Below are 54,571 nucleotides of genomic sequence, written 5' to 3'. Positions count from 1 at the left end.
GGGGAAAAACTGATAACATTATCTAAAGAGTGGTAAATCTGGGCTCTATGACTGAATTTCCCCATCCAATTTCAACGTGCTCATTGAGGTTAGAGAAGAGGTGGGTTGGGTAAACCAGACATGTAAATACAAAGCTCCTGACCCATTTTTATAACCCCATGCCGTTAGAAAAGAGGTCAAACTTTTTAGGCATTTGACAGTTTTAAACCAGGTCAAATTTATTGTACTAAAAGTTTTGTGTAGAGAAAACACTAAATGACTACAAGTGCGGTTTTATGCAGGCCAGGCCAGTAAAAGTTAATGCCACTTTGTACACTGTCAAACAAATAGCGATTAATTAACAGTTTCTGTATTTTGTGTGTGTTTTTCGTTCATTTAGTGGTTGTGAGTTGCATTATGGGACTTTAATCTTTGCTCTGTCGTCTTTCGATGTTAAAAAATTTATAATACAATGTATAAGAAGTAATATATATATATATATATATATATATATATATATATATATATATATATATATATATATATAGTCTGTAACAGAAAATGTACTGGTAGTTTATTACAAGCTTTTTGTAGCACAATATACAAAACCAACCAAGACAATATATCATTTTAAACAATTTAAAATATCAATAAACACCACTTTTTAAAACTTTTTTAAGGTTAAAAGTTGGAAGAAAAATGAAGGTCCCATAATGCAATTCAATACTGCTCATTTGTGGATATTTTTACAGTGTAATTTGCAGTCAACCACTGTTGTTTTGGTTGTCAAAATGGATTAAATGTGGCCTTTTGCAAAAGCATGCACTTTTTTAGGTCTCCAACATGTTCGGCAGTGTAAATGAACAGATGAAAAACCACACATCTAGATCTTTTCTCAGCAGTTCCCAGCAAACTCACAAAATCATAAGACGTTAATATTCAATGATAATAATAATGCAAAGTCTAGCTAGCCTCTAAGGACGTTATTTTGACATCCAATAACGACGTCAAATTACGTTGATATCTGGTTGCTTTTAGTTTGTTGGAAAGTGACCAAAGTACAACCTCTGAAAGATGTCACAGTGATAACATCGACATAACGTAAAGGTGTAACATGATTTGATGTTGGTATATGGTTTATTTTTGGTTGGTTTTAGGTTGGACGTTGGACATTGATGTCAGCCTGACGGGTCAACCCGATTTTCATTTTCAAACTAAATCCAACGTCCCTATGTTGTTAGGGTACAACGTCAAGATTACATCATTCTGTGCATTACCTCCTAAAGCCAGTGTTTTTAACACAGCTGTTGTTTGTCAGTATTACACAAACACAAAACAAGAAATCTGATCATTTGTTTGATTGTGGTTATTAGTTTGACCTGCATTTAAGTGTTAAATGTACATAATACAGTGCTCAACAAATGTACACCCCTTACAAATATCATTTAAATATATTTAAATTCATATTTTCTACACTACCTGACAAAAGTCTTGTTGTCTATCCCTGTTGTAAGAGCAACAAATAATATCTTGACTTCTAGTTGATCTTTTGGAAAAATGACAGAAGCTCGATTTTTCAGATGAAACATCTGTTGAACTCCATCCCAATCATCACAAATACTGCAGAAGACCTGTTGGAACGCACATGGGCCCAAGATTTTCATAGAAATCAGTCAAGTTTGGTGAAGGAAAAAGCATGGTTTGGGGTTTAATTTAGTATTGGGGCTTGTGAGAGATCTGCAGAGTGGATGGCAACATCAACAGCCTGAGGTATCAAGACATTTGTGCTGCCCATTACATTACAAACCACAAGAGAGGGCAAATTCTTCAGCACGATAGCGCTCCTTCTTATACTTTAGCCTCCACATTAAGTTCCTGAAAGCAAAGAAGGTCAAGGTGCTTCAAAAGTGTCCAGCCCAGTCACCAGACATAAACATTATTGAGCATGTCTGGGGTAAGTTGAAGGAGGAGGCATTGAAGATGAATCCATAATATATTGATGAACTCTGGGAGTCCTGAAGGAACGTTTTCTTTGCCATTCCAATTTCATTTAAAGACACTTCTGATACCAAATGATCAACTTGAAGTTATTATTTGTTGTTCCTAAAACTTGGATAGGTGACAAGACTTTTGTCAGGTAATGTATAGGAAGCTTTACAATATTATGTTTCTGCATATGCATTAATCAGTGCTGATGCCAAATCTGGAGCTTATCTAACAAAATAACTATGATAATGTTCTAAAATTAGGGCGACGCAGTAGGTAGTACTGTCGCCTCACAGCAAGGTCACTGGTTCGAGCCTTGGCTGGGTCAGTTGGCGTTTCTGTGTAGAGTTCGCATGTTCTCCCTGTGTTCGCGTGGGGTTTCCTCTGGGTCCTCCGGTTTCCCCAACAGTCCAAAGACATGTGCTATAGGTGAATTGGGTAGGCTAAATTGTCCATAGTGTATGAGTGTGAATGAGTGTGTATGGATGTTTCCCAGAGATGGGTTGCAGCTGGAAGGCCATTAGCTGAGTAAAATATATGCTGGATAAGTTGGCGGTTCAGTCCACTGTGGCGGCTCCAGATTAATGAAAGGACTAAGCCGAAAAGAAAATGAATGAATGAATATTCTAAAATTAGTACACTCAAATTTGTGGTTAAATGGAAAAATATTATATAAAAATCCATCGCAAAATGCAAAAGAAACAAAAAATGTAGAAAAATTTGTAATTTTTTCAAATATATTTAAATGTCCGGTGACTAAAATATATTGTAAAATTAATTTTACAGCAATGGATAGCAGTATTATTTTTTAAATGTATCATATCATAGTTAGAAGTTCCAGTAAATGAGATCGCTAGTCCAAGTGTGACTGTATTTTTAAATGTAAACACTTGATCTCCCGATGTTTTTAACGTGGATCAGCAGAATCAGCTGCATTGCCTGGTGTAGAGCCTGAACCTCTACAAGGAATAGCTGTCCCGCCAGAGATCTGGGCAAACTCCAAGTTAAACAGCAAAAAAAAGAAAAAAAAATTAAGAGAAAAACCAAATGTTCAACCTTGGTGGTCTAGCGTGGCCGATTTAAGCCGGGATCTGTGAAACAATTACTTTTTAAGTCCAACCCAAGTTTACTTTGAAACAAGACCAGAGCGCATTGGAGACCCAGGCTTCTTAAGGGTAAACTGAGCTCACGTCCGGAGTCAGAACAGTATTCGGGATGTGTTACCCAATACGTGGGATTTAAAACCTGTTGTGCAAACCTCTGGCAGGCCTTTTTTGTTCAGAGTCTTTCAGATTAAGGAAGCTGTAAAGTAATTTTAAGCCACTAGTGTAATGAGAGGTGCCATTAAGAGAATAAATATAGGATGTTTCAGCTAGAAATATTCTGGGGTCACTTTCATTTCCTTTTTCTTTTTGGATGGAAAATACTGACTGAAAGTTGAACTTTTTTGAAGGTGTGGATTTTCGAGAGCGGAGTAAATCCTGAAGAATTTGGTGAAGGAGGGGACTCAAATGCTTCAACCTGTCAGGAAAGCATGCCTTTTAAGAAATGGAAGTTCCTTTTTTTTGTCTATTTTAAAATGTCTTAGCAGTGTTGCCTACACTCCAAAAATAATACATTGGATGAACTCAATTTAATTGAAGGCAGGATTTCCGTCCTATGAATTTGTTTAGTACCAACTAATTATTTACACAATAAAATGCATTTCAGTTTGTCCAATATGATTTTATATATATATATATATATATATATATATATATATATATATATATATATATATATATATATATATATATATATATATATATGAAAAAATTTAATACATTTGTATTTTTATTTAACTTAAACTCAAAGGGCTGATTATATCATGCATGTCTATTTTGTGTTGTACATTTCAAAGTTTTATTTGAAGTTATCCTAAATAAACTACAATAGCCATTTTAAACATATTTCATGAGTTATATGAAGAGTCCAGATGCAAAAACCTCTAAATGCCATCTAAACTGTTCTCCTAAAATAAGATTTTTTCTCAACTTCCTATGTTTATGTTCAGTTATTTCCCTTGAAAGGCAATACAAAGAACTAATCCGTCACTATAAATGTCAACACACAAGAGCCAACACACAAGAGTTGGAGAAAAATGCTAACTTTAGAAGAAAATATCAAAAGTTAAAAAAAGCTTTTAGAGGTTTTTGCACCTGAACTCTTCATATACAGTTGATTGAGACTGATCTCAGAACTCATTTTAGGACAGTTATTGCTCACTAAGCAAAGCAATCAACTGCAGTTTTGCTAATTAAGCTGCCAACACCCAAAGCATGGGTGCTTCTGCAAGGTGGTTATCTCTAAACTCAAAGCATTACATGAAAATCTCCTTATTCTTGAAACTAAAGGGAAAATTAAACTCTAACCAGTCTTTCTATTAACTTTAAATACCTAAGATTACCTTTATAGTCAACATTTCCCTCTCTCAATTCAATCTCACGCAAACCATGCTGGGAACTACAAATCTCCTAACCAGGTAGTTGTTGGACCAACACAACTTCTTCATGTTTTTACAAACACAAAATGCTTATATCAGTATAATGGTTTATAAATTTAAGTGGACTGAACACAAAACCAATAAATTGGCCAAAGAAATGACAAGAATTGAATCAGCGTATTTTAAACAGGTAGTTTAAACAAGCAGCGGTAATCTTTTTTTTTTTTTTTTTTTTGAGTGTTTACGCTAGGTGATTTTTGAAGGATCTTTTCCTTTCATATGCATATATTCATTCATTTTCATTCATTCATTCATTCATTCATTCATTCATTCATTCAACGACAGTCAAGTTCATTCACAATTTTTGTACATTAAACTATTACTTGAGCTCAGTAAAGGCCAGGAACACAATATTTTCAAATCCAGGATATTTTTTATTTAATTTTATGTCCATAAATAGCTCATAAATAAGTCAAAAAACATGCCAAAGTGCAACATATTAATCTTAACATTGTCAAACATCCTAAATTGGTTAAAAACACAATACATAATAAATATATGAAATCATATTTACAAAGATTGATCAATAATAATAAGATTCTGAGTTAGATATGGCCAGAATGTACACAAAATAACAATTTTTAAATTTTTTTTGCAAAACACTATATTCACCTTATGCTATATTCTACTACAGTAGTACCATTAAGAAAAGCTTGTGAGTCAATGTTTTGTTTGATAAGTAAGATTAAGTTAGATAAACGACTTGTAGCTTGTTACAGAAAGAGAGAAAGGCGGCTCCTTCACACCGCTGCTGAAAACCAAACCTGTATGATCAGAGCGGGCGGAGCCGCAGTGTCACTGAGTCCGCGACACAAGCTCGCCTCGCCCTGTCATATTTAATAAAAACCATTTATTTTTCTCCATAACAACCTGTGCCCTTTATGTTCCCTTATTATAAATCAACAGCAAGAATTAACGTGAAGCTTTAGGCTATAAATAATACAATAATGCAACTGCATAAATACATCTTATTATAGATAGGCTACTCAGATAAATGTGAGAAATTATTTAAAAAATAAACTTACAAAGGACTTAGAAATGTCGCCTTACAGACAGGTATCTGGGGAGGAGCGCAGGAAAAAAGGCGCTCCCTGGCCTTCCTCTTGACAGGAGTCTTGTACCCCACTGCATTTGTGTATTGTTGACAAACGCAGGATTCTGGTCCACTCTTGTAGCGTTTTTATACAGTTTCGTGAAGTTGAAGGCTTCATCTTCTATTGCTAATTCATTGAGCAAACTCGGAGCACTTCACTGGCGTCGAGTCTCTTCCCAGATGATGAACGTTTTATATCCGTTATATCGCACTTTTTTTGTGAAAAAATACATTTTGTACTCAGCCTAAAATGTAAATTCTTAAATGTTATTAATGACAGCAATTCACACATAGATTAAGGTACATCTGAACAGTAATTTCCAATAATAAAATCTAAATGTCAAAAAAAGGCGTTCCTTTTGCAATCAAACCCTTCATATACATTTATTGATATTAAAAATTATGTGACATGGTTTTTCGGTGCCATGAAGTTTAAATAATCCCTTTGGGATGAATAAAATTGGTTTATTAACGCTTTGGTTAATTAACCTTTAATCAAAATCTGTTCATTTTCTTCTGCGTTTGGAGTGGTGCTTGTCTGATGACATCAGTTTTACAGCTATAGCCACAATATTCTTAACCACCCACTTTACCTTTCATTTACTAAAAATGAAATGATGAAAGCCCGCCAACACCTCAATATTCCGTTTCACTTGGAAGTACATCATTAACACACTGAAATAAAAGTCTCAGGAACATCCAGTTCACACAGACTTAAGCCCCTTTCACACATACAGACCTTTCCGGAAAATTACCGGCAATTTTCCGGAAAGGTTGTATGTGTGAACAGGTCCTTTTTGAAAATACCGGTAAATTCGTTCTGGCTATTTTCCGGAAAGAGAAGTTGTAACATTACCGGCAATTTGCCGGAATGCTGCGCTGTGTGAACGCAGAAGGAAGATTTCCGGAATAAGCGTGTGCACGTCTAGAACGTGCTGACGTAAGACGTCTGCTTTAGCCAATCACAACAGTCAGACGCATTTACGTCCGCGCGGTTTGTGAGAATAAAAGCCTTTGAATATTTTCCCAGACACATTTAGCTGCTAGAAGTTAGTCAGATCACGTTTATATGTTCTTCTTAATGCCAACTGTGTAAATAATCATCGATGAGATGCTTATGATAAGCCGTTGTTTGTTTACCTTCAAGCTTTGCGTGTGCCCATGAAACAGCCTGTGAGCGCCTGCACACGCACATATTATGAACATCTCGAAATGCGAAAGTGATCCTGCGAAAGTTGTTTACAATATTGATCATCCACAGAGTTTGTAATTTAGTCAAATGTTTACAAATACAAGCGCAGCCGTTTAAAGCTCATTTGTGGTGAATGATGTCAGAATTTACCGGTATTTTGGAATGGATGTGTGAATGCTCTGTTCCGGAAAAATTCCGTAACGTCCTCGCCTGTGTGAACAGCGCTTTTTTGAATATACCAGTAAAGTCGTTCCGTAAATTTTCCGGATATTTACCGGTATCACTGTGTGAAAGGGGCTTTAGACATTAGCCCCTTTCACACATACAGACCTTTCCGGAAAATTGCCGGCAATTTTCCGGAAAGGTTGTATGTGTGAACAGGTCCTTTTTGAAAATACCGGTAAATTCGTTCTGGCTATTTTCCGGAAAGAGAAGTTGTAACATTACCGGCAATTTGCCGGAATGCTGCGCTGTATGAATGCAGAAGGAAGATTACCGTAATAAGCCCGTGCACGTCTAGAACGTGCTGACGTGAGACGTCTGCTTTAGCCAATCACAACAGTCAGACGCATTTACGTCCGCGCTGTTTGTGAGAATAAAAACCTTTGAATATTTTTCCAGACACATTTAGCTGCTAGAAGTTAGTCAGATCACGTTTATATGTTGTTCTTTATGCCAACTGTGTCAATAATCATCGATGAGATGCTTATGATAAGCCGTTGTTTGTTTACCTTCAAGCTTTGCGTGTGCCTGTGAAACAGCCTGTGAGCGCCTGCACACGCAAATATTATGAACATCTCGACATGCGAAAGTGATCCTGCGAAAGTTGTTCACAATATTGATCATCCACAGAGTCTGTAATTTAGTCAAATGTTTACAAATACAAGCGCAGCCGTTTAAAGCTCATTTGTGGTGAATGATGTCAGAATTTACCGGTATTTTGGAATGGATGTGTGAGTGCTCTTTTCCGGAAAATTTTCGTAACGTCCTCGCCTGTGTGAACAGCGCTTTTTTGAATATACCGGTAAAGTCGTTCCGGAAATTTTCCAGATATTTATCGGTATCACTGTGTGAAAGGGGCTATTGTTTACCCAAAAACGGCTAATTCTGTCACCATTTACTCACCCATCAGTTAAACCAAACGTGTCGAACACAAGAGAAGATATTTTGAAGAAAGATGAAAACCTGTAACCGTTTTTCCTACTATGGAAGTCAGTTTAAAGTTTTCTTCAAACAAGCTTCTTGGGTAAGTTACTTTAAAAAAGTAATACATTACAATTTACTGACTACTACTGGATATTGTAACCTGATTACATAACTAATTATTTAATGTAAAAAGTAATCAGATTACCAATTACTTTACTTTGAAGTTACTTTTAAAACATATAAAACTCATCAAAATTCATTCATTTTTCTTTAGCTTAGTTTCTTATTTATCACGGGTTGCCACAGCGGAATTAACCACTAACTATTCCGTCATATGTTTTATGCAGTGGATGCCCCTCCAGCCACAACCCAGTACTGAAGTCATGCATATTTAATGATTCCCAAAACTATTTGACATGATTCTTTTCAGTATCATGAAGTTTCTTGTTGGATTGTTGACTGGGACACGTAACACAGTATTTTACTAGTAAGACTCCCAAAGAGCTTTGAAACATTGACAGCCTTTCACAAGAATTGATACTGGAAATGACGCAAGATTATCATTTGTGAGACTGGCATTCCTTGGAGTCCAGATTGTGTGTGCATTGATTTCCCATCAAAAAAAAAAAAAAAAGAATATTATAGAAGACATAATTGTTTGAGAGATGACTCCTCCATCTGAAAGTTCCCTTGAATCATATCATACTCTTTCATTGGCTGTCAGCCATTGTTGAAGTCATTGTTCCACATTTCAAACTGATACTGCCTACAGACAAACTTAGTTTCCCTCCTTCTTTTTTGAAAAAGAAAAAGGAAATTGCTTCAGGTCCTGTACCTGACTTGTAAACCTAGAGTAGATTGATCATTTGACATGTAATCCTGGATCACAAGACCAAGCTTTTTTATTTTAAAATTGAGATGTATACATCACTTAATGGCTTACTAAATAAGTTTCCATTTATATGTGGTTTGTTAGGATAGGACTATATTTAGCAAAGGTGCAACTATATGAAAATCTGGAATCTGGGGGTTTCAAACAATCTAAATACTGAGAAAATTGCCTTCAGTGTTGTCCATTAAGTCTTTGGCAATGCATATTACTGATCACGAATTCAGTTTGATATGTTTAGAGTAGAAAAGTTACTAAATAACTTCATGCTACATGACCTTTAATTAATCTTCCAATCATTTTTGGCATAAAACTAAAATCGATAGTTTTGCCCGTTACAAAGTATTTGGTTCATGATTGGCTCTTTAAATTAGTAGGCGGGACTATGTTGTGCCATATTTTTCATTACACTTTTTCCCGTTAGTAACATGAGCAATCTTTGTATATTTAAGTCTCTGATATCACCTTAAAATCTGAGTGAAATCAAAATGTACAATGTTTATTTTGCTAGCTTACATTATTCTTAAAGTGACCAATTAATCCGTGCATATTAATCCAGTGAAGAAAATTAAAACCAGTTTGCTTTGGTAATCTTTAATCAAAATCTGACTATTTTTCTAAATCTGACTATTTTGGAGAGATGGTGGTCTGATGGTATCAGTTTGACAACTTCAGTCATACTATTCTTTACCCCTCTTAGCTTTAGTCTACAACAAGGTATTGAAGTGCAAAAAGAAATCACCTTCCTCTACTCAAATTCAGTTTCACTTGGAAGTGTAACGTCAACATACTGAAATAAAAGTCTCAGGAACATCTGGTACACACAGACTTAGACATTGTCCAACCAAAAATGGCTAATTTTGTCATCATTTACTCACTCTTAAGTTAATCCAAACGTGTCGAATACAAAAGTAGATATTTTGAAGAAAGCTGAAAACCTGTAACCTTGTTTTTGCTACTATGTGGAGAAAAGACTGGTTACATTTCTAATTACTTAATGTAAAAAGTTATCAGATTACTAATTACTTTACTTTGAAGTTACTTTTAAAACATATAAAACCTTTTTAAAAATTAAATAAAACAAACTCTAGCTCATTCTGTAATTTATTATTCACTGAAAAACATTACAATGGGTTGATTACATCAGTTTGACAAATTCAAAAGACTTTGAGATAGAGATAGAAATAGAAATAGAGATAGTTAACCCCAAACCTGTTTGTCTTTTTTTTTTTTTTTAAACACAAAGAAGGACATGAAGAAAACTGCATACCTGTATCCATTGACATCCATAAAAGCACTGCAGTATTTGGGTATTTTGTGTTTGTCTAAAGTAATTAATCAACCAAAATGTGTATATTCCATACAAAGTATGAAGCTGATTGGTCAGTTCTTATTACATGACTCAAAGTTTCTGACTGGGAGCGCCTGGAAAATGGAAGTGTGCACAAGCCGCATACCTTCATTAGAAATAACTCAAGCATGCAAAAGACGCAATATGTGAACGCCCCCGTAAGCAGCTACTCTTCGCTTTACATTCAGAAGATACCTTCACTCCCAATCCTGCACAAAAATCCAATTTAGCTTGTTTATGGGTGCTGGTGTCCTCCTTGGTGACGAGTATTGACACAGAATGCTTTCTGTTCAAGTGCATAAACAAGTTGCTGGTGGAGTTAAAAGCAGTCAAAAGTTCTTTAGAGACTGGACATAAAGTGCATTTCACAACAATATTCTTGTTTTAACACTCAGTGAAATCACGTACTGTCTGTATTTCCACTTGAAGAAGCAAACACTCGATCAGCAACAATTTTAGCTGGCATTCCCCAGCAATTTAAAAGCACATGTATATTAACTGACATTGTGGCGAAAAACGTGACTTAAAAGCATTTTATTTTTTGTCTTATATTTGTAACGTAAGTAGCGCAAGTACATTGATTTTAGGAATTGTGATGAAACTACACAAATATAAAATGTAATTCGTTACTTTACTGCGTTCCCCAAAAATGTAATTAGAATACAGTAACTGTGGAACCTGTTACACCTAACTCTGGTGTTCAACCAAAGTAAGAAATTTATAAAGATTTGGAACCACTTGAGGGTGAGTAAACAATGAGTAAACTTTCATTTTCATAGCTTACTCTAGGAAAAAAGTGAACTACTTGACCAAGCAACGAGGTAAATACTGCAACAATATTACAGTGGGCTATTATAGACCCTGAGATTATTTTCACCACAATCAATAGCCGAGACACAATATGGTGTCAGATATTTTCGTATGAAACGAGAGAGTGCGAATCTTTGAAATACAAGAGATGTGAATATTAGGAAACCTCTGACCACTGGATGTCGACCCGAAGTATTGATGAAGTGTGATAAAAAAAAGAGGCAAAAATCAAAGCAGCGAGTCAACTAATGCACACAGAGAAAGGCATATAGATTTTGGCTCTTGCTTGCGAGGTGAACGGCAAGGTTTTGATTTACCCTTCATGAATTATTAATAGGGAAAGGCATCTATGGCATTCATTATTTTATTCAGTCCACATGTAGTTTATTCTATGCAGATGTATAAAAAATAGAAAAAAGAAAAGAAAAACAGCTGAGCTCTTTGTGTTTTGACAGTTCTCGATTTTGGCAGACTCAACAGATCTGCGTTTTGTTTAAGTTGCGCTGGTACAGTATTTAGAAAACCATTTCTCCCAACAACAAGAGTTTCTAATGGTTTGTGTGTGAGCTGAAAGCAGCGGGATGATTATGACGGGTCCCCTTTAAAGTAGATTAAAGGGCTGTCCTTAATGCAGCGGTGCCTCCATTCGGTTAAGCTCAAATTTCATCCCCTCTAAAAGTAATTACAAATGTGGCCCGTCAAGAACAGTTTGACTGACGGATCTATTGAAAATGAAACGGCTACAAACACAGGATGTACGTCTGTAAAGCCTTTCACTGTGCAGCCTCTTTCTGGTGCATGTCGGTGTTTCTTTATATGTGACCCTTGGCCCTACAGACCTGTAGAAAACAAGCTTTAGCATTTTTCACATATAGAAAAGAACCAGGAGTGGTTATTTCCAGTGATATATTTTGATAATTCCTTTTTTTAGTTAATGCAGTAGTATAAAGTAACAAATTACAAATACTTAAATTACTGTAATTGAGTAGTTTTCCCAGGAATTGTAATTTACTAGGTAGTTTTACAAATGTGTTCTTTAACTTTCCCCTGAGCACATTTTTACTGCAGTATCTGTACTTTTACTCAACTACTTTTACTCCTTCAACCGGCAGTCACTACTTTACTTTTTCTTGTCTATGGGGATTAGAAAAATCAGTCCTGTAATTCCTGTCCAATCAAATCACACATAGAAGGTAAATCACATCATAATGAACCACCTCAAGACAAGGTCGATTTTTAATAGCAGCAAACTGTTTGGAAGCATTAAAAATGTTTAAGATGTCCAAAATCTTTACACACAATGACCCAGAGACTGTTTAGATGCATGTCACTGATGAGAAGATAATGTATGTTTACTGTATGAACACCGAAATGGCCTTAAATACCCAGCAGGCACAGAACATCAACACAACATCAGATTGACGTTGTACTCCAACGTCGTGGGGACATTGCATTTTTTTAGGAAATGAAAATCAAGTTGACATCAGAACTCAATGTTAGGCCAACGTCAATGTCGAATGTCAAACCTAAAATCAACCAAATATCATCGTCTAATGATGTTACAGTCTGACGTTGTGTGGACGTTACCACTATGGCGTCTATCAGATATTTATATTTTGGTTGCCATACCTGATGAATAAATGTCAGTATTTGGTGTCGGTATGATGTTGGTTTAAGCTGTTGGCTCGATGTTGGATTCTGGTCACTTTCTAACAACCTAAAATTAACCAAATATCAACGTACTTTGATGTTGTTATTGGACATCAAAATAACGTTGTCCTTGCTGGCTAGGCTTGAATTTTGGTCACCTGACATCACAACTTAAATCTACCCTATAATATTAACGTCTTATGATGTTGTGTGTCTGCTGGGTAATAACTAAATACACTGCAGAATGTCCGTTCCCACCGCTCCTCGCCACAATATATATTTTTTTATTTTCATGTGAAGTTTAAAGTTGTAATATTTAGATTCATTTTTATTAGTGTTCTATGTCTATGTAGTTGATTTAAGTTGTTTTAGATTATTTGTTTATCAATTATTTTTAAATATGTATTTTATTTATATCACCAAATATGATTTAGTTTTATGGCTTCAATTTGTCATACCTGTATAATAGCTCCGGTGAACTTCCAAATAGTGCTACAAACAACAAAAAGTAATTGTATAAAGTACAAAAATTGTACAAAGTTACATAGGAATAATACACCAAACAACGTGGAGATGTTCTTGTTTTCTTTTTGCTTCCTTGCCCAACACTCCGCTACTCACCCTGAATCCATTGTTCCATACGGCACAATGTTGTTGCTGTTTTGTGACAGGCGGATATGTTGCACTGGGGGTGTTCAGAAGCCTGAAACAATTCTCAGAATGTCTAGAATGTTCTTCTTTTACAGAGGTTTTGCGGCGTGGTTTGGGGACCACAGGCCACAGGCACTTCGGAGAGACTCCACACGGTGCTGAACGGGGCCCCTTGCTGTACTCCCACTGTATCAACACACACACACACACACACACACACACACACACACACACACACACACACACTGCTGACTCTTTTGACTGGAGGAGCCCTAGTCAGTATATATAAAACAAAACCCAGGTGAGTTCTTATTCTGCAAGCGTCAACACTGCAGTCTCTTAGGTCAGCCTAAGAGAATCGCTCAGTAAAGTTTATTTGAAATGGTCAACAGTGAACTCTACAGTTTACTCTGCAAACACTGTGCGGGTATTCCTGTTACAATTGCAAATGAATAGAAGCCTGTTATGCTCCCTATTAGGGTCCCATCACATCAAACTTAACAAATATGATAAAAATATTTGCGTTAACAATGTCAAATGATAAATATCTGCTTTTGGCAGATGCTTTTTGTTCGGTATTACCCCGTTGTAACCAGACATCCTCAGTGTGCTACTAGCGCAAGTAATTCTGCCATCTTTATTTATACAGCAACCATCTTCCTCAGCATTTTTAAGGGAGCCAACGCAAAAACCTGAGATGCTTTTTTTTAATACTTTAATTCAAGAGTTCACAGCTGATGACCGATTATAGAGCTTGTTTGGCATGCTGTCCCGGGAAAGAGCTCTAAGCTCATAAGATTCTAGAGCCCTGGGCTCCCTTCTATTTGCAAGATGAGAAGGGAGTTTGAGCTCAGGTAGATCTCGAGAACACCCCTGCTGTATTAGCTAATGAACAGATAGTGATTGCTCATAAAAGATGACTACTTACTAGGAGCATGTCTATGGTGCTGATTTGGATTAGTCAATTAACTTAAGTTGCATGTTTTTTGACGGTGGGAGGAAACCAGGGAACCAGAGGGAAAACTACATGAGCACGGGGAGAACATGTAAACAAGGCACAGAAATGTCAGGTGGCTTGGTTAGGACTAGAACCAGTGACGTTCTTGGTGTGAGGCAACAGTGCTAACCACTGGTCCACCCATCTAGGAAAGGAGTAGGGGTGAAAGAAAGGATTCTTCAAAATATAGATGGCTGTTATATGGAACTGAGGGTATTTATAGTGGCTTATGAATCGTCTGATTGGTGAATCATAAATTAAATAATGCGGGACCAGCCGCAACCAATCATAAAGACGTGATCCTCTCGAAATTAGTTTATAAATAAACTTCACTTTGAGTGCTTGACTTGCATAACTTCTATGTATTTTTAGCATGTCCCATAGAATAAGCAATTGTTTTGTAAATAGTCATATATTATCTTTCAGTAATCTTTTAAAAGGAGGCTTAGCATCAAGCAGTGTGCTTTAACACAAAGTCTAAGAATTTGTTTCCACAATTGGAAAGGCAGTCTTTCTCTGTTGACATCAATTTGACTCCCAGTATTCTTAAACACTCTTATGCTTGCATATGCTTGTGAAATAATGTTGTATGTTGCTGCTAAAAGGGGTGAGATTAAACAAGATGATTAGATAATAAAAAAAGCAAGCAATCGGTCAATATTTTACATTTCTGTCCAGAGAGATCATGTATTAATCTTCCATTGGTCTCACACCATCACGTTAAGCGATTTCGCAGGTCAGTGTTCACTAAGTCTGAACTTTACAACACAGCGAACATTGAAACGTCTCTACGAGCTTGTGTTTTCCAGTCTGTTGTATTTGCATGCGTATGAATGGAAGTCTATGGGGCGAAAAGTGCAGTGTGACCGCAGGCTGACCGTTGCTATGAGGGAATGATGCACAAAAAGAAAGCCCTGCCCCCCTATTAAATATTTAGTTTCAGTTGGAAATACATCAACTTAATGAAATTAAGTCTCAACAACTTCTGGCCTCCCTTTGTATTATGATGGATTTTGACTGGGTGTCAGTATTTTATTGTTTATTATCTGGAAAAAGTTGTCATCCCAATGATATTATTCTCCACATCTTTACCGGTAAATAGCTGTGGTCTGAACTTTGCTATTGTTTTACATTTAGAATGATTTGACTATATGTTGTGCTTGTTGTGAACGGGCCCTCACAAAGCTTAATTTTCATTGATATGGTCATGACGCAATAAATATAGTTTATCATTAGGCATTTTTTGTTGTTTCTGCTGAAAATTTTGTAAAAAGTCTGTGGATTTAGAAGTATCATAACTAAAAACTTAATATATGACATACGAATAATAGCATTTTAACTTTTGTTTAATGTTTACAATGCAAATACAATTAGATCAACGTTTTTTGGTAAACAAAGCAAGTCTTTCATTTAATATATCTACTAAAAGACAAAAAAAATTACTGTACAAACTAGTGTAAATAAATCTTATGCACTTATTCGTATTAATAATATTACTAAAATTAATATAAAAACTGTATCAATACACATTTACATAAATTATTGAATAAACATAAATAGATGGGTTAAAAATCTATAAAAATCTGCAGATTTCTGCGTGTGCAGATTCCGTGTGGTCCTATAGTTATTAGAAGCAGTCAGGTTGTCCAACTTTGACTGCTTCTGTAGAGGTTGTTGAAAATAAATTGGATTGCTTTCAATATATAGACATCCAAGCTGTTGAATACAAAAACTGCCACACCAGTAGTATCAATGTTGACCTAGGCTGCATCAAACTTGAGTGTGTACTACATTTGTATTTAAATTTACTGCACGGCCCATATAAAATTACGTTATATCGGTCTATCGCAATGTGAGTAGTATGAAAATAACTCGGATGTACAACATCCATCATAGCAGGTACCGCTTGCACACTGTTTTCGAATACTATGAATTCGGACATACTACTCTGCTTAGACACTGTTTATAATGTACTATATGTGATTTCAGATGCAGCCCCAGTTCATAAACACTATGGGACATGTTGTTAAAATGCACTAACCTGGCATGATTTACACTATGCCACCTCAAATTGTAAATTTATTAAAAAACAAAGCAACAGAAAACACAATGGTGGCTTATTCTGTGTTCAAATGGTAATTGTGCGAGCATATTTGAGAACATTAGATAAAAAAAATAAAATAAAAATTGTAAATCCAATACAATACTTTTAAACACCTGCCCACAGACCGTTCCCTCAATTGTATCACAATAAAGGTGACTGACTTGAGATATAATTTTTTAAACTGGCAAGTTATCTGACGACAGTGTGAATTCCTAGTTTGGAAAATGTTGTCACTGTTGACACCTTCAATTAGTTATAAACATGTTTTAATTTCTTTCTTCAGATGAACAACTTACTCCCAGGGCCATTTATATTGAAGTTGATATTTAGGCGCACCATATTGGCATTTCATAACATCTAGTTTTTTTCTGAGGTAAGTTGTTAGCCCAACACTTTACTCCCAATCTGGAGGACCAGGACATACATACACTACGAACAGTTTTAGCTTACCCAATTCACCTACAGCTGGGCCTTCACTGCAAAAAATGCTTTTCTTACTTAGATTTTTTGTCTAGTTTTGGGTTCAAATATCTAAAAATTCTGAAATCAAGAAGCATCTTCTAGACAAGCAAAAAACATTGTCTTGTTTTAAGAAATAATAAGCCAAAATTAAGTGAGTTTTTCCCTAAAACAAGCAAAATAATCTGCCAATGGGGTAAGCAAAATAATCTTATGCCGAAAGCAAAAACAAGATTATTTTGCTTACCACATTGGCAGATTATTTTGCTTGTTTTAAGGAAAAACTCACTTAATTTTGGCATATTAGTTCTTCAAAGAAGACAATGGGCCCTATCATACACAAGGCGTGGCGCAGTAGTCTTTTGGTAGTTTCAGCTTGGTGCAAGAGTCGTTTTGAGGCGTTGCGCTACGCTGTTTAAATAGCAAATGCATTAGCGCTCATTTTTGCACCCATAGGCGTTCTGGTCTAAAAAGGAAGGCGTTCTGAGGTGCACTGCTGGCGCGTCGCTATTTTAAGAAACTAAAATAGATTTTTCATTAGACCAAAACTAACCCGGTCTAAACTCCGGCGCAGAGTTGTGCCTCGCTTACGCACTGCTTAATACACACAAGAGAGCAATAGGCAAATATCTTTACATATGAAAAAATGTAAATATTAAGGATATATATAGGATATAATAAGAATAGATATAGGATATTAATATAAAGGATTAAAATATTACAAAACATATTATTTTCTAGCCTACATAAATATGAAAAATCACTGCTTTTATGTCTTCTTCATCTCGGGAGGCTTTTTCAGTTCATTCATAACAGTTTGCTTTTGTATAATGTTATTATTATTAGCAGTGTTATTTATTATATCCATATGTATATTTGTTTTATTAAAACAAGCTTAGATTTGCCCATGCACCTACAGGTTTTAGACCATATGGGGCACAGCATGTGTTTTAGGATATAACTCAGGTTTTTGAGCACACTTCTTTATTATTGTTCATTCATTCGTTTGCTGGAATTAGAACTGAATTTAGAAATAGTTTTGAAACGAATATTTGCGCTTAACAAATGCAATCAATTATTTATAGACTAATTGATGTCTGTGCTTAAAGGTTTCCCTATCCAAGAGCGAAAGTGAAAGTAGTTCCATTATCTCTCATTCTCACGCAGTAGATGCTCTGTTTAACTGTTTTCTGTTAAAAAACTGTCAACTGTTAACTGTTTGCCAGTGAAATGCTCATTTTTTCCACTTAGACTTACTTTACGTCCTGTAAATAGCGAATGCACTTATGGCGCGACACAGCTGGCTCTTAAAGGGAATGGGAGATGAGACTTTAATTGGTTTATTCTCAAAACACACCTATAACTCATTAAGAAAATAAACTCAACCCTTTTAGACCATGCGCCATGGCGCAAAGTAGATTTTCCCATCCTTTAATTAGCAAAAATGCGTTCTGACACGCCCTGAAAGCGTTTGCGCCCTGCGTTTTGCGATCTGCGCATGGACCATCAAAATAGAGCCCAATGTGTTTTGCTTGTCTAGAAAATCCTTCTTGATGTAAGAATTTTTAGACATTTGGACTAGAAACCAGGAAAAAAAAATTTAAGAAAAGCATTTTTTGCAGTGTTGAACCAGCGAACTTCTTGCTGTGAGGCGACAGCGCTACGCACTGCGCCACGGTGTCACCTCTTCTGATGAACAAAACAGAAGATATTTTAAAGAATGTCATAAATTTATTGAATTCCAAAGTATGTTTTTCCTGCTATGGATTCCAATAGCTACCAGTTTCCAGCTTTCTTCAGAATATCTACTGTTCAGAAAGAAATCGGTTTAGAGACACATGAAGGGGAGTGAACTGTGAGTCAATTCTAATTTTCATTTTCCAGAAATTAAGACAGTTGCCAATTGAATAAAAAGTTGAAGACATCTTTCACGATACTAATGTCTGTGCTTGTTGCTGCTTTGCAGATGGGCAACTAAACAAGACGCTTCTGCCAAAGAACATTTCAGTGTGGTTTGTGCTCCTGGGGCCTGGCACTATTCTGAGACTCGCACCAAGCAAGAAAAATATGTTTTGGCATCTGTTACACGAACCATATTTATTTTCATTTCATTTTAGCATGAAAGAGCGAGCGCAGCCATCCATACCTTTTTGTTGATGCAATCCGAAACAAGCTTCATCATTTGTCATTTGGGGAAGCTGTGATGTTCTTTGAAGCTGTGGGAGTCAATGAAGAGCCAAGCAGGATTATATTCATGTTAGTTTATTGAACAAGTCTTTGACTCGGTATGGGACAGAGGATGACGGACACTTTAGTATCTAAATAAATCTCTGCGAAAATAATACTGTAACCTAAAATGGCATGTCTGTTTAGTTTTTCTTCCAGTAAATCTCTGAAGTACAATATATACACATTCGTAATATGATACATACTGGCATTAGCTCGCTAACAACAGCCATAACATTGCGTTTTGATGCCATTTCACCATTTATAATTGAGGGTTACTGTTTTTAATCCCCTTCGCGACTTTAAATACAATCTTTCCCTTGCACACATATAAGTGGATATAAATGACCCCTCTCCACTCTTCTATTATCATACAGTGCTTTCTGTCCAAAATATACTTATTCTGCATCCACTCGAGAAAAATAAGAGCAAAGATGTCTTTTTTTTTTGATAATAACATACCATTTACTAGCATAAACTATTTCTCATCCCGCCTCTTGGGTATTATTTTCTGGAAAAGTCTATGATTTTCTCCCAGATTGGGAGCGCTGATGCATATCTTCTCTATATAATGAAATCATTCATGCAACTAATCTCAATACAAGCGATTTCTTTAGCATATCCACATCAGAACTGATAGGATTCGTTGATTAGGAGAACTCAAGTCCAATCAATTCTTTCGGAAATCACCCGAAACTTGGTGTCCTGCAAAGTTTAGCTCCAACTTCCTTCAACACACCTGCCTAGAAGTTTCTAGTATACTTGGGAGAGCTTGATTAGCTGGTTCAGGTGTGTCTAATTGGGGGTGGAACTAAACTCTGCAAGACACTGGCCCTCCAAAACCAACTTTGGGCAACCCTGCGATAGATACCCAACTGAAAAATCCAACTTAAACCAGCCTAGGCTGGTTGGCTGGTTTTAGCTGGTAGATCAGGCTGGTTTTAGAGAGGTTTTGGCCATTTCCAGGCTGGTTTCCAGCCATTTCCAGCCTGGTCTTAGCAGGTTAGGCTGGAAGATTACCAGCTAAAACCAGTTTAACCAGCCTAGCCAGGCTGGGAGCCCAGCCAAAACCAGCTATGTCCAGCTTAAATCAGGCTGGTCAAGCTGGTTTTAGTTGGATTTAGCTGGTCATTTTCCAGCCTGACCAGCTAAGACCCGGCTGGAAATGGCTGGAAACAAGCCTGGAAATGGCCAAAACCTCTCTAAAGCCAGGCTATTTACCAGCTAAAACCAGCTAACAAGCCTAGACTGGTTTAAGCTGGATTTTTCAGCAGGGTAGTATTGCTTTATCAAATGAACTTGGATTCACTCCTCATATAAATTGTCAACCACTTCCTCATGATGCACTGATAATAATTCCAGTAGTAACCGACTAATGATTGAAAAGGTATTTAAAAACAAAACATCTCTAACTATTTGACCTTAAAACCGTGATCTGTTGCCTAGTTTCTATAGCTTTGTCTCAATTCCTCTATACACAGGAATTACTATGGCTGAGCAGCTGTGCAGTAAAAATGCACATCACCTTAGCAGCAAGCACTCGAGAACACACACACACACACACACACACACACTTACGACCATCGACAGGCAACCACACGCACGCAAACACATCTTTCCCGCTCCCTGATATCAGTCTCGTCGAGCTATTTCTGGGTGCTGTAAAAGTTGGTTAGACCGTTCCAATGTAATGCCCGTTGGTGTGTGAAATTGAGGTAATTATATTGCGTTTACTAGCATCTACCCGAGAGGTTTTATGGAAAGTGTGACCTGAAAACTCTAGACTGAACAGCTTATGGTGCAAAGAAAGAAAGAAAGAAAGCCTGGGGCAGAATGCGGCCTTGAACTAAAAGGGAAAAAGTTGGTCTAAAAGCATCACGTTAAAAGGCTATACCACATATCCTGTAACTGATTAAACACGTTCAACATCCAACCCCCTGTTACTGAAAGGACCAACAGACGGGTTGAGATATTCCCCAAGCATTAGAACCCAAAGAATAGACACAGCTTACACAAAAACAGCACTTAGTGGTTTCTTCTTGGTCGTCCATTGACCACAGAGATGGACAAATAAAGTCAAGTCGATAAGTGTTATGGAGGTTCCACAATTTCACAGAGACACTCCTTGTGGTAAGCGAAATACTTCCTTTCTTTTTGGAGCACAATATATATCCAGGTTCATGTGCTGGCTCTACTTCTGTGGATTCAGAGTAAGTGCCAGTGAGGGACAAGCAGGTCTGATTGAACACAATCCTCATGTGACCACCTGCTGAACTGTCGAGCGTTCGTGAGGACATGATTGGTCCCCGCAGTGCAGCCTCTTTAGAAGCCTCTGGAGTTTATGCGAGAAGTTCTTGTTCATTTGCCTGTACATGAGAGGAATGGCAAAGCTACTGCAGAAGGCGAGAAGTTTAGACAAACATCTCAGGAAGAAGTATATGATGAGTTGCTGCTTGCTGGAATGGCTTCCGGGAGCCCCTGCCACTGTGTGCACAAGTAGGGTCATGTAATACGGAGTCCAAAGTAAAAACTGCATGCACACGGAAGCCAGAAGCAACCTGTGGATGGAAGGATCGAGCCTTCCAGAGTCCTGGTCCAAAGGGGTGGACTCCTTCCTGATGCGTAGGATAAGCACGAATGCATAAAGCACAGCCACTGCTGGCACCACATACCCAATGAACATCATGATGGCGTCAGCCGCTTCTTTGTTCTGCATCTTGGAGCACTCGATGATCTTAGTGGACACGTGATTGCACACGTAGAAGAGCAATGAGGAGAAGCTGGTCAGGACGGCGCCGCCCCAGATGAAGCCGCAAACATGCTTGGTGTTGTAGACGCTGGACATGTAGGTGCGTGGGAGAGCGCGCTCAATGTAATAGTCCAGACTGAGCAAGGTAGTGGAGTACATGATGACCAGGGAAGAGATGTTGAACAGAATGAGGAGGGTGATGTAGATCTCGTTGTTGTATTCCCACATGGGCCAGCGGGTGAAACTGGGGCCCAGCAGTGCCACAGGAGCCACCAAGTTGAGCACCAGGCCAGCGATGGCTATGTTCACAAAGTAGACATCGGGCATGGTCATGGTGACCTTGTTGGAAAGGTTGACCACCACCAGCAGGGCATTGTAGCAAAGGCCCACTGGAAAGCAGACAATGAGGTACACCAACGAGAAGACGGACAAGATGAGTCCAAAGTCCTGGCAGAGCCTGAGGTCCACATTGTCGTCCGTCTCATTGTAAACCATACAGCTCCACATTGCTATACGTCCAATGGTTTCTGCTCTGTCTTTCTGAATCAGCTGTAAGAAAGCACATGAGCAGTGTGTTAATGCATTGGTTTGGCAGCATAGCAGCAAAAATATGCATTCATTAAAGACAAGATCTGGGGTGTAAATCCTACTCCTGGGGGGAGGACACTTCCCTGCAGAGTTCCTGCCAACACAACTGTCTGGGTGTGATCCCAAGGACTTGAATTACTCATTTCATGTGTATTTAATTAGAGATAGAGCTACATTATGCTGGAAGGTGGAACTCCAGGAGCAGGACTGGACACCCCTTGACAAAATGATGGATCGCTCATTAGCAATGATCTCCTGTGATATATATTATAACTACATATAAACTATATAATCTGTAAGCCATATTTGTCTCTCTAAACAACTCATCTGACAGCATTAGGTTCTCTTCTGCCCTTCAAAGCTCTGGAGTTGCCTAATCTCCATAAAATTTAACACATTTATATGCAAGAGAAAGTTAGTTATGTAATTTCAACATGTTGCCCTTTCCTGATAAAGAGTACAGATCAATTTATAAGTCGATAAAATTTGTCAATTATTTTCATGTATTCAGACACATTGTTTAATTTATTAAAGGTTATAGGCTTATAGATGTTAGCATCAGTATGTTAGTCTTAAGGATATTAAGAATATATGCCAAAAACGACAAAATTCACGTTAAGAAGTCCTAAACATACAAAGCTGACATGATTGTCAATTCTGCCTGAATAGATCAACTATTTATTTGACATAATCATGTTTCTCATCAAATCTTTTGACCAATCAAATGTTCTCTAGTATCTGACACGTCCTACACACTTCAAGACACTTCTCATTTGCTTTATATTTGATCTCCACCACTCTCACTGGCAGAGCTGTGATAAAAACAAAACACTATTTGCTATTTTTAAAAAGGGGAAAAGCTACTATATGTCCCAACTCGTCCTTATGTTTCTGTGGAGATTACATCAAATTTAAGAAAAAAAATGCACATTTTAAAGTACTTCACAGGACCTTGTATGACTTAATGTGGGTTGGAAGGGTTGTCAAAATGATCAACTTTGGTACCAATCAATAATGTAATTTTAAAAATATCCATAAAAATATCCTGCTAACATTTGAGTGATGTTGAGGATGTTCTTCACCACTGTTCACCAAGCGCAAACACAGATACATTGACACTGGAGAATTTGGAAGCCACGTCTGTCAGCTGATCTGTCTATAAGAAGATATATGAGCAATTCACTGACAGATCAGTGGATAGATGTGCTGATGTCTCTGTGTTTGCATTTGACGAACAGCGATGAAGTGATTTCAATCACAGTCATATCTGTTATGAATGTGAACAAACCAGCCTGATCTCACGAGAAAAAGTATTTTACGTTTTGCCAGTTTAGTGGCTAATTCGTACGAGTCGTACGAAATGGTACGATTTTAAAAAGGAGGCGTGGCACCTAACCTCCCCCCCTAACCCCAACCGTCATTTGGGGATGAGCAAATCGTACTAAATTGTACAAATTAGATTGTACGAATTCATACGAATTAGCCACTAAATGAAAAAGTTATGAATTGCCGTGAGATTGTGTTGAACACAATGACCAATCATCAATTTTAAGAACCTGCTTCACAGTGCTCAATAGTTAGCGGGAAATTAACTTTTAAAATTTCAGCATTGATTTGTACCAAAGTTGATACTTTTTACAATCCTAGTTGGAATAAATTACATAGTGCACACCCGGTAAACATTTCTATTCTGTTTCCTGGATGGCTGCGCAAAACGGCACAGGCATAGCATGACACTAAAATCTAACCATAAAAATGGTATTGCATTTTAAGGCTGATTTATACTCCTGTGTCAAGTGCATGTGTATGGTCCGACGGAGCCTTCGCGTGGTCGCTTAGCCCTCGCCATGGCTGACGCTGATTCACACTTCTCAAAAAATGTAACCACATCGCAAAGACGCGTATCGCATGTTCTATGATTGGTCGGCTTTGTAGCTGTGCCGGTTCCCACCTCTGAACGAGCAAGTTTTAGCTACTTGTGTGTTAAGGTAGCATTCAAAAAACAAAACATCCATGAAGAAACTCAATACATAACATAATCTACAGCCAGCGTTTCGGAAGTGTTATCGCAAAGTAACACAAGCACCACGCAGAAAAGACCATGTGTCATGACAATCACTCGATGCAGAAGTATCTGCGTTTACAGACTACACAACCTTAAACACAAGGCTTCATCCCAGTTACCACGTGCCACTGAACTTTAAGTTACACCAAAAAGAAAGGACACAATTATATGACATCAGACATGTCTTTCCAAAACAACAGGTTCCTCCGCTATGGCTTAGCAGCACCATTGGCTCAATGGGTGGTGACCAAAAGATGACATTATTCAGCTCTGAGACTGAGGCGTGCAGATTTATGAGATGTGACATGTAAAGGGTGCAGTGGATGCGCAGCGTGAGGCTTGAGTTCAGGGTGAGGTCACAGCGCGGGCACATGCAGAGAGCTGCTGTCCAGTCATTAAAACATAATGACATAACGCTCTCCCTGAACACAGTCTGGCCTCACTTTCCTATTAGCCAATGATTACACATAGGCTACATTACAGCTTTAATTTTTTTAAATTGGCTTCCAGGCATTTTTAAACAGTACCGAACGTAAAGCTGAAGAAAAAGAAGAGAGTTTACAAGCCAAATTTGAACAAGGGTTTCCTTGAGCCAACAGCTCTTTAAATACAATGAGTATGTGTACTAGCTATACAGTATTCAACATTTGAAGTGGTTCAAAACCTTTATCAAAGTTGTCCTTAAATATTAAACAACCCCATTCTTGCCTTTTTTGACAATTTTGAAAAACAATTTTTGATCCACTTCAAATGTTGACTACTGTATTTGCTTTTAAGAGGGTTATAAATTGACCCCCCCTTCAATTTAAGTCCACCACAGAATAAAAAAGCAACTTAAATGCATGTGGAAAGCTGTGAGCACAAGGCAGGAGAGTGGATGTGATAACAGTAATCTTATTTTTCTTACATTTCAGTACAGACTAGTTGAATTTGGTACTTCTAACAACACTACTGGCACCGCAACCAATCATGAATGCCTAACAATTGCACAGTCTCACAGCTTGACTAAATAATTCAGAAGTTTTCTTTGTTCTATAAACGCAAGGTTCTGTTGTATTTGTGAGTATCTACAAATAAAAAAAAAAATTACTTGCTGTTTTTGATGATGTCTTTCTCTTATCCTTATGACCAAAATGAAAAAATAAACAGCAAAAATCAGCCAAGGCACTGGAAAGATGTGAGCCTTTATTTAAAGCAGGGATGGCCAACCCTGTTCCTGGAGAGCCACCTTCCTGCAGATTTTAGTTGCTACCCATATCAAACACACCTGAACCAATTAATTAGGACCTGAACACCATGTGGTAATTACAGGCAGGTGTGTTTGATATGGGTTGCAACTGAAATTTGCAGGATGGTGGCTCTCCAGGAACAGGGTTGGCCACCCCTGATTTAAAGCCTTTATTGACATGGTTAATCTTTAAAAAGAGAGCTGCCTTCATGAGGGTAACAGTGATCAGGTGCATCTAGAGTTTCTTATAAATGCTACAGTCTCATGACTCACAAGAACATCAAAACCACACTAAAATAATATATTAAACAAGGTCAACTCAACAATCATCATCAACTTAGCATTGATAAAGGGAATAAATTACTATAGAAATGACAGAATGTTTGAAGGTTTGCACTGCCATTAAAAAAAGAGAGAATATACCCAGCATAATATCAGATTGACGTTATACCCCAACAAAATGGGACGCTATATTTTGTTTGGAAATAAAAATCAGGTTGACATCAGAGCACAACGTCAGGCCACCGTCAAAGTTTAACGTCAGACAGATGTTGCATTTTGGTCACTTTCCAACGCAACCTAAAAACAACCAAATATCGATATCTAATGATGTGACAGCTTGGCGTTCTGTGACGTCTATCAGATGTATATTGGTTGCCATACCTGACGAATAAATGTCAGTATTTGACGTTAGGCATGATATTCTGAAGGTATGATAACCTTGGATAAACATATCACGGTTTGTGATAACTGCTCTAAAATATGTTCTTTTGAAATGTCTGGCTAAAAACAAAAACCTTTTCACCCTTTTAACACATTATATTTTATTTTGAAGAACATTTAAACTATTTTGGACCAGTAAACATTTGACTGCTGCTGTCTTCATTAGTTCCAAAAGCATTGATTTATTTACAATTTAAAACGGCATCTTTGGTGATGTTGTCTGCTGGAGACACTGTTGTTGTAAATAACAGTGAATAAAAAATCTTACATATACCTTAGGAACAGTATAGCAGAAAAAGTTGTTGGTTTTAAAACCTTGACTTTTCCAAACCGCGGTATACCTTAAAAACGGTTACCGTCTCATGCCTATTTGACATCAATAATGACGTTGGTTTAAAATGTTGTCCTGATGTTGGATTTTGGTCATTTTCACAACACAACCTAAAATCAACCAATTATTAATGTCATTTCACATCATTATTGAACATAAAAAAACGTCCTAAGATGCTGGCGATCTAAATCTAACCTAATTTTAACGTTTTATGATGTTGTGTGTTTGCTGGGTAAGCACACCTGTGTTTGAGTCAACATCACATGTTAAAGCTTTTTTAAAGCAGTGAGTATTGCTGATTCAGATCTTCAAAATAACAGACGGGTGTGCAGCTAGTAAATCACTGACTCATGAATGTCTCAGAAAGCTATACGTTTATTAATAAGCGATATCATCAATATAATCATCACAGCTTTTTTATCAGATCAGACTATCAGATTTCTGCATACTGCACACTTCCAGAAATCATAGATATTTAAACAAATCAGAGGATTTGCTAAAGTCTTTGCAGAAAAATGTGCCATATGCATTAGACATTTATCCAAAGGTCTGTGAGCAGTGCTTGGTGAGATGTCTGAGGCTGAGACACTTTTAAGGGCATATAGTTTACCCCTTTCTTATGATTTAATATTACTATTATGGTTCTTCTGAGTGTGCCAGTTTGGCTTCAGTTCAACACACAGTTCAGATGTTTTTATTATAATGTGTTAAAGTGTCATTTTAGGGGCGTGTACACAGCTCGCTGTTTTAGGGGCGTGTTGCTTCACATGAAAATTAGTTTCGGCTTCCCGGCCAACGTAACAAGCGGGCGGAGCCAAGAGCTCACCTGCTCTGTGTTTGCAACAGACAGGCGGAATGTGAGAAGGGACATGAGTGAGAGAACTCGCATTCAGCTGTACATGTACGACTCGGACACAGACCAAGCAGAGAGTACAAAATCATGTGTCTTTGTATAGTTTTACAGTCAATTGTGTGCTAGTTTCAAGTGCGGAGCTTGTACACAGAAACAAATAACCACACACACTGGATTAACTTTGACTGAGGCATTAACTTTGAATGGGCCGCTCGAAGCCGCCACACGGCACAGTACACACTCTGTGGCGCGGCAGAAACATGAAGTGTCCCGAATCGTTGCGCCATGCAGCACCATGCATTTTAGAATGCTTAACAAAGGTTTCTATCAGGGTAAACACAATGACTGCACTCCTACGTCAAGTTTCTGTCGCTCTGAAAACCGCTTCAATTGGTCCACCGTTTTTATGTTGTTAAAAAAAAAAAAAAAAAAAAAAAAAACAATATGACGGTCTATACACTATACGTACACACATGTCTGTCCAAACAGCTTGTAGTAAAAAGTAGATTTTTCACCCTAGGTGCCCTTTGAATGTAACATTCACTATTTTGGTGATAGCTTAAAAATCCAGTTTTAACATTCTTTAAGTTGGTCAGGTGAATTTGCATGACTTCACAATGAACAGAATCTCTATGACATCCAATTTTGCTCTTAATGTAAAACTCCTAAAAACCCAGGTCCACCCTGAAATAGAGCTGCACAATTAAACGTTAAAAGATCGCAATCTCAATTCGACCCCCCAGACGATCTTAATCCAGCATTTCTATGATTCTGCCAATTATATTTTCAAGTTCAGGAGAGAAGAAAAGACGGCTTGCAAGTCTTTTCATTGTTTTACACATGTTGCTCAGTGACATTGACACCTCCAAATGATGTTGAATGAGTCACATACTGTATTTATAAGGCCTAAAAATGTCATTTTTGTTTTAATATAATGATGTTTTCGCGATCAGGAAATCACACGTGACGTGCTGACCGTGAGCTGTTATCACAGAGAGGGCGGGCACGCGAGCTCTACTTAAGGATAGACGCGTGCGCGCTTTAGTGAACAGAACCTGCATATGTTGCGAGTAACAGGTAATACAGTTGTAAATAATATTCAGTTTGTGGCACAGAGTGATCGTTTGGGAGCCGCATGCGAAGTACGAACAAGCACTTAGCAGTCAAAATGAAACCGAAAGTGTGCACTTCATTTAAATGATCATATCGCATTTTAGAGTTATGATTACGACAAGTATTTTATATGCTTTTACTTTTATAGGGAACACACAGCTGTGCATGAAAATAAATGTTTACAATGTCAGTATAACTACTCCAGCCTATATATTGTTGAATATAATCTGATAATGGCAAATGTCTGATTTTACCAGTGAATTAAATTGTCTAATATGACAGATTGCAAGCATATATCTTAAACATTATAATTCAACATCAGAAATATTATAAGAATAGATTAATATAGAATAGAATTATTTATAGAAACCAGTAGACCTACAGATAATATTATTATCGATGTTGTGCCATATGTTTGTTTTTACCATTCCTTTATTTTACATCTACAGAATCGTGAGAAAATCGTGATCTTTATTTTAAGCAAAACAAATCGTGATTCTCATTTTAGCCAGAATCGTGCAGCTCTACCCTGAAATGACTATAACAACAACATTTAACCAAACATTATAATAGTTACTGTACCTTCAACTTTTCAATGCTCATTTGTGATTATAGTAAATATGGTGTAATTCACACAAACTCATCAAAAATAATTTCATTACCGCAAGGGTCGTCACAGTAGCTATGTTTCCATCCAAAGATGTGAACTAAACTGGCGAAAAAAAATTGAACAAATCCTTTGTGAATAAAGCACTTTTCCATCCAATTAGTCTAAAAAACAAAACTGTCACTTCCAAATAACTGGCTGCAAATATCAGAAATAAAAATGGAGTTTGCTGCAGTATAAGGAGCAACTTTTTTTTCTTCTAAAATAAATGACTTGTGCCTCAGAAGCAGAGATGAAACATAATAAACAAACACAGTAGTAACTGTATTTTAGAGGCACGAAACCGCTCTTTGAGAGCACAGCTGCTCAAGACAGTTATAAGGATAACATCACTTTGATGAAGGATGAACTGTCATATCTCTGATCACACATTTTTATGTGCATTTTCAAAATTGATTTGCATTTTAATGCTTACATTAAGCATTTTGTGTGCAATAGCCGAAAATGTGCATACAAACAGAAGGATGGAAGCATAGCTTGTGAGTAAATGTTCTCACTTGTAAAGAAATGTGTAAGACTGGTTGGGTGGGAAGGTAGAAAGGATACTGTATATCACATGAATCAAGGAGCTTCTATTAATATGTGGGCATTGAACTCCCTTTTGAATGTGCGCTTTTATTTTCAAATTTGTGATAATGCATACTCTGTGTAAAGACTGAATGTGCAGTGACGGCAGCGTGTGCTTTATGAAGCAGAGCAGATGCTTTCCTTTTTTTTTTGTAGCATCTGTTGTAGCTGAAATTATTAGTCTTTATTTCTAGGAGAAAAGCAAAATGACACTGGGGGAGGTGTAGCAGTGGGCAAGTAATGTAATCAGTAAGCCCGCACTGTACAAATGCAGGGTTGAACACAATTCATTCATGTTGTCCCAACACAAATCAATTAAGTTAACATAACACTTTAAACAAATGTATGTGGATTGAAGATAAAAAAAATTAAGTTGTCCCAAGGAAATCTCAAGAATTGTGTTGTTTCAGCTCATTTTAAATAAGTAGTTTGAACAAGTAAAACTAAATATTTTTCTAGTGTAGTAACTATTTCACAAACTAATGTGTTTTTACTTTTATTTTAATGAATAATTTTTTATTTGTTTTTCACTTTTTTATTTTAAAGGAAATTTTCAAAATATAAACAGCAGCAACAAGAATAATTGCGTTAAAACAAATTAATTAGCTGTTGTGCATCAGTAAAAGGACACACCAGTCCTTACAAGACAAAAATAAACTATATAATAATGTAAAATAATAACAAATATATATTATAAAATAATTACTTTCCATTTTCAGCAAAATGGATACATCCAGCATCCACCCTGCCTAACAACCAGTGTTTGCATTTTGACGGTGTTAATTCTTTAAATTACAGTTTGTTCATATACTGTTGCAGCAGTTTTTTTTTAGATAATAATAATAATAATGTTAATAAATGTATGTTTTATATATATATATATATAAAAAATAAAGGCCTCTGGCTTTTGTGCGCATGTCAGCACTTATTTGGCAGTAGACATGGAGTCTTCCCAGACACCGCAGAGCACATCTGAGCAGATATAATGACTGTTGAGTGAGCGTTCCCCTGTCTGCTTATGTAACGCCGTCAAAGAGTGACTGTTTTGGCTTGGAGACAGACAACTACGGACTGTTCCTCTGCCTCTCACTAGAGGGTGGAGATGCTCATTTACCCTTTTCACCTTGCAGTCACACACCTATAAAGAACCAGCATGTTTTCGCATCAACAGCTCTGTATGTACATGCAGCACTTTATGTTGAGGTCTAACCGGTATACGACTACCAGTGTACCTTATGTCTCCTATAAGAAGGTAAAGCTTGTAAAGGCTAAACTGTCTTCCTCATTTACTTTAAAAGACAAAACATTAGTGGTGTAACGGATCACAAATCTCACGGTTCGGAATCAGATCACACTACAGTTTTTGAGTCACGGATCGAACCATTTTTTAATTAGCAAAAAAGGGAGAAGACAAATGTCATTTGCTCTTTATATTTATACAAAAATATTACTTCAAACCCATTGGTTATAACAAACAGAACTTGGAACCTGGAAATTTATTATAAAAATAAAAATCAAGAAAAAAACAGCTGAAAAAAGGGAAAGTTTTTAATAAAAAAAAATTATGTTTGCTACTGTTGCCGATAATAAAAAATATAGAAATCTCACATCTTGTACAACAGCTCATATTTATTTTCAATTAATGATTCAACAATTCATATGAAACTTCATCATTTTTGAAAACCTATTCAGTGACATCATTTTGATAGTTGTTTGTCACCACCCATTGGTTACACAATGTAATTGCTATCACCAGCATCAAGTTCCATTAAACGGTGATTTTAATCTTTACCATAAACATCAGTGTTTATATCTGAACTATAAACTGTTTTCTCAGTACCTATGTGTTATTTAATTGTTTGTAACGAACTGAAAAAGTGTGAAAATTGAATCTCTCTCGATCAAATGCAGATCTGAACGCAGAGCTACGAAAGATTAATAAACATACGCAAATAATTATTCATCATTCATGTTGCACAGTTTTAAATTCAGATCACGATCTTTTAATGTTTAATTGTGCAGCTTAACACTGAATGCATTAACGCAGACTAAACAAACAGTGACAGAAAACATCTTTAATTAATAGCCTGAGAAAGCATTTAGGTCCCACCGCAACCTTTTCCGTCATCACTATATTGTACAGGGAAGCCACAATGCTTGCATACACGTGATTTGAATGATGGGGGAGGCAATCTCTCTGCAATTGTTGTAAATGTTGGATTATCCTACAAGTTCGGAAAAAAGTTATTCATCCACAGGTCATGTGCGTTCCGATCTGTGGATTGTAATCCATACGGATCACAACTCAACAGTGATCCGTTACACCCCAACAAAACTTTACATTTTTAGACTTAAGCAAATAAAAAAGGACTAAAACTGTAATGAATTGAGTTTATTTATGTTTTTGTTGCTAATGAACCATCTATGTTGTAAGATAATTTGTTTAAAAGTGCCATAATTTATTACGATATTTGACATTATCTCAACTGAAACACAGGGTGGGACATATAGTAGCTCCAACCCTTCATAAAATAACACTCGATATGCTTATTTCATGCGACTGCCATTTTAAAAAACAAAAGCGAGGCTGCAGAGAGAAGACCTCCAGTTGTTGCCTCGATTTCAAAGCGCAGATGTGGTGTACACATCACTTTTAATAAAGTTAAGTTTAATTTAATAAATTAAAAGCCTATTAGGCGTCAAACAAAATCACAATCTCTTTGAGAGTAATACACTTAAGTGTCTTAGGCTTCAGTTCATGGTACCAGGTAAACACAGTTGGGACGCTTCCCTGCGTCAGCCCATGTAACCCAGTGAGCAATAAAACATTGCAGTCCTCTGTACAATGTTTGGAGCATATGCTCGTGTTGTCTGTAATAGTGTTGTCACAATACTGGAATTTAATAAAAAGTCCATTCCTGCTAACATTTAAGCGCATTCTTAAACACCGCTGATTTACAGTGCTCAACAGAAAATGACTGTGATTGGCCGTGAAAGTCATTAGTTCACCAATTGCAAACACAGATACATGGACACTGGAGTATTTTAAAGCCATGACGATCGTCTGTGTTTGCACTCAGTAAACATCAGTGAGCGATGAACAAATTATCTTCACGGCCAATCACAGGCATTTCTGTTGAGCACTGGTAAATACTGGCAAATTAGCATTGTTTAAGAACACGCTCAACGGGAAGTGTAGAACTGACGTTTTGTTTTTTTCAGTACCGAAATTAAGTATCGTGACACTAATATAGTGAAAGAATCAGTTCATGAACTTGAGCTTGATAAATGGTATCTAAAACATGTGTTTGGGAAAAAAAATGTCAGCTAACCAGTGCATTTCCCTTAACTTAGCTAAAATTGAGGTCCGATTTCCCTTTTTATTTTTACTATTCATTCAGAATATACCAAAGCAGTCACCATTCCTGTGTGACTTCAGGCAACACTTCGGGGTTTCTTCTCACCGCAGCCTCACTTTCGCTTTTAAAATGTCAGTCACGTAAAAATCAGTCTATAGCGTTTCGTTTTTTTTTTTTCTTTTCAGCTCTGCCAGTGAGAGTGGTTGAGATCAACTTAAAAGCAAATAAGAAATGTCTTGAAGGGGCGGGACATGTCGAACACTATTATAGAACATTTGATTGGTCGGAAGATCTGACGAGAAACTGAAGTATGAGGTGATGTCAAAAAAATTTTGCTTTCCAAATAATAGCAAGCTTTATCAAAATTAAATCGTCTAAATGTGAATTGTGCAACTGTTTTGGAGCATACTTGCTTATGGATATCCTTTAAAACTAACATAGTGATAAGTAGCATCTAAAAACTGTATTTTAATTTTAAGAGGCCTTTAAGATTATCCACTGCTTTTTAAGGGTGTTGGCAAGAGACTTGGTTAGACACTTTGGAAAGAGAAGAAAAGAACTGCCAAGGGAAAACAAGACACGAGGGCTTGGTTTCTAAAGGGCAGGTGTCAAAGTCTGACTCCATAATGCTTTCATCCATTAAATCCAAAGAAACAAAATATCTTGCAAAAGGACATAGTAAACACAATACAACAGCAAAACTAGCCGCAACCCGTGTCCCTATCGCTCTCTTCAAAACAGAGATTATCCTGTTCACTTCCAGCTCTCGCTTTGACCATGGCAACCGATAAATAAGGGTTTTAGTTGCACACTGCTAAAAGCATCAGTATTTACTCATCCACTGATCCATGTTCCACTTAATACAGGTCTTCGGAGGGCATGTTTATACTGTATAATATATTCAAAATACACTATATGGATAATTAAGATGCCTTTTTGCTAATGACAAATTTTCTGTAGCATTCCAAGGCGACTTTATCTTTAAAAATTCTTCTGTTATGATGATCTAATGCTTAAAAATACTTATCATCAAACAGTTGTGTTGTTTATTGTTATCTTATCTCCATTTTTTTCTCGGAAGACATGATTCATTGACACTAAATAGTTCAAAAGATGCTGATATAGATATGATATAAAAACCAGAAATATTGGTTAGAAGAAAAAAGATGTAACAGTAATCTAGTTCTAGCATTACACATTATACAAGTTTTGGCATGTAAATGTTTTTAGCAAAATTCTTCATCAAAGTTCACCAATGCTGCATTTATCCTTAAAAATACAGTCAAAAAGTAATATTGTGAAATAATAATAATTATAATAATAAAAAATGCAATATTTTTATTTGTTTCACTTGAACATATCAAAATTATTATTCCTGTGATGCAAAGCTGAATTTTCAGCATTTCTCCAGTTTTCAGTGTCACATGACTACGCAGAAATTAAACATTATTATTAAAAAATATTAAATTTGCAAAATGAAAATAAAAATGAATGCAAATATGAAATATGACCATTTTTAAAAATAAATTTAAAGAAATTTTCTAACTAACGGAGTACAATCTTTATTGTCTAAAATATTACTATACTATTTGTGACACAGGTAACCTTATCAAGTAACTTACCTGTTGAAATACATAGTTACCCTTTAATTTAAGTTATGAAAGAATAGTTATAGTTAATAAATTAATTTCCTTCATGGGTTTGTTTTTGTCTAAGTCTGTCTAACATAAGCAAGTAATAATAATTACTTTACAGCAAAAAAACAAAAATTATATATATATATATATATATATATATATATATATATATATATATATATATATATATATATATATATATATATATATATATATATAATTTTATATAGTATGAATGTTTGTAATCTGAATAAACAGACATTCTACAATCACCATGTTATTGTCACAAGACCTTCCGGTGTCAGTTGAATTGCTTCACTTCCATTCACAAATTCCTCTGTCATGGCCTAACAGCATAGTGAAATGTTCATCAGATGTGCACTTCAAAATGTTAGTAGTAGTACATCTGGGTTTGTCTACAATTGACTTGAAGAGCTACATGTTTTTACTACTCTTTTAGTGAATTCAGAAATATGTATATTTACACAAACACAGCACTTATACTTACACTTACACAGCAGACTCATTTATTCTATTAATAACATACTGTTTGTTGTATATACAGCTCTAGTCAGAATTATTAGCACCCCTGAATTATTAGTACCCCCTGTTTATTTTTTCCCCCAATTTCTGTTTAACGGAGAGAAGACTTATTTTCAACACATTTCTAAACATAATAGTTTGTTCTGTAGACAGATATAAAACAAATATAGTTTAAGGGGCTAATCATTTTGACTAACTGCTTTTACTCTAGATGAAATAAAACAAATAATATTTTATCCAGAAGGAAATATATTATCAGACATGCTGTGAAAATGTCCTTGCTCTGTTAAACATCATTTAGGAAATATAAAAAAAAAAAAAAAAGAAATTAAAGGGGGGCTAATAATTCTGACCACAACTGTATTTAGAATTGAAGTGTGTTGTTTTGGACAAAACCTCCAATTAATCATTTATATTTACAGAAAATATTTGAAGTAATAATTCACTGAACTGGCAGATTTAAGAGTTTTCATTTTTTGACACATACTGTACATTTTGTTATGCTTATACCTAGGGCTGTAACGATACACAATATAAAATCGAAATCGCGACACTCAGATCTACGATCCTGTGTCGCGGTGTGATAAGAGAGAATCGCGACACACCCCGTGACTACCTTTCCAATAACGTCACGCGTGCCAGCAAAAGTTGAGCTAGTTGAAGAAGAACGTGAGGAAACACTTTTTTCCCGCTTGACATTACGAGCACTGCGTGGTCCGTTAGAGGGGTTAAGTTGGTTTTGTTTTTGATATTCCTGACACATTCAGACAGTCCCTTACTAAGAGCTCCGTGCGAGCTCTCCCGGTTAAACGCTAATTGCGAGGGCTTTAACGGACCGCGGTCTAAATGTGTCAGGAATATCAAAAACAAAACCAACTTAACCCCTCTTGACAACCGACAACGGCAGAAACATTGCCAGTGCTGTCAAAGCATTGTTGTTAATGTGGCTGCGCAGAGGGATGGGCGTTCACCAGATGCCCCGACTCCTCTGCAGAGGAAACTTTTCTGTAATCTTGCTGTGCGCTTTCTGTTTGAACCTTTGGGAGTTAACGTTACGTGCTGACTGACAGCGCGATGCGTGAGGCCAGGAAACAGGACGAAGCTTTCAGTTAAGATGAACAGTTTCTATAGTTATACTTTATTTAGAGATAAAGGTATATGACTCTGGTTATAATCACTCTATCTTGCTGGAGTTTATAGCCGTTTCGCTTTACTTCAGGACGCATGCCGCTCTGAAGGTCTAATCGCTGTTTTAAGTTATCCAGAGCTGTATGAATGTACAAATCTTGAATATAACAATAGCATTAAATATTACAATTGTAACAACACAGACAGCTACACTTATGCACAATCGATACCCAGCTGATTCAGTCGTTTCATAAGAGGACCGCGCTTCTTCTCTTCTTTTTTCCTTGTCAACATAAAGGCAGTGAGATGCGCCTTGTTTTCGGCTTATAAAGCATGTATGCACATTAATGCAATAGCATATTTGAACAACAAAACTGTTTACAAAAAGTCTACATATGCGTGCGTTGTTGTTGTCTTTTCATCATGCAGCATGCGCACTTGAACCGCGAGGGAGAGAGAGGAAACCATCAGGACTTATTCTTTAAAATAATGATTTCTATTAAAATGTAAAAGGTTTTGTTATAATAATAATAACAGCGGGGCATTAAATAAATGCGTATTTTTTCCGTGGAGCGGGCAATTTGAGGAAGTCCGCGGTTTTTATTTGACGGAAGAAAAAACATAATTGGAAAAAAACAGCCTATGCCGTTTGTTAAAAAGAATCAGTCAGTATTTTCGTTTTGTAATACAAATTAATTATTTAAATGAAAATAAATTAGGGCAGTCCTATTTATTTTATTCATTTTATTTAAATTATTCTGCTCTTCTGTGCTAAACACTGCAGGTGCGTGAAGATGCTCTGTTGTTCTGTTCTGTTATTAATATGCTAGCATTTAAAAATAAATCAGTAGCCTATTTTAAAATGCAATATTTAACGTGTCAGACACAAAATAGACACGTCAATTTGTTTAATATAAAATTAATAGTAATCTGACCAGTTAACTGTTATTATAATAACCGATTAATGAGCGGTGGTTGTCTGTTAGCAAAATTAACCGAAATGAGCATCCCTAGCCATTTAATTGACTTTTTCTATGTTAGAGAACTTGATTGAAAAATCATTTTTAACATGCTTGAATGATCTACACAATGGAGTTTAGTTCGGTTTGGTTTTTCAAAAGTATTTTGTTACAAAGAAAACAAAAATGATATAATTCTATTTAATAAAAAATAGTTTTAAAAATCTTTTTTTCCCCACCCCACACGAAAAAAAAATCGTGATACGAATCGAATCGTGGGTCAAAAATCGTGATACGAATCGAATCGTGGGTTTGGTGTATCGTTACAGCCCTACTTATACCTAACCAGGCATTCACAAAATCTTTGCAAAAACGGAGCATTTTTGAAAAACTAAAGACCCTGTTTTCGTTTGGAAATGCTGGTGATCCGTATAAACTAAAACACAAACTTTTGAAAATGGAGCAGCTTTCCACAATCGCAAATAGTTGGCATCATGTATTTTAGAATGCATAGTGTGGACGGAGATAGTTTTTATGAAATGCAATGTAAAGGGCATTCTGAATGAGGGGCTTTTTCATTCTAGAACAGAGGTTCTCAAAGTGGGGGTCGGGACCCCTCGAAGGGTCGTGGGACAATGAAGGGGGATCGCCTGGTGATTTTCAAAAATCAATTAATTTTTATTAAACCTTAAGACTTACTGTATTTTATCAATAACCTACTAAAGAGAAAAAAATAGTTGTTTATAGTTACTATAAACTATATAGTTACTATAGTAGCTTATAGTTAATAGTTCTGCTGGATTGCGACTTCTCTGGTAATTACATTATACTAAAGGCACAGCAATACTTTCAGATGCAGCAGATTGATTTTATAACACCAGGTTAAACTTTCTAGCCCATTTACAGCACTGACATACATAAAAAAACAAACAAAGAATAGACTTGGGTCTATTGGTGTGCGTGCGTCATTGCATACAAGGTTTCTGTATTTATAACCACCACCTCAGAGAATATTGGGGGTCACGAGTCACTGGCATTATCATTTTGGGGGTTGCGGGCTGAAAAGTTTGGGAACCCCTGCTCTAGAACACTGTTTTAAAAAAAACCCACTGCTTTATATCACAACTCAGTCTTTCATGTTTGTGTTCATTATGTGTGTCTCAATATTGCACATTTTAAAATATTTTATTGATATTTTTTTTATCTATTCAAGGCAGCACTACTATATAAAACTATTAACTTCTTAACGCTTTACAATAAGATTCCATTAGTTCATGTATTTACCAACATGAACTAATAATGAACGATACTTGTACAGCATTTACAAATCATAGTTCAACATTTACTAATGCATTATTAGGAATCCAAATTAATGCTTGTTAACATTAGTGAGTAAACATGAACTATCAACACTGTAAAAAATGCTGGGTTCCACACAATCGATTTATGTTGGGACAAAATGAAGAAAATAAGTTAACTTATTAGTTTTTGCAAATTTAAGTAGATTGAACATAAAACCATTAAGTTGTCCACCCAAAAAAAAATAAAAAATAATAATTGTGTTGTTTCAGCTTATTTTAAATAAGTAGTTTTAACAAATGGCAAACATATTTTATTTCCAATAACTAATATTAATAAACATAAATAAACACTAGCCCCTTTCACACATACAGACCTTTCCGGAAAATTGCCGGCAATTTTCCGGAAAGGTTGTATGTGTGAACAGGTCCTTTTTGAAAATACCGGTAAATTCGTTCTGGCTATTTTCCGGAAAGAGAAGTTGTAACATTACCGGCAATTTGCCGGAATGCTGCGCTGTGTGAATGCAGAAGGAAGATTGCCGTAATAAGCGCGTGCACGTCTAGAACGTGCTGACGTGAGACGTCTGCTTTAGCCAATCTCAACAGTCAGACGCATTTACGTCCGCGCGGTTTGTGAGGATAAAACCCTTTGAATATTTTTCCAGACACATTTAGCTGCTAGAAGTTAGTCAGATCACGTTTATATGTTCTTCTTAATGCCAACTGTGTAAATAATCATCGATGAGATGCTTATGATAAGCCGTTGTTTGTTTACCTTCAAGCTTTGCGTGCGCCTATGAGCGCCTGCACACGCACATATTATGAACATCTCGACATGCGAAAGTGATCCTGCGAAAGTTGTTCACAATATTGATCATCCACAGTCTGTAATTTAGTCAAATGTTTACAAATACAAGCGCAGCCGTTTAAAGCTCATTTGTGGTGAATGATGTCAGAATTTACCGGTATTTTGGAATGGATGTGTGAATGCTCTTTTCTGGAAAATTTCCGTAACGTCCTCGCCTGTGTGAACAGCGCTTTTTTGAATATACCGGTAAAGTCGTTCCGGAAATTTTCCAGATATTTACCGGTATCACTGTGTGAAAGGGGCTACTGTATTAATAATAATAAATATACTCTTCATTGTTTATTCATGTTAGTACGTTTAATAGGGCTGGAAAAAACTGATATTGCAATATTTTCATTCATTTGAAAGGAAACTAACAAGATGTGTTTTAACTGCAGACTGTCAGCTTTAAGTTGATGGTATTTACATCAAAAGCAGGTGAATGGCGTAGGAATTACAACAGTTTGCATATGTGCCTCTCACTTGTTAAGGGTCCAAAGGCAATTAGAAAATTCACTTTTAAGCTGTTCAATGGCCAGGTGTGTTATTCCCTCATTACCCCGATTACAATGAGCAAATAAAAGGTCCAGAGTTAGTTTCAAGTGTGCTATTTGCATTTAGAATCGGTATATTGCAATATAAATGCAGTTTCAGCAGATGACTTGAATAGCTTGTAAAAAGTTCATAATTTTGGATCGATTGGGACGATTCTGTAGGGGAGAGCATCTGCATGAAATATAATAAAAAATGACAAGCAAAGTGAAATACAACAGTGAAAATATGTAAATAAACAATTTTATTATAATTTAGTTTTTTAATTTTATTATAATTATAATTTATAATTTTCTGTCAGGTCAAACCATATTCAAAAGCAGAAATTAAATAATCACTGTATAATAATAATAATAAAAATAAAATAATAATAATAATAATAATAATAATAGTAATTTAGTAAATAAGTTGTACGTAAATAATTAAATAAGTACAATCTATTAGGTAAATAATTATATAAGTAAATAATTATATAATGTAAAATTAATCTTTATCCTATGAAGGTTTTATTAAATGCGTCCAAATGGCTTAAAAGATGTGTAAAAATATGAAATTACTCCACTATGTTGTTAACTGTAGTGTCAGGTAAACTATAAACCCAACTACATTGGAGATCCCTGCGATGCGATTACTGCAGACTTGAACACTGCAATGCATATTATGCTAAAACAATATATTGTGCAGCCCTTCCGTTACAAACTTTTTTGTAAAGGTTACCTTCTTGCCTAATATAAAAATAATACAAATCTTGCTAATCTCAAACTTTTAAAACTGCCACAGCCTTTAAAAATAAAATAAAAATAAAAAAATCAAAAACTTGCAGACTCGGCTTGCTGGCAGAAAAACAAATTGTCAACCTGCCATCCTTTTTAAACACTGCAGCATCTTGCCTTCCTCAAGAGACCATGACCAAACACTGTCTAGGCTGGTAGACTCAAGCATTCCTAAGCGGGTGCAAAAGGACATCACGGCTTGCTGTAAAGCGTGTCATTTTGAAAGGCCTTCTAACGCCTACAGCGTCCGTACATGAGCAAGCACGCCTGCAAGGGGACGAGTCCCACAGCTCTGCACACTTCTCAGTGACCTCTGTTATTAATTGTACATAAACAACAAGACGTGCTGGCTGACCGCGTGCAGTGGGTGTAAAACTAAATGAGCTGTTCCACACCCCTCATATCCGCGCTGGAATGTACAGCAAATTCTGCGAATCGGCTGAGTGATGTCACATGATTGCATTTTCTGAGCTTTGTGTGTGTGTGTGTGTGTGTGTGTGTGTGTGTGTGTGTGTGTGTGTGTGTGTATGTGTGTATGAGCGCTCTGCAGTCAGATGGTGATGTGTTACAATACATTTTTCACTTCTGTGTTTAGGAAATAGAAAGCAGAGGAAGAGGAAGAATGATGATTTGGAGTTCAGAATATAATAAGGTTACACATTTATAAAAGTAGGAAAATGAGGCATTTGCTAATAAAGCAAACATAAACTGTAAATTTTCTATTAATAATTAATATTTAAATTCTAATCTTGGGTGCAGTATATATGGTTTTGTTTAGTTACTTTTGTAACTTTGAGAACAGTTTAGAGTTATGGGTGCTTTACCACCTAAACTTTTGTATTAGAACCTGGCGCGTTTCCCCAGTTATCATAGTTCGTTTGGCATATGTGAATCCAACAATCGCGCTCGGATCCACGCAATTGGTTCGAGATTGCCTGAATGAGGTGGTCTCAGCTCGATTGAAACAAACTCTGGAGCGGATCAATTGTAGTGAGAAAGCAATACCAGGTCTCGAAATTGCGACAGTTTTTGTATGCACCTGAAATTTTATCTATGAGACCTCAAAATATATTTGGGAGCATTTGAGCGAGGGCATATAATTGTTGTCGTGCGACCTGTTTTCACAGCAAACTGTTCACCACAAGGGCGGAATTAGGAGGCATTCATGCATTAAGCATCTTTGCACCTAAAAACAACAAACGCAGCGCTTCAAGAATGGTTTAAAACAGTTGACATGTCAATTTGCTGCTGTAAACAAAGCCTGCAGTGCTTGTCCCGCCTTCAAGCTCTTCTTATTGGCCCACTGCGCTAGAACAGAATGCGAAAGTATTGGTTAATATCAGCTGTCAGTTCCGATACGAGAGAATGAAAACAACACTGACAGATTTAGTTTTATAAACCACCTAAAGTTACAAATAATGACACCTCTGATTAGTGATCGTGTCATGAATATCAATCCAGCATTTACATTTTTCGAAGAGTGGATAAAAAAACTTCCAGCATTTAAAGTCTGCAATGAAAATGACTAAAGCATTCACTGTAAAGCCGATTGTAAAATGGAGTTTTCAGGGAACAGTGTTTGCTACTTAATCTACACATTTTAAGCATAAGATGTTCTAGCATTATTTAATCCTTCATTTAATCGTCACGATGCTGTGAGTCGTGTGACCATCGCCAAAGAGCATGCATTCACTGAGATGAAACTAATATTGCAGATCATGAAAAGACCGTTACTGCTAATAAGATGACGTATGCAAATAATAAGTTATATGTCAATATCATCTGTCCACCCCTGAGAACAGCATATTATTAACTCAGTTCATCTCATTCACATCAAGCAGTGCTTTTTTGACACGCATATTGGGTCAAACATAACCAAAGTTTTAAAGTCTTCATATTGTTTTACATACTTTGCTCAGCGACATGGATACCTTCTAATGGTGTTGAAAGTGTCACATACTGTTTTTATATGATACATTTCACCCAAAAATTTTATTTCTGTCTTCATAATGATGTATTCGCGGTCACAAAATCACACATAACGTGTCGTGAGCTGCTGACTTTAAGCTGTTACTACAGAGAGGGCAGGCGCGCGCCCTACTTCATTATAGACGCGCGCGATTACTTAAGTGAACAGAATCTGCATAAGCTGTGAATAGCAGGTAATAAAGTTGTAAATGACATTTAGTTTGTAGCACAGAGTGATCATTTGGGAGCCGCGCGGGAAGTATGAACAGCACTTAGCTGTGAAAATGAAGCCGAACGCTACCTTGAGCATCAAGCAGCAATAACGGCAACTCTTTTCAGTACACAGGTAAGCAAAAATGACGCGATACACTTGATAGCGCCAACATCAGCAATGCCGAAGAAATAGTAAACTTGCTTAAACCGCTGAAAAGGGCCATGACTGTCCTGTCTGATGAAAAGACGGCCACTTTGCACTCATCGTGCCCAACATGAAGACAGCCATCCATAAAAACCTCTCATACACAGAAGTTGAGGATTATCTTATAGAACTGCGAACTACCTGTAAATGTAAATATTTAGATTTTTTTTTGCCAAAACAAAAAAAAAAAAACTGCAAGTGACCAAGCCTTAAGCTCTTTTTATTTTTTGCACCTTTACTTAAATTGATCCTTAATTTTGTGTCTCTGTCATTTCAATAATAATTCATAAAAAGTTTCAGATATGATATCAGTTTTATATCTTCCAAATACAAATTGTGTCACTGTTTTGGAGTACACTAGCTTATAGATATCTTAAAAACTAACAATACTAATACTAATATCTAAAAAAACTTTCCTTGCAGGACAACAAACATGACCATATTTGACTTTTTTGCTTGTTTGTAAATTGTAATTTCAACGTGGTTTAAATCAGTAATGTGCAAAAGGGTGTTTTGTTTTAATTAAGTTAATTAAGTTAATGTCCAATGCATTATTATACAGTCATCCATGTTGTTATTTTGTTCCCTAATTCAAAATGAATGGGATTAACATTTAAAACACTCAGTTTGCTACATATTCTTAACCAATACCACAACCAAAATCTAATTTAAAATGCAGATAAAATACATTTTTGATTATCAATTGTAAACATTTTTTTTACAAAAGGTCAATCGGCTTTATAATGTTACCAATATTTAAACCAGTTCCCAATCTTAAGTGAAAATGTGTGGTGTTTTTAGCCCCTCTTTCAGCTCAAACGAGTAACTGAATCCTGTGTACATTTTACATCTCCAAGATAAACCAACTTTTAATAACTTAATAGTTGAATAATAACACAGTAATACCACATTTTTACTGTCTACGCCTCCTGATTCATACATTCAGCTTTAATTATCATGAATTAAAGTCTGTTTTTCATCTTTTTCGCATTTACTAAGTAAAAAAAAAAACATTTGCTTCAAATATTTATTTTCTGTATTGTTTCTAATTTCATTCATTGTCCCCCAGCTTATTCCCTTTTTGTTATCAGAGGTCTTCACAGCCCACATGTAAAATGAATAAAAATGTAATCGCCCCCCAAAAAACAGAATAAAAAATAATATTTCATAGCACTTCACAGGACCTTTAAAGCATAGCGAACAGATAACACTTTGTTTTAGACATGCCATGTGGGATCTAGTTTGAGATTAGCATCTTGAGCTAAAGCAATAAATGGTGGAACATGTCAACTCTGTTATTGTCAACTGGTTTAGAAAGTTTAACCATAGTTAACAACTAACAAAATCAAATGAAAATCAATCAAATGTTGTGCATTATTTGACAATACTCATTCATTCAGTTTAATGTAAATTTGACTTTGTTGTATATCATTCCAGTTTAATGAGAATGAATGGAAAAGGCTTGAAATGCAATTCTGTTAAGAGTCTAGTAGTGGTCATCTTGGTATAGAGATCAAAGTGTGCCTCATCAATATTCAAACCAAAATATTTAATATTCAGCTGAAAACGTACAATTAATAAATGCACACTCAACCGTGTGAGCGCATAATTAAAATTTGCCTGCTGTGGGTATTGCAGAGGGACCTTTCTCGCCTCAGAAGCGACAAGTAATTTTATTCACCAGTGCCTCGACCCGTTTCAGTCCTTCATCCTCCCACTGCACAATTCATCCACCACCTACAAGCTGAAGGGCAACCAATGTATTCCAGGGCACTATTTCTACAGTCTCTAATGCTTTCTTGAAGTTGTAAGCACCATACAAACAACATCTCAATTAAAGCTCCTGCACATCTCTATATTAGTGTTCCTGACACCGGCTCAGCTGTGTTGACCCCAGGGACGGTATGTTCTCTCAGCACTTCTTTGTAAAGTCATCAGCAGGAGAGATCACTCTGTGTGTTTGCGTACCGCGAGCATGGCTTATCACTAGGCAGTCTTAAACCGAGGAAAAACAAATTCTCCGTGCTGGAGCATTCCTGGTTATACAAAACCATCCATGCATGATTTGCATAGAGCAATTTGGTTAGGCTTCGATTTATGAGCGAACTTTTAAAAATGTGTGTCAAAGACGTCTCAAAAAAATACAGAAAATATTGTGAAATTCTGCTACAATTTTATAGTTTTTATTGTTTAGATATATTTTTAAAATGCAGTTTATTTCTGGGATTCAAACCTGAATTTTCAGTATAATTACTCCAGTGTTTAGCATCAGATTATCCTTTAGAAATCATTTTAATATGCTGATCTGCTACTAAAAACATTACTTATTATGTTTTCATCTAGGGCTGCACAATATATCGTTTTTGCATCGATATTGCAATGAGTCAAATCTCAAGTCAAGATATGCAGTATTAAGTTGATTTTGCAGTGTATTTTTTTACATTAAAATATACAAAACCATAAAGCATGCACTGTTTATCTCACTTTTATCTTTGCATTTTCACATTCATCATTACTTTTTATGCATGATTCACTCCTCGAAAGAATCATCCCAATTAATCTAAATTAATACACTAAGTAACTCTTTGGGGGACAACTCTCAGTATTAAGTAGGTACTTATTATTAGATATTGGCTGCTTATTAATTCAATTTAATTCAATTCAGCTTTATTTGTATAGCGCTTTTACAATGTAGATTGTGTCAAAGCAGTTTCACATAAATGGTCATAGTAACTGGATCAGGTTAGTACTTATTAGTACTTATAATCTACATATTCTGCATGATCTTATTCTACATGCATAACCCAATACATAAACTACATTAATATTATATATTAATATTATTAATAAGGAGCAAATCAGGAGTTTATTGAAGCAAAAGTCATAGTTATTGGTTTGCTAATTGCGAGAATTGAGCCTTAAAATAAATTGACTATACATTCTTTCCAAATACTGCTGTTTAATCATTTGGTGGAATTTTATAGATAAAGTATATTGTAGTATGTATATTTAATATGTATATCACAGAAAAATACAATATTGCAATGTCCGATTTTTTCAATATCATGGAGCCTTAATTTAATGCATCCTCTAAGTGCTAATTTATTGACAATTTAAGCTTACTTTTAATTGACAGTACATTAGTTTTCATTATTGAAAATAAATATTTTAAATTATCAATGTTTTCATTATAATATAATATAATACAATATAATTATAATATAATATATTATAATATAATATAATATAATATAATATAATATAATATAATATAATATAATATAATCTACTTGAGTATCAAATTGGAATACTTGGACACTATAAATAACAAACAACCCAGGCTCATTCTGAAAACGTACCCCTATACATTTCTGGAGAGCAACAAATAAATCACAGTAGCTATGTTTTTTTTTTTTTTCACCAGAGGCCGCTGTGTACCCATTTGGAATCTCAAATTTCACTGATTGGCCACTGTTTGACTGACTGACTGAATGACTGACCGATCAACTGACCAATCATCTTCTTTCCCTAAACCCAACCACTAGTTTTCAAAAGCACTAATTGACCCGCCGACCAACTTCCCTAAACCCAACCGAAAGTTTTAAAGAGCAATCCAGAAAAAAAAAACCTCGTCTAATTTTTACCACGTTTTCAGATTTTACCAAATTCCCACCCTGTTATTTACTTGTTTATTTTATTTTTTGGCTTTTGTTTTTGTCTTACCTACTTTTAAAAAATGGTATTCGCCAGACTTGAACCCCGTAATCTCGGTCAACTCCTCCCTGCATCTCAAGTCCACCAATGCTAACTGGACAAACTTGTAACAGCGGGAAAGCAATCCATATGAAGGTAAGCAGTCAGCTGGTAAGCGTGAAAAGGAACAGCATCATACCGCCTCGTAGCGTTCATTTTAAAGACGAAATGCAGCCATACATACTTCTGTCTACATAATTCACCAGAAACTTATATAGGGCTACGTTTTCAGATTGAGCCTATGTTAATAATAATACATAATAATATTTCAAATTATGTGTATCTATGCATTACCAAAATAAATGCAGAACTCTAAACAAGTTAAAAAGATATTAATTATTCCCAAAATTAATTGTGCGTATTACTATAGATATAGTACTGAATACTCACATCTCAATATCAATTTGTATCATTCAAACGCATTTTCCATCCAACTGATAATATTGCAAACATGCAGACTAAAGGGAACATGAGAGATCAAAGTTGACATGACTGTATGAGAAAAATTGGATAACAGGTTATATAATCCTCTCATGTCCAGCTGGACAGTCCAGACCGTGTTGGAGAGCAAAGCGCCCGTCAGTGTCTTTAGGCAAAGAGGCAAGCATCTCTCAGCTGTCTTCTATGACGTGTGCAGTCTTCAGCAGAACACACAGGCACATTGCCATCCTCTTACAAGTCCTACATGGACCCATTCCAATGGTAACGTAGCCTCACTGGGGTTTTTCGTTGATGAGGTAAAACACGAAGTCGGATGTCACTTCCCAGCAACATCATTTATAGACAGGTGCATTGCGAAATCAACAAATGTGTCAGAGTACGAGAATAAATATAGGCTTCAGGCGAATAAAAACAACATCATGCTTCTCCATTTGCTACTTTCAAACTCAACTTAACTTTAAAGGGGGTAAAAACCTCAATGTGCTACCAAAAATAATACAACATGTAGTTTTAGGTGCAAATGAAAAAAAAATGGTTATAACTGTTTAAATTGTTAGACTACTTTAGTCTAATATGACTGTTGTTTAATGAGTCGATGAACGTGTGTTCATACTTTACTAAGCCTAAAAAAATAATAATGAAACACTTTTTACTTATTAGTCGACTACTTAACTAACTTAGCTGCACTTTTTTATTTATTTTCAATATTACTTCAAATTAAAACCTCAAACTGTTATAAGAGTACAAACAGTGTTTAAATGTAAAGATACATAGTATATCTCAGGCTCTGTTGATGCTTAGTTTTTTTCAAACCTTAAAGATATTTACACTGAAATTACATTGGAAAGAAATGATACAAAATGTAAGTTTTACACAAACACACCTTATATATTTGCATTCCTTACCAAAATTAGCCATGGTTTTTATTATAATAAAAGTGTAATAACAAGGCTTTTGGCATATTTATTAGAATATTAACGTTACCACCGTTTTATGGACTACGGTTAGTGCAGCAAGTTGTGGTTACTAATTATTTATTTATTTATTTATTTATTTATTTATTTATTCATTTAAATGTTCTTAATTCTTTGATTGTGACCAAACAAAAGCACTATTTTGTAATCTTTATTAAACAACTGGTATTTATTTATGCGTTATTTAACATCACTGGTTTGTTTATGTTTTTCCTCCGGCCATTACACGTTCAAATTTAACCTGACTGATGTTGCAGTTTTACCTAACTGTCATCGATATGCCACAGTTCGAGCGGTAAACACATAGAAAGTGTCTCACATGAACGTGAGCTCTCTTATCGCCGCTGACGAAATAACACCAGGTTAAATGTTAGTTCAAAAACAACTTTAAACGCAACATAGGGAGGTACGTTATTGGCTAACCTACTCACCAGAGGACCAGTTCTTGGCACTCGGACAGCTCTACGGAGGCATCGGGTTCTGCTGTATTTCCATTGACATTTCTCCTCGGATACTTTGCCAAAAGCTCCTAAAACGGCAGCAGAAGTACCCGGACTGCGTGTAAAAGAAAGTAAGTAAAATGCGATCGATCAAGGCGCCGAGATGTGGCGTAAACACAGTTGCATATGGTAAATTCGTCTCTGGTCCGTCAACGCTTGTTCTGGAAAGGGGAGGACGCTGATGATCTTACTACGAGTCGAGTGGTGCTGAACTCTACAGTGTGTGTACACACGTCACGTGACCCTCCCCCACAGTCCTCTTCAAAAGACCCGACTGCAAAAATTATCAAATCCTACTACGGCAAACACTGTTCATTTATATTCATGAGCCAAACTTTCGCCGTTGGATAATAACGCAGCAAAGACGCCCGTGTCTAATTAATATTCATGACGCATACGTTCTTCATTGGAAGGTTACACAACAACGCCCTCGCAGGATCGTTCATATTCATGACCAAGGCGTTTCCCATTGGAAGGCAGTGGATCTACGCGATTAAGAACTTATTAATATTCATAAGCGCATTCTCCACCGTAGTAGGGGTTGTAAATTCGCTTAATTCGCGGTCATTGGACGAGTGCAGTGAAGGGAGGGGTGAAACACACACACACACACACACACACACACGCAGCAACTTTCAGCAGCACACTCATTCACTATCGCCTTCAAAACAAGCCACAAAAGCAGCTTTGAGTCTGCAGGTCAGAGGATTACTGATCCCTCAGCATTATTTAGACCAACTTACACCAGTATTCTGGATGAGGAAACTAACCTGTTTGCAGTAGATTTTTACAGACAAGAATAAACGCGGGCTGCTTTTGTTGAATAGAAATGGCTGAAGGAGACAGCTGTAAATGAGTTTAATAAAAATGTTAATGAATATTTAGAAAGGAAACAGAATCTGACGATTATGTGTTTAGTTAAGTGTTTGTATTGCCCTAATTGCCTATTCAGAATTTTAGTATATTTTCATCAATGGCTGATGTTTAAAGGTCACTTATTTTATTTTTAAGTTTTAAAGTGTTATAGCCAAACCAATCAGCTGTAGTGTGAACTGCAGTGTTTCAAACTATGATGGAAAACAAAGTATCTGACAAAAAGATAAGTTGTACTGTAATTATGCAAAACAATTGCAGCCCCATGAATCATTTCAAATTACACTGTCAAATTAAAAATATAAAGAAAAGTATTTAAAAATATATATTAATTTGAATATATTTAAATCAACCAACCTTTATTTATATACCATAGTACTACAAAGTTGAGCAAAGTGCTTTAAAACAATTAAAAAAATACACAATAAAACTCAACAGAGAAAAGTGTCAGTGCTACTAAGCATTGAAAGTTAATCTTTAAAATTCTATAACACATATATAAATATTTAAATATTTTGAGAGTGCAATAAGAATGACTCATTTACTGCTTCATGAGATTGGGGGTGGGGTTGAGGATCTCTTTCCATCAACTGTGCAGTAGGATGCAGCCAATGTTTACTTTAGCCAGTGTTTTAATCACTTTACAAAATAAAACAAACAAGCACACAATGTAAGAGTGAACACAATTTAAGTATTCCAGACACAGCATTACAAATTGAATTAATAGCATAGTCTGAAAAGAAATTGTGCATAAGTGTGATTGTATACCACCAGAATTATTATTATTAACATTAATATAATAATAATAATAATTATTATTATTATTATTGTTATAATAGTAATAATAATAATAATAATAATAATAATAATAATTATTATTATTATTATTATTATTATTATTATTATTATTATTATTATTATTTTAAATGGCAAGAAAGTAACCAGTGCACTCTTCTACTGCCACTGTAGCTTATCTGCTTCAATGTTAAGTGTGCTGTTATTTGAGTTAAGCCCTTTTCAGATTACATGATTTTTACAGTCAGTTACAGCACTCGCTGTGTCAGATGATGGGATTTTGTCTAGATGAAATCTTGATGTTTCATGGGTAACAAATATACCAAAATACACATTGCTCTGTCAATCAGATCAATCATCGTGTGACATCTACGACACACATTCTGTCATCCAGAAGCCGCATACATTACAAATACCTCTGTTAGTATTGAGTGTTTCCCACAGTTTCCAACATATATACAGTCAAGCCCAAAATGATTCATACCACTGTCAAATTCTGACTTAAAGTCACTTTTAATTAACCAGCAGGTTTGTGTTGACCGGAAATTACACAGGCATCTCCCAAAACATAAGTTTAGATTTTGGCACCAATATTAATGCTTTTATATTTCCATCTATTTTTAATTTGACTGTGTAATTTGAAATGCTTAATGGGACTGCAATTGTTCTGCATAATTAAAGCACAGCTCTTATTTACCTTTAAACAAAAATTGGCACATCCAAAATTATTTATAACCATTCCAAATTGTTCAAAACGTTCTCACAGCAATTCATAACTTTTTGATTTAGTGGCTTATTTTAATGAATTTGCACGATCTCATTCATACAATTTAGTACGATTTTCTTATCACCCAATGACGGTTGGCTTTAGGGGTGGGGTTGGGTGCCATGCCTCCATTTTAAACTCGTACATTATCGTATGACTGAATTAGCCTAAACTGACAAATAGTTGCATTTCCTCGCGAAAATAATACAATACAATAAAAGAGTACCAAAAGGCGAAACAAGATGCGTAGCTGAACGGCTTTTACAGCTTTACTTTAACATATCTTGATCGAGAATGACGTCGACTGAAACTTTCTGTCAGACACTATTCCAAAGACTCTTATACTTTTGAATGGGGAAAAGTGTAACAGTTAATATGGCGAATAAAGCCCTGACTTTTAGTACAGGAGCCAATCAGCGATCACTAAATGGCAAATAAAGCCACCTTTTAGTACAGGAGCCAATCAGCGATTGCTATATCTCGAATAAAGCCCGCCTTCTAGTACAGAAGCCAATCAGCGATTGCTATATTTCAAATAAAGCCCGCCTTCTAGTACAGGAGCCAATCAGCGATTGCTATATTTCAAATAAAGCCCGCCTTCTAGTACAGGAGCCAATCAGCGATTGCTATATCTCAAATAAAGCCCGCCTTCTAGTACAGGAGCCAATCAGCGATCGCTATAGAATGACAATGGTGATCGGACCAGACTTGAGTTTCTGCAGATTTTGTGTGATATGAATATTTAGAAATGAAACTAAATAGACAGTTGTTGTTTAATTTTATTAGTTATTCCTAATATGGAATTTAATCGTAAGCTTGGCAAGCAGTTTTGGAGAATTTGATGTTTCCCCATTTACACAGAATGCCCGAGCATACTGCCTGAAAGGCATTTTAAAGATGGCCGCCAAGTGAAATGACTTGCCTTTAAGAGACTTTGGCTGCGTCTGAAACCGCATACTTCCATACTATATAGTACGCTACAATCAGTATACGAGCCAAGTAGTACGTCCGAATTCATAGAATTCGAAAATCAGTAGGCGAGAAGTACCCGGATGACTTACTACTTCCGGCGAGATTCTGAAGTGCGCATCCCATGCATGCTGCGCTATCCCATGATGCCCAGTGAGAGAATTCATGAATGGAAGTGAGGCAACGCAACTAACGCAGGTAGGTCACGTGACCATGACAAAATGGCGGATGTAGTACGTCCGAATTCCATTCATACTTTTCAAATTAATACTGTATAGAACGTACTTTTCTAACGGCCGAGTAGTACGTTTAAATTCAAATGCAGTACCTAATGAGTAGTAGGCAGTTTCGGACGCAGCCTTTGACTATTCCCCCCATTGGTACCCTTTTGGCAGTGGAAACGCAAGCCTGATAAAGGTGACCGATACGGTATCACTCAGTGGAAATGGGCCATTAGAGATGGTTATGCATGAAAATATGAGTAGATCAGCAATTTTTGAAATACTTAGACCAGTTGTTGTGAGTTGCTGTCATGTGATAACTGAATGCATCTTTATAGCTTTAACCTATGGCAATGACCACTACCACATGCTTTAATTAGCATCTCTGATGGTTACCCATTATTTATATATACATACTGTAAGTGTGCGAAGGAATCATTTCCTCTTCCATTCTAAACAATAGAAAGGAAGTTTTTTTTTTTTTTTACATTTCTGCTTCCCTAACCGTTTCATAGTAAGTCTCTCATAATGTGACTACTTTGCAAAGAAGCTTAAAGATTATGAGAAGTGAGAGCCGCTCTAAGTACATCCCTGTTTCTGACCCACATTTTAAAATCCTGACCCACAGAGCATCAGTTTTATAACAGCCTGTAATTACCCTGATGTTTGTTCTAGTTGGAACTACTACTTTATTTTTAGAGTAAGAAACCAATTGCCTTTACTTTTCAATCGATAGCTCGCTTATGAATACTGATCATGTAGTTCACCCCATATAAAGTACTGCTGTATCGGAGCAATGCTCAATATTAAAGCTGAGAATTTCCTCACAGCTTATAACAAGACATGACACAGCAGATTATGGAGAAATCTACTGGATAAATGCATTTTATTGCTTTGGGTCATATAGAGGAAGCCTCTTGAGAGATTGTCAATCCTTTGACTCAGCAGCTCTGTGGAGCCGCTGCAAGGAGATTATCGTGCGGACTGAGTGTTGTGGTTATGTGATGGCCACTGTGTACTAATGGTGACCACTTTATTCTTTTTTCAAAACCACATGAACTTGTGGATCATCCTGTTGTTGCCATCTCAGTAGCAGAAGCATTTGCGTTGTCAGTAATGCAGATGGTGTGTGAAGACTGGCTTTGTAATTCTGCTAGTTTTTATAGACCATTTGTTTTGATTTCAAACCATTGTACAGCAGAAATCTTATAGATCTGTGACCCCTTTTCCTTCAAAAACAATTGACCTAATGTTTTTTTTTATTGTGGCCTGAATTTGGTTCAGTGCATTTTGATGTGGATTTTTTTTTTTTTTTATTTAATAATGATTTGCAAATCACATGAGTCGTAATCCTGGCTGCCGTCACTTAACTCTGCCGCATTCACATTTATCCAAAGTAATAGGTGACACGACCTGTACTTTCATTCAAGCTGAGGTGTATTAAAGAATTAGTGCTTTATGTTTAATCCTCAGTGAATGGTGGGACCGAGCGTGCAGCACCGGTAATGATGAGATGAGAATCATTCATGATTACGGTGCGGAATTATTTGGAGAGGTAGTGCAACGCAGGTCTATTAAAAGACAATGGACGACTTTGAAATGAGCATAAGCTCAAAGGCTCATTTTAGAAATCCTTTCCTTCACTGCCATTTTTTTCTTGTGTGTCAGAAAAATATCGAAGCATATCTTAGAGGGTCATGAAAACGCATTTTTTGAGATGTTGACAAACATATTGACCGTATTCTGCGATTTGCAATTGTTTTAGAACCTCTCATTCAGTTTCCTATGGGAGAAATGACTAGAAATAATAAACGTCAGAAAACGGTCAAACTACT

At 36.1% G+C, this 54,571-nt stretch overlaps 1 protein-coding gene across 1 annotated transcript; it reads right to left on the bottom strand.

Annotated features, from left to right (window-relative positions):
• Positions 1–19,095: 19,095 nt before the first annotated feature.
• gpr146 (G protein-coupled receptor 146) lies at positions 19,096–49,293 on the bottom strand. The gene is made up of 2 exons (NM_001320482.1): positions 49,044–49,293; positions 19,096–22,373 (listed from the first exon to the last, which is right to left on the bottom strand). The coding sequence occupies exon 2, from the start codon at positions 22,329–22,331 to the stop codon at positions 21,330–21,332; it is 1,002 nt and encodes a 333-aa protein (NP_001307411.1). The 5' UTR covers positions 22,332–22,373; positions 49,044–49,293; the 3' UTR covers positions 19,096–21,329.
• Between the last annotated feature and the right edge of the window lie 5,278 nt (positions 49,294–54,571).

The sequence above is a fragment of the Danio rerio genome, chromosome 3, assembly GCF_049306965.1.
Source record: "Danio rerio strain Tuebingen ecotype United States chromosome 3, GRCz12tu, whole genome shotgun sequence".
NCBI lineage: Eukaryota > Metazoa > Chordata > Actinopteri > Cypriniformes > Danionidae > Danio > Danio rerio.
Note: the sequence above shows the minus strand (reverse complement) of the source record. Positions and strands in the feature narration are given on the sequence as shown.

Coding starts and splice junctions, on each gene's coding strand:
- gpr146 (NM_001320482.1), bottom strand. CDS start 22,331: ATGTGGAGCTGTATGGTTTACAATGAGACGGACGACAATGTGGACCTC.